This window comes from Schistosoma mansoni, chromosome 4, assembly GCF_000237925.1.
Source record: "Schistosoma mansoni strain Puerto Rico chromosome 4, complete genome".
NCBI lineage: Eukaryota > Metazoa > Platyhelminthes > Trematoda > Strigeidida > Schistosomatidae > Schistosoma > Schistosoma mansoni.
The window spans coordinates 8,493,390-8,565,478 of NC_031498.1; the positions used below are offsets into that span (position 1 = coordinate 8,493,390).

The 72,089-nt window shown below is 34.1% G+C and overlaps 1 protein-coding gene across 1 annotated transcript; it reads left to right on the forward strand.

Annotated features, from left to right (window-relative positions):
* Positions 1-3,075: 3,075 nt before the first annotated feature.
* Positions 3,076-58,770, forward strand: Smp_127050 (putative dna repair protein RAD50; the record flags this gene model as incomplete). The annotated part of the gene is made up of 32 exons (XM_018796721.1): positions 3,076-3,198; positions 9,621-9,707; positions 11,684-11,791; positions 14,914-15,018; positions 16,350-16,423; positions 17,190-17,295; positions 20,241-20,244; positions 25,339-25,416; positions 26,820-26,896; positions 27,844-27,945; positions 29,724-29,790; positions 31,650-31,759; positions 33,861-33,965; positions 35,873-35,974; positions 37,769-37,881; positions 39,638-39,736; positions 39,865-40,119; positions 40,565-40,690; positions 42,227-42,362; positions 43,321-43,434; positions 45,180-45,275; positions 47,175-47,328; positions 47,882-47,939; positions 49,111-49,222; positions 49,311-49,514; positions 49,644-49,850; positions 51,075-51,263; positions 52,085-52,207; positions 53,290-53,342; positions 55,474-55,559; positions 57,128-57,470; positions 58,638-58,770. The coding sequence occupies 32 exons, from the start codon at positions 3,076-3,078 to the stop codon at positions 58,768-58,770; spliced, it is 3,849 nt and encodes a 1,282-aa protein (XP_018651834.1).
* Between the last annotated feature and the right edge of the window lie 13,319 nt (positions 58,771-72,089).

The following is a 72,089-nucleotide window of genomic DNA, read 5'->3' on the forward strand; positions in this document are numbered from 1 at the left end:
TACCGGAAATTTGAAAGCTGGCCCACATCACACCAATTTTCAAAGGAGGTCGACGCAGTGAACCCTCAAGCTACAGACCAGTGGCCCTTCTCTCCATACCTTCCAAAATTATGGAATCTCTAATATACGACGGTTTACTAGAATACTTATCATCCTCAAAGTTCTTCTCACCTTAACAGCACGGTTTCAGAAAAGGTCATTCTTGTATGACCAACCTGCTGACTGCGGTGGATAGATGGGCAACCATCCTTGATTGCAAGGGGAAGGTTGACGTCATCTACCTGGACTTCTCAAAAGCTTTTGATAGGGTCAACCATATATGTCTTATCAAGAAGCTTGGACGTGTGTATAAAACCCCCTTTGATTGATTGGCTCTCTTCATATTTAGAAAACCGACACTTTAAGGTCAGGGTTAACTTCACTCTCTCTCAGGCTATGGAATGTCCTAGTGGGGTCCCCCAGGGCTCAATACTAGGACCTCTTCTCTTCTTGATTTATATTAACGATCTTCCTCGACAAGTTTCATCTGACTTATTGCTTTTTGCTGATGATGTGAAACTTTGGAGAGAGATACGTAATCATAATGATATACTAGTTCTTCAGGAGGATCTGACCCGACTTCAAAGTTGGGCAGACGACAACGGTCTTACCTTCAACACTTCAAAGTGCAAGGTAGTCCATCTGAGACATGTTGCAGACTATAGTTATAACTTAGGTAACTCCCCTCTAGAAGTTTCCCAAGTTGAAAAAGATTTAGGAGTGTTGGTACCCTATGACCTGAAATCGTATGCGAACTGTGACAAAAAAGCCTCTCAAGCAAACCTTGCACTGGTAACATTGAAGCGCATTTTTGGCCAGTTTGACGGTAGAACCTTCCATATAATCTTCAACAGTTTTATTCGTCCCCATTTAGAGTACGGAAACATAGTATTTCCTCCCTCCCTCCAAAAGGATAAGGACACTCTGGAACGTATACAACGTCGAGCCACGAAATCAGTTCGGGGACTCAAATTCAAACCTTATGAAGAGCGCCTCAAATCACTTAACCTTTACCCGTTAGAGTACAGGCGTCTTAGAGGTGACCTTCTTATGACTTACAGTATCCTTAATACTTCTGGTCATCCCCTTAAACATCTTCTTAAGCTTAGTCATAACACTAACCTGAGAGGTAACACCCAGAAATTGGAGACCCTACATAGCAGAACAGGCTGCAGACACAACTTCTACTCCGTTAGAGTTGTCAAGTGCTGGAATTCGCTGCCGACTGAGCTAGTTCAAGCGACCTTCCAGGGGTCCTTTAAGAGGAAACTTGACTTATTCGTAAGGACTAAGGATAACATATTATTATGATTTACCAAATTCTTTTTTTTCCTCTATTATCGTTCATATACCTAGGTTTTTGCCTGGAGGTATTGGTGATCCACTGCTACTAGACACGGAAGCCCGTTAAGCGAAAGCTTCTTCTATTCCGTCCTCAACCATTTGAACCATTTACAGCTACACGGTAAATCATAATATGATGTTATCCTTATCATTTACCAATTCATCAACACATTTGAGGGTTCTCAAAACATTCAAATGTGTTCGAATATGACCAGGAGGAAATGAATTGTTCTGTACTAATTCTATAGACAATTGTTAGTTTGATGATCGTTAAGCTGCTGTTTCAAGGTTAAGTCTGGGCTTGTGCGGAGCATATGAAATTAAACGGTACGATTTTGGGATATCACATGGGATAAGACTTTAACGTAGACAACCTTCAAACGGCGTTAAAGTGACCTTGAAGGTTCGTCCATTTGCTAGGGTTAAGAAAGGATCCCGAATCGTTGTTACAGATTAGTATTTAGAGTCAGGAGTTAGGGTTAGGATCCTAACCATATCTTCTAACTCCGATTCCAATGGTAATTAGTGTTTCCATATCGAAGTGATATCAGATAAAGTGACAAAACGGTATATAATCACATAGATAAACGAACTTTAAGCAAAAATCTAGGTCACACTGCCCTCCATTTCATTGGTTTCTCCATACATTATACCCTTACTTCAGATTGTTTTAGTTTTGCTTATTTGTTATTGGTAGTGTTTATTAAGTGCTTTGACCGTTAACTATAATCTGTTTCTTGCTGGTTTCTGAATTGTGGGCCCAATTATCCCATCACACTTCACACCCTTTTCATGCTATCTCATCACAGAACGTACCTTATTGATGGATGCAGTTCTACCGAAGGCTGAACATTGAACTCATATGTGTGCCGCAAAGCTGTTCGTTAGGTCATCTGTAGTTGGTTTGTTCTTTGGATTCTTTCCCCTAAGACTCGTAAGCCGACTTTTTTAATTATTAAGCTGACTATTAATTCAGTAGTAATGTATGCTTTTCGAATGATGGTGGAATTTACTGTCAACTAGTGTTAACATTTACAGGGGAAATGTATAAAAGTAGGGTTTAACCATTCTAGAGTAAAATAATTAGATAAAAATGCGTTTATCTACGTTTTTGAGATTTTAGTTGTTCTTTTGAACCATGTGGATGAGTCATACGGAGTAAAGACTTGTTAAGTTTCATATATATTTTCGTTTTGAAAGTAAGGCGTATAAACCTTAATGGCTTAAAAATTATGTTCATTTATCACAAATTATCGAGATACAGTTTTCGAGTGACATTGACGTAAATTGAGTTGTTGGGAAACGGTCATACGCAAATTAAAGTAAAGGATATGCAGTTGATGTAGTTGCTCCTATATACATCGTTGTTCGCAATTCAACGCTTCACTTGGGTGTTCCTTGGGGATGAGATCTGGGATATAAGTAGAAATGAACTCACTGAACTGTCTACTAACATGCTAGTTATCCTGCATACATGTTTGCATGTTGGAAAAGTATTTGAAGATATTAGTACTCTGAAATCACAGATCTTGTATCGATTTCGAGAGGACTGTATACTAAAGGTTCCGGAAATAATGTGTACTCAGTTAACCCACGAAAATAACCAATTTATTCTGTGAACTATAATTGTACGCTTAATTCTGCTTATCTGTTGCTTTAACTACTGAATCTTCATTCAAAATGCAGATTATAATGGCGTTGATAGAACGAATGAGTATTCTTGGAATTCGAAGTTTTGGACAGGAAACATCTCAAAAAATTGAATTTTTTACACCTGTCACTTTAATTCTTGGTCAGAACGGAACGGGAAAAACGGTTAGTTACTAGTCTAATGTTTTAGTTTGCCACTTTTATTTAGACTTAATACATTGAAAAATAATATATCTGCTGATCGCCATTTAGACTGTTCGAAAGTATAAGTAGCTCTCCCCCTCTGTAATAGTTTGTTTCCTGTTTTTAAGGTTCCCATTTTTAGTACACATATATTCACCTTTATTTAACCTTGTCATCTATGGCGAAGACGAGATATCCGTCTATCAACTAAAGGACGAATATACTGCGCAGCAGTTCGCTCTGTCCTACTTATCGACTGGGATTCGCGAGATGAGAGCAATCGATGGTTAGAGACCTTGAATGACATGGCTCAAAATCGTTTGCAATGGCCAAGGCGCATCCACTCTTTGTGTTCTATCAAATTCTAATCTTCTGAATTCTTCATGTCTCTTTTTTCTCTCTCCAAATTTCCTTCACTGGATTATACTCCTTTAATAACATCTTCAAACCCTAGTCTTTCACACTAATGCTTATACTCTTATTACTTCTATCACTGGGATTTGAATCGACAGTTGTATCTCTGTGCTAATGTGGTATGGCAACTCGAACGAAGTTCTACGTTGTGACTGACTTTACGGCCGCAAAACGTGGCCATTAGGAGTAGAAGATACTCGTAAGTTACTAGTATTTGACCACAGATGCCTTAGAAATATTGCTCGCATCTGCTGGGATCACCGGGTAAGTAATAGTGAGGTTAGACACAGGGTATTAGGGAATGATGGTAAATCAGTTGATTAGATCATGAATCTTTATCGACTGAGGTGGTTGGGGTACGTGCATGTATGCCTGAACACCGATTACCACGACGCGCTACGCTGCCTAGTATTGGCGATGGTTGGAAGAGAGTTAGGGGCGGCCAAACCAAAACGTGGCATCAGAGCTTGAAGTCATTAACTTCTAGTCTTAGCCATGTTGGTGGATGCAGACTACTTGATTGGAGTCCTCGTGACTATCGTAACCAATCGTTGGAGACTGTGGGTGACATGGCTCAGAATCGATCACAATGGCGCAGGTGTATACACCTTTAAACCGTGAGATTACTTTGTACCCTTCTTTCTACGAACTAATTCTTCATCTCTGTATCACATCCTTATATGCAATTTTTTCTTATTTATTACTACCATTAAATTAACTACACCTATAAATTTGTTCATCTTGTGCAAATGAGGTGTGGCAACTTGGACCGATGCATATATGTGTCTGATCCTACGTTGTAACTGACTGACTCATGGAATCAATGCGGTAACTCAAGCTAAGGCGTCCGACTTTCGGGTACTAAGTTTTAGGTTCGAATCACACCCACCCTACTTCCGCTTGAGGAACCAGGTATTATTATTAGTCCCCATACCTGGTGTGGCTCATACTCAGGTGCCCGGGGAATGAGTTAACTATTTTATGTGAAAAAACTCACTTGCTGACCTATAATACTCGACGTGGTTCTGTTTAGTGAAGACGCTGACAAAATCCAGTCTTCTAATCTCCTTAAGCAACAGTGCTAACATGTTTGGAATTTGATTCTATCCCTCTCAATGCAAAATATTTCAGGAATGTAGGTATCATTACCAAGTTTTGATTTGATAATTTTTGAATAAATTGAGCATTGGGTAGATTGTTATTAATAAATAAAATATTTGTAATATCCCAATGAGTAGAAAAATTAGATTCTCTGACGTGTCGTGACTCAGTGTAAGCCATTTCTTCAGAGATTTTATTCTCTGGGATATTACAAATATGTTATTTATTTATTTCAGGAATGGTTTGCGTCAACACTTGAACTAATGATAGGAAGTGGGGTATTTCGGCGGATCGACCACTCCACTTACCGTAGAAGACTTATCATGATTGGTGGGTTTGTGTCATGTCACGGATTCAGAAGTCTTATTTGACTTTTACCAACTTGCTCCACTTGTGAGGTATGCGAGATGTCCGTCTGCCGACTAGAGGACTAGTTAACTAAGCAGTAATTTGGCCTGTTCTATTTTATGGGTATGGAACACAGCCATTAAAAACAAAGGATATTCGTAGGTTACTGGTATTCAAACGTAGGTGTTTCAAAGCAGTCCTCGTGTATGTTGGTACCACTGAGTGAGCAATTCTGATGAGAGGCATAGGGTGCTATGTAAAGATGACAAACGGGTTGATGAGGTAGTGAACGTTCATCAAATTAGTGGTTGGGACATGCATTACGTATATCCAACCACCGCCTACCTCGATTGTCGATATATCTGACCTAGGAGTGGGGTGGGAAAAATTAAGGGACAGCCAAATCAAAACATGGCATCAGTCTATGAAGTCATCAACTGTTGGGCTGAGCCATCTAGGTAGGTGCAGATCACGTAATTGTGGTCCGGGCGATTGACATAACCAGTGGTTGGAGATGTTTTATGACAGCTCAGAATCGACTGGAGTTTCGTAGACGCATCCAATCTTTGTTTCCTCTTGTATCCTCATTCCCAAAATCCCACTTTTTTATACCTATTCTTTTCTACTATTTTTGGTAGTTACCATTACTAAAACCGTGTGGTTTAGCTTGGTAATTTCATTTCGCCATGCCAATATGGTGCGGTACCTTGAACCACTGCATATATGAGTCAGGTTCTAACTTGGATACGAATGATTGACCACACGTGTTTATTTTAAGATATATATTCGTTCCCTACAAATGCTGCACACCAGTAGTTAATTACTTACTGCTGTTACCTCTCGTGAAAAGTAAGCTACTGATCAGGAATCTCCAACTAACTCCGTCCTAGGCTTTTCTTTCTCATTGTTTCCTACTGTCATTCACTCTTAATGGTTGCCTCCAATTCGTGACACAATGTTATATTTCATCTGGCTCTTTCCATTTTGTTTCCAGGATTCCAAGTTACGGCTTGCTTTTTTACGCAGTTTGAATATTTCTGCACTGTGTCCTATCCACCTTTAACGTCTTTTCCTAATCTCTTCATCTGGAAGCTGGTTTGTCCTTTGCCACAGTAGGTCTTTGTTGATGGTATCCAGCCAACGGCCATTGAGTATCTTGCGTAGACAACTGTTTATAAACACTTGTATCTTTTTGATGATGCTTGTAATAGTTATCTGTTTCAGCTCCATTCTATAAAACTCGACGTTTGTATTGACAATTCTGACTCTGGTGCTGGCTGACAGTTTTTCTGGGTTCTATATGTTCTCCAACTGTAGAAATGCTGTCCCTACTTTTCCGACCCGTGCTTTCGCATCTGTATCAGGTCCTCCTTGTTTATCAATGATACTGCCCGCGTACGTAAAACTTTCCACCTCTTCCAGAATTTTTCCATCGAATGTGATCGGGTTGGTGTTCTCTGTGTTGTACTTGAAGATCTTGCTTTTTCCCTTGTGTATGTTGAGGCCTACTGATACAGAGGCTGCTGCTACAATGACTGTCTTCACTTGCATTTGCTGGTGTGTATAGGATTGAAGAGCTAGATCATTTCCCAAATCCAAATCGTCTAGCCGCATCCAAACTGTCCACTCTATTCCGTGCTTCCCCCCGAGATGTTAAGGTCTTTATAATCCAGTGAACCATCAGAAGGAAAAGAGCAAGAGTAAGCAGCTTTTTCTGACACTGGTCTTCATTTGGAACTCATCTGTCAACTGCCCTCCATGCACGACTTTGCACTGTAGTCCTTTGTAAGAATTCTGTATAATGATAACAATTACCCCATGAGGTTCTCTTATCCATGCTGTCAAATGCTTTCTCATCGTCATGGAAGTTGGTGTATGATAATGAGTTCCGTTCAACTGAATGTTAAGCAGTGATCCGTAGTGTCGCGATTCGGTCTGTTCACGACTGCTCTTCAAGGAATCCAGTTTGTTGATCTCAAAATTTGACGTCTACTGAGTCCTTCATTCGGTTCACCAACACTGGTACTGATAGTAGTGTGATGCCTTTGTAGTTCGCATGCATGCCGAAACCTTTCTTTGGTGTCTTGATAAGGTATCTTTCTTTCCAGCCTGTCAGCACTTGTTCTTCCTCCCAAATCTTTTTGAAGAAAATGTGGAGCATCTTTGCAGTTACCTCTGTGTCTAACTTCAGTGTTTTAGCTGGTATACTGTCAGATCCTGCTGCTTTCCCACTCTTGATTTGTCTGACTGCCATATTGATCCCTTTGGTGGAGTGACAGCTATAGGAAGGTATGTATGTGCCACTTCGATGTCCGGTCGGCTCAGTGGGGCTGGTCTATTCAAGAGTTCTTCATAATGTTCTATCCACTTGTTCCTATGTTCTTGAACCTCAGTGATTGGCTTGCCTTCTTTGTTCTTGACTAGTCGCTCTTGCTTTCCATATTTTCCTGCTAGCTCCTTGGTTTTGTCATATAGTTGTCTCAAACCCCCTTGTCTTACTGCTTTTTGCTGTCTTTGCTAGGTCTTCTACATATTTCTGTCTGTCAGCTCTATTGCTCCTCTTCACTTGTTTGTTTGCTTCTGTGTATTTGGCTATGAATTGTCTTTTTCTGCTCTTGTTTGCATGTTGTTAATTTCTGTCTTCTTGTCCTTCCTTTCTTGAATCTTGTCCGGGGTATCATTTGAAATCCACTCTTTGTGCTAGTGCTTTTTTCGACCCAGCGCCTCCTGTCATCTTGAAGTTATTGCTTCTTTAATTCTTTTCCAGTTGTTCGCCATAGTTTCCTCTTCTTTGAGTTGATCTTGTAAGGCTTGGAATTGATTACTGAGAGCTATCTCGAACTCGTTGGATTTTCTAGTATCTCGAAGAAACGCTGTATTATACTTTATAGTGTTGTTTCTTCAGTTTTCTAGTCCTTCTTTAGCTTCGGTTTCGTCTTGGCCACAACCAGATTATTGTTCGAAGCTATATTAGCTCTTCTATTTGTTCCCACATCTCCTATGGACTTTCTGAACTTTTTATTCGATCAAATGTGGTCGATCTCGTTTCCCCCAGTGTTGTCCTTTGAAACCCATGTAATTTTGTGCATGAGTTTGTGGGAGAATATTGTGTCACCTATAACTATTTTGTTGAAAGCACATAAATTTGCAAACTGGTCACCACTTTCTTTTGTTTCTCCCACATCATGTCGTTTTATAATATATTTGTACCTGATGTCCATACCGACCTTTGCGTTTATGTCTCTCGCCAAAATGGTCAGGTCTTTTCTTAGACACTTCTCTATGATCTACTGTAGCCTCTCATAAAACTGATCTTTTTCGTTTTCATTGCTATCATTAGTAGGCACATAACACTGGGCAACATTCATTGTAATCCCCTCCTTTTTTTGAAGGATGCTTTGATGATTCTAGATCCATGAGGTTCCCATTCTGTAAGTGCATTTCATACTACTTTTAGTTCTAAAAGTTGACGTAGGGACAAGATTCTTCGAGACTATTTATCATTTTCTCCTTGATCTACCGACCGTTATTCAGTTCACAGTTAAATAGGTTCAAGTGGATTTGTCACTGCCACAGGACTTCAGAATTATTCTCAGTTTGGAAAAGTGGTTCACTTTGGTTTGATACACGTATAATATTACTAATCCTTACAAAAGCGCATATTGAAGCCGACTGTATTAAACTACTTAGTTGTTAAGTTGTAGCAAAAGTCATTAAGTATTCATAATTCACCTTATCATCGCGTCTTACAGCAATATGATAAAAAGATTTAGAGCCGAAACCTTATCAAAGGATTAAGTATACAAATAAAATACTTCATTAACGCAAATCTTATGGGTTATATAAATTAAAGCTGATATAATAAGTGCGAAACATTGTTCGAATTCGCAATTATCGTTCGTACCGTTGAAAAATTATTTTCCTACTGGCTACACAATAACTTGTTGAACTAATTGGATTAATCAAAATTAACCTGAGGAATAGGGTGGGGGTAAACCAATTCTAATTCTAGTTGCTGAGGTTCTCAGCGCAGAATCAACTATTTTGTTAATATGCCTAACTATTCGTCGTTCTTCTTCCTGGGAATACTCCTGCTACAGACGTTCTTTGTAAGAGATTATAAATACCATTCAAAGAATGATGATTTCTGACCTAAAGTTTCCCTATCGTTTCAGACAATATGCTTGACTTATTTCGACACCGTATAATTCATTTATTTTAATCTAATTTAAAGCGTTTTTCTGCGAACTGTCAGCAGTATTTTTATCATATGAAAATCAAAGGTCAAGGAAAGATGATCGGAATAATAAAATGATATCTGGTGTATTATATTTAATAGTTGATTTGATAACTAACTGCCTTGCACCTTAGTGATTTTAATTTTTTCTATGTCATCATTCGCTCTCAAAATAAATCCAAAAACATCTGTAGGGAATAAATAATCCCTTAATTGTTTTACAGATGCTTTTAATGTATCTATGGCCCAAATTATAATTTATTAGAAAGTCTCCATTAATCATACCAGAAATATTATGTTTCAGACTGTCATCGAGTGTTTGAAATATTCAGCAACCGGAGAACTACCTCCTGGATCGAAAACTGGATGTTCATTTATCCATGATCCTAGGGTAAGTGTCTACCACTACCAGTTCCTTATTAAAGTAACTCAATCCTTGTTCGTTATTTATCATGCCAATGGTTTTTTGATAATTTACATTCATTATAAAATGTCCTTACTTTACTTTTCATTACTACATATTCTAGTACTTGCTAAATTTTGTGCTCGAACTTATTAATTTTCTTCCAAAGTATTTAATAAAAAATTCAGCTCTGATTCGTTGTTGACCGAAATTCCATGGTTGATTTTTGTATTTATGTCTGTTTGTTAAGGTGGCTAAATTTGTTTGTTGAGAGCCTAAAGATAAAATATCGTTTAATTGGCTTATTCAATACCACGAGTTCGTTATAACAGATTTGTCTTACCAGTCCAAAAAGTAAGACACATCAAGTATTCATATATTGTAGCTTGTTCTTAATAGATTTTCATCTTTTCTGTAACCTTGGCAACGAAATCCAGGCTCATGGTAGTTATGGCTTGTAAATATTCGAAACCCTCATTATTTGAACGAAGTTGTAGTGAAACAGTCCGGATACACTATGTAGACTGTAATTGAAACTGATCTCATGAAATTATATGTCATTCTCGTTCCCCAATTTGTGTTGAGATGATCATAACGCTAATTATATCCCAAATTTTGTATCATTTATCGTTTCTAATTCGTCTAAACAAAACGTTGAATCCTTAATCTGTTTTACTGATTTATCATATTGGATTATGCGTTGATCTAGTTAAAATATCTTCAGTGTTGGAATGTTTTTGTTAATTTCGGTATATTAGCGAATACTCTAATCTCAGGATTAATATATTCCTTGGTGGTCACCACATAGAAACATACGATCGTTGAAGTAACTATAGTAAGAAGACACTTATTCATTGGAAATGGGATAGAAAGGTTCTCATATTTTTTGAACCCACTGATTTAGTTGTATCGTAATATTTATTTATTTATTTGGATACACAAATATTGGTAAAAGAAGGCACCAGATACATATGTGCCACACAAAAATTGTCATTTCACTTAATTGTGTGGGGGCTATGATAATGCCCGGGTGCCCAGACCGAAGCAGATGGTTTCCTTAGGGTGCCACACCCCAAGCCTTTGACCTAAAGGTCTGATCCACAAGGCAGTGGAGCATCGTGAGGAGATGCAGTCTCATGGCAGCCGGTGACCAATGATTGATTCACACGCCATTTGTTCCTTCAGGACCCTGGAGCTCATGTGCACCATTGGTTCTAAATCAGCGTTTTCCACACACCCCTAGTTGGACTTCCCGTGTCCACCAACCCGATTGAAGCGCCGGACATTTTCTTTTCGTCTTCTCAATTTCGTAAGCAACACCCTTGGTGCGAGAAAACAGTGAGTAGGACTTCCCTGACAGACTGTATACGCTTGGCCGTGTGAAAGCATTTCGAGAGGGAGAGCTGACTCTCCCCACTCTCGGCCGTAGCAGGGCCTTTGCGGGCACAAAATGATTAATAAAAGGTACCTGATGAGAATAATCAAATAGACCATTGTTATTACTGGGATTAACTACTATATATATGCCAGAGCTATATATTTAATATGCACCTTCTCTGTCCCTGACAATGCGCGTATACATTATTTTTCCGGTTAGTCAAATAATAAGTAGTATTCATTCTTCAAAGATCAGGAAGCTCATTTTTAAATAATCATTATTTCTGGGTTTATATATGGAATGTGTGGTAGTCATCTCGCCTGATATTATTTTTAACATCTAAGGGCTACTTTAAAATTTATGGTTGCCTATTATTTCTCAACTTTCTACGGAATAAATAGCTATGAAATGATTATTAATTTCATGAAAGGTATGTCTTATTTATCATAACGTTTTTATTAATTAATCATGAAATATCATACTTATAGAGAAATGTGTTACTCGCCTAATTTAATTCACTATAATTAACGAACAAAGTATATATGATGACTGTAATCTATTAATCTTTTACGATTTTCTCACTTAGATAACACAAGAAAGTGAAGTGAAAGCCAAGGTTACTCTTCAAATTCGTGATGTTAAAGGTTGTCCTATGGTTGTTTCCCGAGCACTTATGGCAACACAGCGTGATAAAGTAAGATTTTCTCTCTATACTTCTGTAAATAGTTCAGATCTATTATTAATACACACAAACTTCTATTTGATATTTCTTAAATCTCTATTCTTTTTCAAAATCATCCTGTTATTAGATTGTAAAGTCGATGGGTCAGTGATTTTCGCGTCGTGATAAATATCTCGCTTTTCCTTATTAATTGTCATATAGCACAACATTTACATAAAACTTGAACTTTTTCACCGAATGTTTCAAACCCCAAACATCCTAGTTATGCCAAGAATGGTGAGAATTCTCTTTCTTCTGTTTGACCTGCTCTCATTCTTCCACTTGTGTTTTCAGCTTCTTACAGTGATGTTATGCTTACCATTCGTACGAATTAGCACTGCTTTTACGATTGAGACGAGAAATAGACTTCCGGCATTTGAAATAGCTCGGTGGATACGACATTGTCTCACTATCTTGTGACCTTTAGATCAAATGTTCGGGAAGTTGTCTCCTAATCAAACCACCTACTTCTATTTGAGTGTCCTACTGTAGTGAACGAGAACACACAGGTGACGAGACAGCCAAATGTATACCAAATTACAGAATGTCTTGGTAAAATATAAGAACCATACACCGGCACCGGTTCCTTAGCATCAAATTGCATTGTGTTCGGAATGCCAGATCTCCGGAAATCACTTGGTAAACGTTTCATTTCTGTAGTTTTATTTTGGGAGTTTGAATTTCTCACCTCCGCGCAAGAAGCGCCCACTTTTACCTTCAGCTTATATTTCCCATTTGGAAGGAGCTTAAATGTTATTCTTCCGTTTCCTCTTTTAGTAGGCTGTTTTGTGACATTTTCCAAGGAGATTTTTGCACTGTATATATATGCATGAGTTGTGTGCTTGTTCGTTCGTGCTTCTGACTGCTTTTGGAATATACATTTCCCTCGGTTGAGTCTGGTCTTCTCTCTCTAGTTAGCAGGGCTGTGGCTCAGTGGAATAGTTCAGCTTGTCCTGTTGTAGTGTTACTTTCATTCCGTTCTCTGGTTTAGGCAACATCATAATCTCTTCAAGCGTATCATCAAGTACCGGAGTGGAAGGAGGTAGTACCAACTATTTGGATCCCTATTGACAATCTTTTATGTGCTGTTAGGTTAAAATGTTCAATCAGAGCGAGTAGGAACGCTGAAAATAACGGCTTTTCACAAACCCAGACTACGCGCGGATGAATTATAGCACCAGTACAAAAAATTAATTCTAACACTTTAGGTGATCTCCGTAAGGCGCATCTGACAGACATTTTGGAGCTAAATAGGGGCTGAAATGCACATGTTGGAGACAGAGTTGGGTTGTCTGGATGACCGATTCGGACTCGGTGGTCCCGGCGTATATGGCTAGGATACCTTCTAGAGCTTTGTATAGATCACAACCAGTTTCTGCATAACACCAACTTCCGGCCCAGTTATCGCCAATGTGCTGTGTGTTGTCCTCCTTCTATAACCAAATGTTGTAATCAAGTCGACCACATTATTATTAACTATTAATGGGGTGTATAAGACCACCACTCTTCCTAAAGTGCCTTTGTGGATTCTGGTCATCGCGTTGTTTTCTCAGAGCTTTTCTTGGGTTTTGATGATCAACAAATGTCTCGTCCTAAACGGATTAAAATAAGCTAATTGGCTGCAGCTTTTATTGAAACCAAAAATGAAACCGAGCTAGTTTGACCCAAAATATGGGAAATTTTTCTAATCTAAAATAGATATGATGCTCCTAGGCAAACCGGTCGTTTTTTACATAACAACGTTAGGAAACTGTATTCAAATAAATGAAACAGTATAGTAGGATAAAGGTCAACGTTATTATTGGAGTCGGAAAACAGAAATTCAATAAGAAATCAATACATCAAAAAGAAAATTATTTCACCTTAATTACAAGAAGTACTGTTGTCGCCTTCGCATTGTGTGGTTTTTATTTCCATTCTGCTAGTTAATCATCTATTCGTTATTTTTCTTTGCCATGCAATATTTCTTTAAGATTTTTTGAAGGGGAAGAGAAGATAAATCTGATAAATACTTTAGCGTCATTTAAAATCTTTTACTATTATTAGCTAGTGGCTTTCGCTACTAAGCAAACTGTTCCAAAATAATTTACACATGACATTTCATGGGGTTCGGGCTATATCAAAAATTAGATAAGATTGAAAATGTGAACCGCTATACTTTGACTTATCGATCCAATATAATTGTATTCTGTAGTGGGTGAATCTGAAACTAGTATGAAACTCTTGCTCATTATTTCTTGGTTATGGATTGTTCGTCAAATGACGCCACTTTGTATTGAACATTACCTTCATAGTATCTGAAATCCTTTCGAAGGTCATTTTAACTAATTAGCCCAATTTTTTGTTTAGTTCTCCCAAGTCTCTGTTCTTTCTTTTGTTGTTTAGTTTTTATTGCACTGTCTTAAATTACGTCATCTTAGACGATTGTACTGTTATGCTGGATTTCACGTTGTTCCAATGGATCGGTCAAGAGCATTTAACATGCAATTGCCAAACAGAAGTTGTTTCGGCTTTGGTGATTCCGATCATTACTTAATAGATCCAATATATTTGCTTTATAAGTTGTGATTGACTTCTTTTGTGGCTTATGGTATTTGGTGTATATGCCTTACGTTAACGCTGCCTAAATTTGCACTCTGAATACTTTCTAGGAACTCTACTGGTTTTAAACATTTGTTACTTGCTTAGTGTAACTTAAGCTGCTTTTGATACTTTTCTCGATTCCCACTTGTTTACTCCGCGCTTCACAGTAGGTTTGCACAACATTTCAATATGTTAACTCCTGATCCTACCATGCCTGAAGTAAAACGCGTAGTTCTTTCTGTGAACTTTTTAGTTGGAAAAACATATGCAAAGTAGTTTGTATTCAGTTGGATACAAGTTTCAATGCTTGTTTAAGAACTAGCGTCAAACTGACGAAGACTGATTAGTCGTAAATATACTTCATAATTAAAAATTAAAATTATGAGAAAACTCTTTACAGCCAAATGGTTGATTGTTTCAGTAGTGTTGTTTGTTACACGCTGAATGTAATTGTAATATCAACCGTTTTTTTCTAAGTATAATAAAGTACTTTCTTCATATTCGCTCAATAGACAAAGCAAGGGACTTTAAAAACTCTGGATGGATCAATAAAACGTCAGTACCCAGATGGACGTGTCACAAGTGTCAGCCTACGATGTACTGACCTAGATCAGGAAGTAAGCCTTATTTTCGTTTCTTAGTGAGCACCGTAAAGTTCCTTTTTTTCTTAAATTATTTTGTGACAGCTTTTGATATTGGATTGGTTATTTCACTTTTAAGTAGTCATGTTTAGATAAAGCTAATTGTGACCTAACATATTCAACTGTGGTGTTGACCGCTTCACTTATCTCAAGAGTCTCATCAGCCCTTGTGGTCTGGTATGTGACGAAATCTTAGCACTGATACAGAAAGCTCGTCTAGCTTTCGCCAACTTGCGTCATTTATGGCGTAGGCGAGATATCCGTCTGGCAACCAAACGACGGGTTTACTGTGCAGCATTTCGTTCCGTCCTACTTTATGGCAGTGAAACATGGCCGATAAGAGTAGAGGATATTCGTAGGCTGCTAGTATTCGATCATAGGTGTCTTCGAAGCATTGCCCGTATATCCTGGGACCACCAGGTAAGTAATGAAGTTGTTAGGAAACGGGTACTAGGTGAGGATGGCAATCGATTGTTAGAGACCTTGAATGACATGGCTCAAAATCGTTTGCAATGGCCAAGGCGCATCCACTCTTTGTGTTCTATCAAATTCTAATCTTCTGAATTCTTCATGTCTCTTTTTTCTCTCTCCAAATTTCTTTCACTGGATTATACTTCTTTAATAACATCTTCAAACCCTAGTCTTTCACACTAATGCTTATACTCTTATTACTTCTATCACTGGGATTTGAATCGACAGTTGTATCTCTGTGCTAATGTGGTATAGCAACTCGAACTGATGTACGTACGTACGTACGAAGTTCTACGTTGTGACTGACTATTCAACTGTGTAACGCTGTGGTTACTATTTGTAGGTTTATAAATTCGTGGTGAAAAACAAGTATGGCTGTATTTTCTGTCTCGAAAAAAGATAACATTGTTAATACAACCAAAATTGTGAAATATTGAAATATGGCAGAGTTTTTATTCATGGAAAGAAGAATTTCCCATTTCAGAAGTATGAAAGTAAAATTACTCAAGAATAGTCATTAAATAACACTAGCTAGGAGAACTTATGCTAGGAAGTAACAAGACAGTCAGCTGTAGCCTACGGTTATGAAATATATCTCCCAATACTGCACTATGTACATCCTCAAAGTGATGTTACCACTGAGTCCACAACATAAAATATGGGTTTGATTTCTAGATAGGAAAGTGCTAGGTCAACTAATGAAGTTCAGAATTGGCACGCTAAATGCAGTCTACGCTGTTTTATTCAATAATATTTGTGCTTGTCAACATATTTCTGTGGTTGTGACTAGGTTCTAAACTAATGGTTCGGTTTTTTATTTTTCGAAATTTGGTTAGATGGTTACAAGTTTGGGTGTATCAAAAGCTGTCTTGGAAAATGTTATCTTTTGCCACCAAGAAGATTCTAACTGGTCAGTTCCTATCTTTTAATGTGGCTTTGTTTGTTTTGCACTTATAATATCAGCTATTCTAATCCATATATCGGTAATATTTTAAGTATTCCTTTTTGGACGTGGTTACTTGTTGCTACAGCACTACCTTCGTTCATTGGGTTACGGCTTCGAGTCTCTTATTCCCAACTAAAAAAAGATATAACTATTCAGTTTTCACACTCTAACCCGTGTGACTGAACATGAATTTCGTTAGTCATGCATGGTTTCTTGTTCCAGACAACTAATCAACTATTTTGCGTGAATGCTAATAATAATATGTGACTTGGTAGGCTTCGTTATGTAAAGTGGAATTCAAACAGGCGTCTATGCTATTGAAGTTCAATTGTTCTAGCTATCGTAGGTGTGAAAATAACCATATTCACTGAACTGGAAAGAAACTCTGTAATGTCTATCGAAAACGTCTCTGAACACGTTACTTTACCGATGACTTGTCTCCTAAAATAACCTGGTCATTTAAAGGTTTGTGTTTTTACGCCGAATAATAACAGTAAGTAATGCTGCGGTGAAAGCTTTCATTCAATGACATCATGAAGTATATTAAGGATATAACTCCTTAAGTCTCTTATTCCGCGATCCTATTTATTGTGTCAATTAAATGTGGAATAGCTAACCCTAAAACCTATTAAATATATTTTACATTTTGCAATAGTCCTTAACTGGCAACTTAAGTTGTACTGCAATTCACTATGTGTTGTTATACAATTTCCTGTATCCTTCATTATAGGCCTTTACAAGAAGCGAAATCGGTAAAACAACGTTTCGACGATTTATTTGCTTCATCACGTTATGTGAAAGCACTGGATGCTATTCGGAAATGTAAACAAGACAATGTTAGTTATAAAACTTAGTAGCATTCAAAATTTTTCTTTAAATAATACGTGGTCAAGAGCTATATTTTTGATTTGAATTATGATGTCATTTTGGTTTAGGTATTTTACAAAAGGTTGTTCTTAACTTTCGACGCACTTCATCACAAGTATTCATAGTTTTAAAATTTAAGTGTTCATGAGATTCTTTAACAGTCTCTGATCTGATCAATAATATCAAGTTTTGCTCGATCGATATTCCTACGTATATCGTAATCTTCTGTTTCTTCTCAGACATTTTTAGAGGAGCCTAATGGCTCGATTTTTATATAAGTTCTCATCTGAAAATTGTAATCTTAACCTTACATTGCAAATACGACGGACATCTTACCATAATATAGCTTTTCAGAGTCGTTCTGTTTCTCAATGTCGAATCTTTCATTCAACGAAGTCATGTTCATTTTTATGTAAAAAGTAAAACAAAGTTACAGCAGGATAGCCATTGGCTTCTATTCTGAACCATGTCTAATGACGTCTTAAGCCACTGTATTGTACCATCCCTAGCAGTTCAAACAGGGAATCGTGAAGGAACAACATAATCCATTCCTTTGTAGCGTTTTTTCCTACCATAACACCATGTCATACACTAACCACCTCTCCACTTTTTCAACCAGCCTCAGCGTCAACAAATAGTGCACGATGTGAAATTGTGTGTGATGACATTCGTAAGACATGTCCAAGCCACCGAAGTCGATGTTTCAATATACTGACATAAGTTGGATTATCGTCGCTGTACCCGAACACATGATGTCGAACCTCGGCATTACTAACATGGTGTTGCCACTGGATGTCAACGGTCCTTCAGAGACAACGGTGATCAAACACAGCGTTGTCTAACATCCTCAACTCGAAGAGGCCAAATCTCAAAAGCATGGAGAAAACTACTCTCACCGACGCGTTATAGATCCGACCTTTTACAGCCAGACTGACATCACGAAGGCACCAAAAATTACCCAGGTTGGCATAAGCTACTCTGACTTTCACTATACGTGAATTGATCTCACCACTTACGCCACCACCAGCACTTATGCAACTACCCAGATACACGAACTTCTCGACTACTTCTATCTGCTTACTGCCCAGGGTGAGTGCAGGGTCAGAGTCCTACCAGTCTTTTAAAAGTACTTTGCACTTGGAAGGCTCAAAGTACATACCATACCTACGAACACTAATTCTCAACTGATTAAGTGCGGATTGCATGGCATGGGGATTATTGCACAATAAGACAATATCATCCGCATACTCAAGGTTGAAAGTGTTTCTCCAGGCAACAGATCCACACCACCATTACCTACATCCATCGGAACTGTTTCCCGAACGTTATAGATAGCAAGGTTGAAGAGGAATGGTGAGATTGGACAACCCCGTCCAACTAATTGAAAGCAGTCCTGATGTCAAGAAACTATGATTGTTGGTCTGTAATAAGTATTACGGTGTTCTAACATTTGGCGGAGGGTGAAGATATGATCAAAACATCCTCGATGAGGACGAAAACCAGCCTGCTCCTCACGATTCAATCTTTCTTGTGTTTTGAACAATTTACGAAATGTGACGGGAACCAATAATTTGGACGCAATCGGAAGTACAACCATACCCCGGCAATTGTTGGACATGTGACGTGAACCCTTTTTAAAGATAGGAACAACTAACGACTCACCTTATGATGTTGGAACACTCTCTAGGTGCCAGACCTTTGTTAACAACTCAGTCAGTTCCACAGCCGAAAAGACGCCAGTGACTCAGACAAGTTGAAAGAGCTTCCGAAAATTGCTAGACCCATATGCTACTTCCAACTCGTTAGTATGCTCTGACTGCCAGGCTTCTCGGTCCTTGCACAATTTCATTACGAAACAACATCTGTATACATAAATTGTGGTTAAATGTGCGAATTCCTATGGCTTCAGCTATATGTAGGAGACGGGATCGAACTCCGTTGGGAAATGATGGAAGTACACCGTAGATCACTCGGAATGATTCCAATTTATCTACATTATGACAACTATCAATTAGATGTGCCAAGATAGAACTGCGTATTGTTTTTATCTCACCCCCCCCTATCTCATGGTATTCAGCGTATTCTAAATTTACAATATTGTCAGTGTTACCTATTCAAATAAGTTCTCAAAGGTCAGTGTTCAGGCCTAGATGGTTCGATCTATTTGCTTGATTGCATATAGTGTTTAACATATTGGCCGAAACTGTTAATAATCATTTCATTTGATTTTGTCGTGATTATCATATGTACTAAATGGGATTAAAGAGAATATTTTTTTTAGTTGTATAATTACAATGGCTACAAACCACCGTTCACATGATTACGGCCGGAATAGGTTTTTTATTAGTGTATTTTATTTACTAATAAATGATTTTTCAACCTTCAGGTTACATCTACTTCAGTTTCAATGGTAGTGGTAATTTAGTTAACCGTCACAATCTCCGTCCAGTTCATATTTTAATATATGTTGATAAAGGGTTATGACAACTTGAACCGATGTACTTACGTACCAGGTTTTATGTTGGTACTAACTGACTGACTTAATGTATACATAATTGTTAGGTTATTTAATTAAACTTATTTAACTGCTTTTTTACGTCTCGTTTTTCAAATTTCCCAATCTCCAGTAATAAAATTTCTCTTATCATATTGTTTTTATAATATCAGGAAATCATCTCTCAATCACCGCTTAAAAAAACATATTCAGCTTATTGTCTTTTGTTTTACTGAACTTCAATTTAGACAAGTTGAATAAATAAATAAACATGTTATTCTTCTTAACTGAATAACACCTAACTAATGTTAGTTATTACCTAGTTTTACATTGTATTTTATGTTTCTTTCTTATAATGAACTAATTAATACAATTATTATTCCATTACATTTAATTTCTTACTAATTTCTCTTTTTATAGGATGGTAATGTTAAATTATATAAAACTGAATTGAAACATTTAACCAAAAATCGTGATGAAGCTTTAAAAGTAAATCATTTTTATCAGAAGGTGTTTTTGTGGAGATTTCAGTATTTTCATAGTTGAAAGCGTGAGACCACCAAGGAAAACCTGGTGGTCTAGCTTCAATTGACTCACGCTTTCAACTATGAAAATACTAAATCATTTTTATGTTTAAATTTTATGTTTAAATTTGTACAAATTGTTTGGTGATAAGAGGTTGAAAGACGAATTATTCTCATAATATTTTATAGTGAAAATCTAACGTCCATGTAAACATATATTGTATTTGTTTTCAATTAGTTTTATAGTAGTTCAGATTTCCAGATGACGATGAAAATGTTAGTTTAATCTGTCTTTCAAATTATAGGTATCAATACCAAGGTTTGATTTGATAGTTTCAAATAAATTGAGCATTGGGTTAGAAGTTAGTAATAAATATATCCCAATGAGTAGGAGAATGGTACTTCTGATGTTTCGTGACTTAATGTAAGCCACTTCTTCAGAGTAAATAAGTAACGGAATTAAATTATCTATTTACTGTAAAGAAGTGGCTTACATTAAGTCACAAAACATCAGAAGTACAATCTTTCTACTCATTAGGATACAACAAAACTATATTTATTATCTTATAGCATAATTCAGTTCTTTTGCTAAAGGTTTGAAACGTGCCTATTGAATTAAGTCATACACAACACTATGATATATTGATCGTTAAATATTTACAGCTAGTCAGTTGAGAATATTTGAAAAAAATCGAAATAACCTATCATCGTGAAATATTTGTTCTTATATTTCTAGAATATTTTGGCGCTACAGTCTGATCGTTTCAGGAAACTGAATTGACTTTAATCTTCAAAGAGTCATATATTATTTATCATTCCAAAGATTCTTCCTGTTATATGAATTTTTTGGTGGTCGTTTTCTCATATCTAACACTGTGTATCCTATAGTTTATGTTATACACCGATCTTAGTTAAAAAAAACCAATGGAAACCAAGAAACAATGAGCAGTTGCCTCGTTCTAACATGAGACTACTCAATAATGCACATTCGCACCCTCACTGGAGGTGAAAGCTAGACATATAAACTGTTGGATGCCATCTCAGTGATCGAAATGTTAAGTACTCACCATGGAACCTGAAGACCCTTAATTCAATCCTGAGGGGTTATGAATTGAGACTTGTGACAACTATACTAATACACAATAGTTGTCCAGTGCTTCCTGGTCTTAAATTGTTGTTTGTCTAAAACCAGTCTGTTATACAAATTAAGAAACACAATAATCTCCACAATAACCTTTAATAAGAATTCAATATGTAGTTGAATTGTGGAGTATTTATAAATATTTTAACTGATAATAATCTCGTAGTCGTAACATTTTGCATTTCTTATGACTTGATTTCTGAAATATTTCATCTCATTAATTATTAATAAATCTACAAATAATGAATTTTATTATGAGTGGAATTCTGTCATTAAAAAAGTACACACATTCATGTATATTGTTCTATTTTAGCTTCGTTCTGAACGAGAAGAAACACTTCATTCAATTGAAAAACAAGAAAAAAATCTAGAAGAAATGTCTGCAAAGCTTCAACCTGTCGTTGTAAGCAGAGTCAACTATTCGTTAATTGATTATTTTTATTCAAGTATAGAAAAGTAGATTGCTAACTTGTTCCTTCATACTTACTCACTTACTTGCTTACACCTGTTACTCCCAATGGAGCCTAGGCCTACGACCAGCATTCTCCAACCCACTCTATCATCGGCCTTCCTTTTTAGTTCTATCCAACTTTTGTTCATTCTTCTCATATCTGTTTCCATTTCTCGGCGTAATGTGTTCTTTGGTCTTCCTCTCCTCCTTTGGCCTTGAGGATTCCAAGTAAGGACTTGCCTTGTGACACAGTTGGGTGATTTCCTCAATGTGTGTCCTATCCACTTCCAGCGCTTCTTCCTGATTTCTTCCTCCGCCGAAATCTGGTTTTTCCTCTCCCACATTAGGTTGTTGCTGATAGTGTCTGGCCAACGGATCCGGAGCATTTTGCGTAGACAACTGTTAATAAACACCTGTATCTTCCGCATGATGGTTTCCACTCCATACAGTCGAACTGTTTTGACATTTGTATTGACAATTCTGATCTTGGTGTTGGTTAACAATTGTTTTGAGTTCCAGATGTTCTTCAGTTTTTCCTTCATATTCGAACATATTTTCACTTAACTAACTACAAATGAAGTAAGGTATATTTATCACACAATCAGTTGTATAAATATGGAAAGAAAATGGCCAATTAAAATCAATAAGACCTAGCTTTTAAACTGCTTATTGACTGTTAAGAATTATGATTAAAGCTGTTTAAAACTAAACTTATGTTTAATTTATGTATTTATCGCACAAAAATACATTATACAACACAACTCCGAGAAATATAGCACACGAAGTTCGACATGAGTAATTATTCATAGCATGTCAAAATATTCTAAACAAATCGGAACAGTTATTATATCATGAATTTTCCGACTATATGGGACGCTGTCGCTTTACGTATTACCAACAAGTGTACTTTTCAGCATCAAAACTACCGCAGGATATGTTTCAGCATTATTTTCACCTATTGTAACAAACTAATTTTTCTGTGGTTTTCTAAGAATCTTTATTTGGTCCTCTGAACAAAACTATTTAAAGGTAACCGTGTGATTTGAAAAAAACACCGATTTCGAAATTCACTTTTCAAACCTAAAATCTTGTAATAAATCTAAAATCCTTTCAATGTTTTAGAGTGCACTTGAATATATATTACTAGCTTTACGAAACAATCTACTAAAGACCAGTCCCTATACCTTGTCTTGAGTCTTTCGTGTATGCTGATGACCTCTGAAACATAATAATGATCAGTGCCTACCATATCTTGTTGTTATTTGTACATTAGTATTTCACCTGAATAAAAATAATCATTTTTATTTTAGTTTTTGGTGGAGTTTTGTTTGAGCTAAGTGGTTTGGTCGTCGAGATTTCATCGTTCTTCTGAACGACAGCACAAAATTCAGGTTGAAGTGAAGTGTTCAAATTTCTCCACATATGACTCACAGCTTGTCCTGTAGATCTCGATGTTGACTGGTTATTTATGACCTTTAACCTGTCATTGTTTACTCCTTTATTTTGATTGTATCGGTTCTGGTGATTAATAAATCCAAGAATGATAGTTTGTTCTTTGACTAATGTTCCATTGTGAACTTCATGTCATCGAAGACGTTGTTGACCAGATTGTAGGTGTATTCTAGCGCGTCCTTCTTGACGATGACGAATGTGTCGTGTTCACAGCTATACAAAGGTTACATATTTATGAGATTCAGTATGAAGATTTATCACAGCTTGCTAGAAGTCAAGTTTACCACAGTTGACTTCAGTTGGGACTGGAAGTTATTCTTTATTCACAGATGAGTTTTGTTTGTCCATTAATGAGGTGTCGTTCATAGTTATGCGATGTCTTGTCATTTCATCGGTTTTTCCTGTGACTACACTTCTCATTTAGCCAATATTATTTGCGTTAGAATATTTAAGGGATTAAAAGATATTTTGATAATGTCACTTTGTCGACAAATGCTATGTTTGTGGGCATAGTTCAACATTGCTACGCAAACTATATTTTTGATCTGAAACTGCGATAATATCTTGAGTGGTTTCAAATCTTGATATAAGCTTGTTTCGATTTGGTTTACGAGCGTTTAGCGATTGGAGGGTAAACCGTTTCCTGTCAATATATAGCTACTGGATTCACCATGACCTTTGGCACATATATTTGTATGTTCATAACAGAACAGGACTGTCGCTGTTATAACTACATAGTCTAGATTTTAGTACTGTAAGATAGTTTGAAAAATCTTTCGTTTATAAGAACACTATAATGTTCTTCCAGGAATCTTCTTTTCTTATCCTTTTTAAATGAGATTGTTTTGTTAAGTTTTGACATCTAGGAAAGCTTATAATCAATTGTTCGGTCTACATTTTACATACCATTAAATTTCACTTAGTTGTAGTCAATACATGATTAAGGCTAACCATCCGCAAAGTTCATGTTGAAGTTGAACGGGTAAATTTTAAGCCGTGACCAGTGGAGTTCAATTGTGTCGGGTGTGAGGTTGTTACCCACCGAAGGCAATGGAAGATGGTCGTGCAGTATTGTGGATTAGTTGAAGTTAGATATTAATACCGTTGGATGCCGGCTCAATGCTCTAGAGTTTAGGTGTTCGCGCGCGAGACAGAAGGTCCTTGGTTTGAATCCTGCATGCGGGATCGTGGACACCCAGTGTTGGGAAGTCCCATACTAGGACGAAATGTCCATCCGGCGCTTCCAGGTTTTCATTGGTGGCCTAACATTGATTGGTTCATGATCTCGACTAGGACTTTCAAGTTATTTATCTGTCACCTAATATACAGGATTTACTGATGAGGGTTATCCCGTATAATTTAATCATTAGTTTTGAACTTTGTATCTTAAAGACTGAGAATTATAACACTGACAGTGAATTAATAAACAATTTATTTTCACTCTAAAGGAAAAACTCAACCCGGTATAAAGAACGCTACGCAGAACTAACAAAACTTACAAGCTGAAATCAGTAAGTTTAACTTCTTTTACCATTTACATTTTATAGTTTTTAGGTATGAATACCAAGGCTAGAGTTGATAGTTCCAAATAAATTGAGCGATTGGTTAGGAAGTTTGTAATAATAGTTATTATTATTATTTTGCGATATCAATCAGTAGAAATTTGTATTCCTGACTTTTCGTTTCGTTAATGTCTATAAATGTCATTTTCGATGAATATGTGTAATCCAAATTTCATGTATCTTGTTTCCTGAAATCGACCAGAAAATAATCTCTATGTTTTTATTATTTACATGATTAAATGTATTTCATTTATCAATCATTGGAATTCGAAAGAATGAGATCTGGTTTCAGATCTTCCTGTATCTTAACTTTAATTGTCTGATCATTTTAATCGTTTTAAACTAGAACTGGTTAACGAATTGAATCTTTTTAAAAAAATTTTTGCAGAGTCTTGTGAAGCTGAACGTGCTCATTTAACAGACACAATAAAGAATTTAATGTTAAACATACAGAATGAATATCAAGGTAATAATTCAAGTATTCTACTCATTTTTTCTTGCTTATTTCTTGTTGTTTGATAGCCTCTTGTAAACACTGTTATTAAAGATTACGGGGATGTTAATTCCCAGCTTTATTATATCATTCAAAAGGGTCAGACAATACAATATTGTCTGTTTGTAATCTTTACTACGTCTGGGTAGGCTATAACCAGTCTGATTGTATGCTTGAAATCCCGGTCTCAACTACAGAACATCCTTGTAGTATATTTAGCCTCCTTCAACTTGTGCGATTTAAGAGTTAGTGATGTGTGAGCGAGAATGAGAATGATTGGTTGTTTTGCTGAGTCAGACATGTAGATAGTGTGACAGGTGTTATATGTGTTATATATTCCCCTATTCTTATTATTTATGATTATTATTGATAAACTGTTCTTTGTTGTTGGATTGTGTCGGATTTTGGTGTGGAAATATATTGATGTTCTAGTCAGGCTAATCTCGTGTTGTTAATCTGAGTTGTGTTGAAATCCTGTAGAATAGACACTGGGAGAGAATTTAGTGTAAATATTCGTCTAAGGTAAATTAACGTCCTACATACGTGTAAAAAGTGAAAGGACTGTTATAACAAGAAACCCTAGCGTTATAACAAGTATCCTACCTTTATAACAGTTAGTGTACAAAAATGTGATTGTTTGTTAAACACCATTCAAACTACTGACAGAGGACCCAGTTTTTTCATTTTTTTTTTTCGAGATTGCTCTACTGTCAAATCGCTAAGTTAATATGTAGTGGCCTATCCTTTCCTTCTTAGTCAATAATGGCGTGATTACTTTTTATGCAAATAATGGTTCCCAGATAGTCTTGATTATTATTTGAGTTGATTTTAACGTTTTATGAAAACTAACCAACTATTATTAGAATATATCTGTTGAGATTGTCGAGTTTTACAATTTACACCGTGAACTAACTTTAATGCACACTGGGGACTAGTTTTGGAAGGTAATCCTTTGAGTTTTCGTTAGAAGCTGTGATCACTGGCATTCAGCCATGTTAAGTGTGAGACTGAGACAACTATACATCAACAATGATGAAGATGGCTGCACAATATCACGGATTGATTGAAGTTAGACGTGTAAACCATTGGATGCCAGATTAGTGGTGTAATGATCTAACGCTCCTGATCAGACCTGAAGGTAGTGAGTTCGATCTCTGGTAGGATATTAGATACGCACTACTGAGAATTTTCACTCTAACATGAAACAGTTGTCCAGTGCTACTAGGTTTTCTATGGCTTTCTAACTAAGTTTAGTCTTCTGTAATCTGTAACCAATAATTATCATTAAATTTACTGGACACTATACAAATAAATTCTGATCTGTAAACATGCTTCAATATTTGTCTGATAATGTACCCTAATTCTTTTTATTAAAGGAAGTGATGAAGAATTAAAGCGTTTAATTGAAGATGCTGAGACAGAATACGAAAAAAAGATTTTTCTGTTGAATAAAGTTAGTGTATTTTATTTTCATAATGTCAATGAAATGTATAATGTCTGATCAGTAAGGGGATTTGTTGAGATTGTAGTATTTTAACAGTTGAATTCACGAGCCAGTCTAAGCTAGACCGCCATTGAAAACCTGGAAAAATTGGAAGGCCGTTTCGTCCTAGTACGGAAGTCTTTAGCAGTACAAATCCAGGTTTTCAGTGGTGATCTAGCTTTGATCGACTCATTAATTCAACTGTTAAAAGACTCTTATCTAGCTTATTATAATACAATAGTGAACTCATCATAAATAGACAAGTAGATGCACAGTTACTAAATTTTCATTACGAAGACTCAACAATACTAAACACATCCTCAATATTTATCACGTATCTGTTTAGCCTTAAGACTTTCTGCAGTGAAATTGTCCATATTCTTTATTTGTTCTTTTGTTGTGATCCATCAATAATATTGCTAATAATCTTACTGAATTTTTTCTAACCTTATTATTTACAAAGAAATTGGTTTATAAAGATTGAAAAGTCCAAACTAAGTCTAATATGACATTATATAGGAATAATATATATTTGTAAAATCTCAGCGAATGAATTTGTAATAAATTAATTCCTTGAAAAAGCTTGGACCAGATTGTCAGGCGAAACGTTGGATTTACTACAAATTCATTCGCTGAGATTTTACAAATGTATATTATTCCTATATAATGTCTTACATCAACTCGGCGCTCAAATACTGTGAAACTATTCGCTCTAATTTAGACGAGAGTTCTTATATAAGTCTAATATGTTTTGCTTAACATTCAAAATGGCTTGTTGAATATGGTGTTTGCGAATAGTTTCAATCGGGAATATGTCATTTCATGATTATCATACTTAACCTCCCATGTGTATACTCATTTATCTATTTTTCATTTTACTCTACTTCTCATATTTCATTTGTTATTTAACTTTTCAGTCTGAAAATATATTACAAAATAAACGTAAAGAGTTAAGTACTTTAGAAACGAATCAAACAAAAACTATTGTTGAGAAAACACAAATTGAAATGGAGGTTAAGGTAAAATCGTTTGTGTATTTTCTCTTCTGAATATACTTTATACTGGATCATGTTGTGTGTATTCCTTATTCTATTCACATTTTTGTTGATGCTAGATGTTGACTAATTCTTTTGGTTTCTCATGGTTCTGTACTCTTTTTTTTTAAAAAAAAAGGTATTGTGACACTAAGGAGTAAATCTAATATTTCGCTCGTCAGTCTTTTTCAAGGAAATGTAATCGAATATCAAAATTATCGAATATAAATAACCTAGAACTTTCAGTCTCGTGCGGACGCCTAACTTCTAGATCACTAAGTGGGAATCCAGTCGTGTTAATTTCTAACTTCAACCAATATGCAATGTTGCGCGACCGTCTCCCATTGTTTTCAGTGGGTAACCGCCTCACATCCGACATGGTTGAATTCCACTGGTCATGGCTTCTCACTTGAACTCAGAGAATTACCTCTCAAAGCTAGTTAATATTGTGCACGTGATAATTTTCAGTTTGAGGTTGTAAAAATCGCTTAATTTCGTTGAAATCATGAACTGATCAATGTTAGACCACCTTTTAGAATCTGGAAGCACTGGTTGTTGTTGGACATTAACACCTTTGGGTGTCGACTCAATGGTTTAGAGGTTAGGCGTTCCCAAGAAACCGAAGGTCACGGGTTTGAATCTCGCGTGCGGGATCGTGGATGCACACTGCTGAGCAGTCTCATACTAGGACGAGATGGCCGTTCAGTGCTTCCAGGTTTTCATTGTTGGCGTAACATTGATTGGTTGATGATTTTAATGACGTTCAACAATCTCAACAACCGAAAACTGAAGAATATACATAAGTACATGGTTCTCCGGTTAGCTGTATACCAGACAGGTCATTCAATCATGCAAACAATATTGGAGGTAAGAATTTGTTGTGCGTGCGGAACATCTGGTGTGTAAGGAAAAGTGTGTTAAGATATCAGTTATATGTATATACAAGTGTATCTGTGGTGAGAGAAAAGATTTCACTGACTATATACCACCTCTGTTCGGCGAATCTTTGATGGAACCAGATAACTTTATAGATGATGTGAGTCAAGCATGTCTCAGCATGCGTAAAATGAAGATAAATAAAAATAAAAGTTTGTTCCTCCCTAAATGTTTGATCAAGTAAATTGTTCATCATATACTTAGATAAACCAACTGATCAGAACAGTTGAAGGCAATAGTTGTTGTTCAGATAATAAGTGAGATTAGGTGGAGTAAAATGTAATAAGGAGTTAGGGTTTATTTATTAATTGGTAGTTGCCCCATGGCAACTAATTGTACTTCATATATCCTACTCATACTTTTTGGATGAATCGTAGGACTAAACTATGCAGTTACAGTATAAATACAATCAAATTATATGTTGTTCATTTTTTGGGAGAAAAACATCTTACTGTTTATAAAACGTGTATTTGAAAGCTATTACCGGATCGTCACTGCCTTCTAGTCTAAGTCATGTTTGAATACGTCTCAACTAGCTGAGTTGCAATAACTGTACAATCCTATCTAAAGAGTTACAAATCCAATGTAACTACCTTATTCTAGTATCATCTGCTTAATGAGTCTTAAACTAAGCTTTGATCATATTTTTATCATGTATCTATAAATTAAGATCATAAATTAGTGTTATCAGTTATTAGAGTGAATCAATTCTATTTTACTATAGATTATGTTTCAAAAGATAAGAATAATTTAAAATTTAGCCTAATTGTTATTTTAACTCATTATATCTCCATCCATCATAAAGTATACAATCTTAAATTTTTTAGCGTTTGAATGAAGCAATAATCAATCGTGATATGATATTAGCCTCAATTGTTACAAATTATATTCCCGGTATGTTTTAATAATTCACTCAAGTTATATAAAAATTTAATCGTATTTAAGAAATTACAATGCAATTTTGTAGAAATTTATTCAGCGTCTTCTTTTTTTTTAAGAAAACAATTATTTTAATTAAATTATAAAACAGTTAATTTAGTGGGATTCTATTCAACAAGTTCATTTGCACTAAAATAAAACACCTATTCATTTACTTTTATGTTTTCGGTCTGGGCACCCGGGCAGTATCATAGCCCTCACACAATTAAATGAAATAGATCAGAATGGGTTTTGTGGAGATTTCAGTATTTTCATACTTGAAATCATGAGTCAATTGAAGCTAGACCACCATGGAAAACCTGGAAGCACTGGATGGCCGTTTCGTCCTATTGTGGGATTCCTCAGCAGTGCACGCTCACGATCCCGCCTCGTGAGATTCGAACCCAGGATCTACCAGTCTCGCGCCAGAGCACTTAACCGATAGACCACTGAGCTGGCCGGCATCCAACGGTGTTAATGTCTAACTTCAACCAATCCACGAAATCGAGCAACCATTCACCAATTGTCTTCAGTGAGTTGATATCTCTACAACAGACGTGGTTGAACTTCACTGGTCACTGCTTCCCACTAGAACTCCAGGAAATATCTCTTGAAGTCATGATTTCAAATATGAAAATACTGAAATCTCCACAAAACCCTTTCTGATCTATAATCATATGCTCACTAGTTTTTAAAACTGATATCAATTCATAAAAAAGAAAATTATCTACAAATTGTTTACTTGTAAATAATACAGATTATATTGAATAGTGATAAGACATTAATTACAGAAATTGAATTAAATATCAATGAGAGGGGAGGGGAGGGGAGGTATAATATGACAACTATTAGGGTAACAGGAAGAGTAAATCTATCATTAACTGAAAATTTGAAATAAAAGTCATATCATCTAAATTATAATTAACAATTAAGAATTCTATGTTTGTTTAAAACGATAGTATACCTTCGAACAATAATTCTTTATCGAATTATTTGTCACATAGTTTGTCATCAGTTCTCTAAGTTGATTTATATATAAAGTTTATTTATTTGCTTAAATATATAAACATTTGTACAATGAAGCACCAAATACATATGCGCCACATAAATCATTCGATCTCTGTTAGGGCTAAGATACTGCCCGGGCACCCAAATCGGAGCAGGTGGTTTTCTCAAAGAGCCAGTCCCCGAGCCTTCGACTTAGAAGACTAATCTACAAGATAATGGGTCGACGTTCGGGGGTGCAGTCCCTTGGTAGCCAGTGTCTAACAATAGGTTCATACTCTCTTTGTTCCTTCAAGATCCTGGAACCCATGTGCCCCAATGGTTTGAAAACAGGGTCTTCTAACTCCACTAGGTAGATCTTCGATACCCACCAACCCAGTTAAGTTACAGAACATTAGCTTTTCATCCCCTCGCTTTCGTAATGAACACCACTGCCTTGAGAATAAAGTGAGTAGGACTTCCTTGTAAGTGTCTGTATATTACAGACCTTGTGAGAGCATTTGGAAAGGGAGAGTTAACTTCCCCACCCTCGATTGTACCAGGGCATTAGAGGCGTATAGTTAAAGAATGCGTCATTTACATAAATGAAAGTTTTACTTTATTGTTTTTGATATACTATACACATAAGTTGTCTCTCTGAAATCTATTAATAACAGTGTAGAAATGTCTATTGTATTACTCATTGCGTTGACGTTTTAACACTAAATATATTTAATATATGTATGTCTTTCAACACATTGCTCATAATGTTTTAGTATGGATTAATTTAAACTCTTCTTTTTACATACTAAAGATGATTGTTTCATTATATATGTTGTCATTTATACCAGGTAATAAGTATGCAGACGTGAAGCAATTCACTGATGCGGATGTGGAGTACATTATGCAGTTTGTTGATGGATTACTACATGAATCTGAAAACCAATTGACAGAAGTGAAGGTAAGATTGTACACTTCAATATTGATTGTTGTATATCTTCAGTATTTTTTTTCTATGCTTTCTTCATTGCGTAGTTATGATGTACCTTTTATGATTTTCTTATGAGGCTATTTTGTCCAACTAGATATAAGATGTCTTTTTGTTATCGGGTTGAAATGAACTTTTAGATTACAAAAGTGCCTAACACCTTAGTGGTACAAAATACTCATTATACGTACGGACACTTATTGCCAACTATTATGTTAAGTGACCTATATGTTGTTATGTCATAAATTTTATTCTAGCATATAGAATCAGTGGTGCTATTGTCTAGTTGCAATTCGTAACAAACTGATGTCTTACTGAGTTTTAAGGTTAACCCATAAATTATACGTGAATCTTCTGGTAATTATTTAGTTTTTTTGCTAACCAGTTAATTACAGTTGAGCTAACGGATTATTCATTTCCCATAGACAGCAGCGAAATTTTTATTTTTAATGTGGGGATTTGTAAAGACTGCAGAATTTTCACAGTTTTCAATTACGAACTGATCATGTACTCACTAGTGACTAACTTCAAGATGGATTTCCTGCAGTTCTAGTAAGAAGCAGTGACCAGTGGGGTTCAATCTTTGTTGGGATATTTATCCAATGTACAAGTGGATGAGGGTTGAACTTAGACATCAGCACCGTTGAATGCTGGGCTATCGGTGTAGAGATTAGATAGTCACACACGAGACTGAAAATTCTGGATTCTGTTTCCGGAAGCGTGTTCGTGGATGCTCATTACTGAAGAGTCTAATATTATGATGAAACATTTGTTTAGTGCTTCCGTGTTTTACAATGTAGATCTAGCTAAAATCGGTTTGTGATTTAAAATTGATAATTTTTATTTGTTGCTTGATACGTCATAGTTTTTCGTTGAACAATATTTTCTAGAATCAATTCATCTTTTGATATTATTTTTTTTACAATCAATGAAAAATGTTTGCCTGTTATTGTTATTTAACGATAAGGGTAATGAAATTTATTTTAACCACATCAAATTATAGTTCATAATTATTCAAATAAAAATACTTGGCGAAGCTATAATTTATCGATGAACCAATCAGATTTAAGACATCAGGTCTTGGATTTAGGTGCGATATCCATCCACTCATTTGGCTAAATATCATTTAAGTATTATAGCTGATGTCAGTCCGTAATGGAAACATTAAAGGTTGTTCTTAATCCTAATCTCTCATACAAATCTGTAGCCCTCATTTGACTGTAGTATGTAAGTGGACATTCCATAGTCATATTAACACTGGTTGTAGGTCGTTCGTGAATTAGAGTGTCACCAAATACTCAATTAGAGATCATAAAATGTGTATTTTATAACATTAAGAATGTATCGATTTTCTTATTTTTTCTTCGAAAAAATTCCTCATTTTATAGCAATGCATATACTTAACCTTTGTTTCAATTCTACAAAAGCCTCCCTGAAAGTTCATAGAGGTGAAAATTTTCAGTTTTAATTTATTTTATTGTTCACTACTCCATTTTCACATTTCGTAGGTTATTTTCCTTTGATTCTATTGTTCCATAGAAAAATATAAAAAAATAATTTACTTTTAAAATTTTTTTCCCAATTACTTTGATATTAGTTTTTCTTAATGAACCTGATGAAAAAAATTTGAGGAACAGTTTAGATGTTATCGTTTTGTCATTTTAAACGATTGTCTTTTTGTCATTCTATCTTAAATGTATCGTGAAATCATTTTGATTATTTTAATCTGTATGGTTGTGTTCGTAATGGGTTGAGCCCATCATTAAAATCCAGGGACGAATTGACAGGTACTTTTCCATTGTATAGATCTCTTCAGTAGTTAGCATTCATAATCCACCAGGGATCAAAATCCAGGATCTTTTGGCTACACAGTGAGCGCCAAACCACCAGACCACTTATGCATACTAAGGGCGTATTAAGACGAAATACCTGAGATCAATTCGTGGTGAATATATTACCTGCAGAATAGTGAGTTATCTTCTTCATACACATTTCTTCTGGATAAAAGTATATCTTTCCCTTTGCATGAATTCTAAAGTTATAACTTTTTCCAATGTTTTGTCTTTTCATTTAGCTGCTATCAGCTAATGAAGAGAGGAAAGCTCAAACTGATGTTGATCTGGTTCGAGATGAATTGGCTGCTCTAAAACAAAAAATTCAAACTATAAAACGTAATTATGTACGCTAACGTCATTATATACTATTTCATCTATTTGGTGACTCAATTTATTACCTTGTATTCTTTAGTTATCTTTATATTACAGACTATTCTATGGATAGAATGTTAATATTATTTCAGAAAACTTACCATGATGATTCGCATACCTTTTGAAAAATATAGCTATAATTGTTAGCAAGTATAAAATTATCTAAACTTTACTGCGAACATTTGCTTCTTAGAATAGACATTGTCTAGTTGTTGGAATATAGCTGGTATCACATAGACGTAATGCTTTTATTTGCTATAAAATGTATTTCCATGGACTAAGGGTGGTTTTTATTGACATTTTGTATGTTGGTGAATTAGAACAAAATGAATACAGTAGTGTGTTCCCCTTTCTAGTAAACAATTTCTGTCGATCGAAGTTATGGTTTCTAAATTATAATAACGTTTTTTATTGGTCTCAAAAGAGAAAGGTTCAGTTTCTAATTATTGTTGCTGATAAAAGTTATCTCTCTAATTTATGTTTGTCATTTTCTGGGTTTCATTCATAATTATTTATGACCTCTAAAGTACTTACGAATATGTTTCAACTTACCGATTTTTATATTGTTGAAATGACCAGCTATGGGAATGTTCTCTGGGACTTTATTTATTCGAATGTTTAAGGATAGTACTTTGTTTTTGTCTTACTGTAGCTATTATGTAGCTTGGTATGACTTTTATAAACTATGTATATATACATATATCTACATACTGGTGTGAAATATATGTAACTTTCGTCATACATATCATTAGTTCGCGAAAAATCACTTACCATAGACTCGCAGTTTACCGTTGTATATTAGTGACATTATAATCATACATGGAAAACCTATTTCAAATAAACTGGATGGACTTGAGACAATTTTCACCTTCATGTATATTGTAGAGAAATTGGTATTATCTTTTCCAATGTTTTGTGAGACTTTTTTGTGTAATTTATCACATTAAAAAGAAAATGACTTTTTTAAATAAGTGTAATTTTACACACAAATTGTATCAGAGATGTGTGATAGTAACTTGAGATGACTAAGCAGCTGTCATCTCAATTTAGTTTGTACATACACACTAAATATCTCTGTTTTTGATGTTAAACATAATATTTAAATCTCTATGTCCAAAATTTACTTCTGATAAGTCACTTAATTGAAATTCTATGATCATAATGTTACATCCTTGATCTGTCTACCCAATAATATACAGTAGAGAAGTTTTCTCAATCTACGTTAAGACCTTGACACCATGAGTTGACTGGTTTTCCCTTAAGATTAGAAATGCGTGCGTGTGAATCGATACTAACGGGCTGAGAGACGGAAACTATTCTATCACCTGATCAGTTGGCATGAGAGAGAAAACTAGTCAACTAGAACACTACTCGAATTATTACTAATTATTGATTCAGATTAGTATAAAAAGATACATTGATAAATAGATGACTAACAGGAAAAGTACAACTGTGTCCGAACTAGACATTAGGGTAGAAAAATGGCCCATATATATCTGGTGCCCCCTTGTACCAATATTTACGTGTTCAAATAAATAAATAAATAGAAAAATGGAGCACAAAAGTTTATTTTTAAATTACAGTCTCTCTGGAACAGAAAAGTGTATGACAGTAAATCATACATCAAAAGAAAGCTTATAATTTATAAAATAAACGAAATGTTAGCATTCTACAAATGTTGAATTAAGTGAAATAACGTCTCAAAAAAATAGCTTCCGTTGCTTGTCATAGTGTCGTTATTTCTCTGCTCACACCACATAGGTTCTTTATGAATTAGTCGTATAACATCTTGTTTATGATTTTTTTTCTCAAATCATGAAATTCATTTTGATGAAAATCAAAGTTTTGATGGTACTTTTTGGTTTTCTTCTTAAATTAGAATCAACAATCATGTGAAAAGGTTAATATTGAAAAACGCTTGGAAAATGAACATTCATTAAATGAACGTATTGAAAAAGTTAAAGATGAATTTCATAAATCTGTAAGTGTTAATAATCATTAATAAAGTTTATTTATTTATTTTATTTTATTTATAACCAAATTCGGTTATTTATTCTCTGAAGAAGTGGCTTCCATTGAGTCACGAAACGTCAGAGAATCTAATTTTCCACTCATTTGGATATTACAAATATATTAATTTATTTATAATAATCTACCCAATGCTCAATTTATTCAAAATTATCAAATCAAAACTTGGTAATGATACCTATTTATTCGTTTTTGGTAAACAAATGCTTAAATAAATTTGTCAGTTGAATAATATCCATACATTTTAAAACAAATAAATAATTCACTTTTATATTGGTTGTTTGAATCTTCCAGTTGATGTTTAGAACTGGAATTGATCAGTCTCTTATTGACATATATACATCTTGTATAGATTGCCTTGATATTGTCTTAAGTCACAAGTATTATAAGCAGAGAATGAAATAAACTTCATCCTACTTCAAAAGCTAGTGGCTATTTAGACTCTGTAGCTAAGTGGATAACGTAATGGCATTTGTAGCTAACGTTATTGGGTTTGGGTTGTTGTGTGAACATCAACCCGGGGATGCAGGTACATCCAACTGACGAGTCGTAAATAGGACGAAACACATCCTCTATTCCACTCTTAGCCACCCTTCATCTCTGTTTATAAATAAAATGTTCTTTCTACTACTTTAATCAAGACAGGTTAAGTAATCTACATTGATAGAAATCAACTGTATAATTTTTCAATAAACATTTTGTAGAACATTTTCAAACATATCTTTTGTATACAGTTAGTTCCCTTTATGAATTTAAATAAAGACAGAACAAATATTGATGCAGAATAGTATGAATTCATTATATTTCGTGGTTTCTCATCAGCTGCTTACAACCAAATATGCATTAGAGTTTTAGCATTGCGGTAATAAATAGGATGGAACGACTGACATAAGTGAATGTAAAGGATTGGAATAACAAAAGGTCATCAATGATAACTATATACATATGTGCAAGGAAAGGTCAGAGGTTATGCTAAAACTCTAATGCATATTTGGTTGTAAGCAGCTGATGAGAAACCACGAAATATAATGAATTCATACTATTCTGCATCAATATCTTTTGTAATCAGTTGATGAATAAATTTTAATTCCAGTAGAAGTAAATTCTATAAAAACCTTTTTATACTTATGCAAAACTGTTACTTAATATATCAATAGAATGCCTTATTATTGTTTATTATAAAATAATAGTACAGTTTAAAAGCAAATGGTTGAGTCAAATGTGTTTCAACTCTGTTGATGACTGAAAAAACGTTTATTTAGGGTTAGATTTAATCTAAAGCGCGTATTCTTTATAAGGTAACTTTCCTGTTCACTGTATTATGTAGTTACGATGTTTGGATTCCTTTTAAAAATTTATCTTAGTATGAAGTTATCTACATTGTTTTCAGTGTCCGAGGGGGGCTACTCAGTACTTCCAGCGATTTTTTTGTTCGTTTAGTCAGTGGGTGCTACATGTTGAAGTGTACTTTTCACTCAATGTTACATTTAAACCGTAACATTTACTGTGTTTTTCATCCGGCATATCGTATGCATTTAATTGATGTATTCGTAAAAGTTAATTGTGCATAACTATGGCCACTTGAAATGAAATCCGTTTTGGTGCACCCTCTGAAAGTGCTGTAAATGAAATTTGTATTGAACATTGAAGACGTTGCTCCTAACACAAATCCTCACTAATTAAATTAAATTTTGTAAGGCCTTCTTAGAAATAATTACCGGTGTTAACTCTGAATTCTTTATTTTAGGAAATTACCGTTAAAGATTTAAATATGGATCATGAACTGAACAACTTACATCAATCTATAACAGAATCGTTGGGAAAGAAAAAGGAACTGGAACATTCTATTAGTTTAATAGAGTAATTATGGCCACTGTTATTTATATGATACTATACTATTTACCAATTTATTCAATAAAAGTAAATCGATTTAGCTAATCATTATTCCCGATTTTCAGTTAATTTTAGCTTATCTTAAAGATTAATACAATTTAATCAGTCCTAAATGGAATAGATAATTATGGCACTAGAAGGTTGAGGTTTAAGAGCTCAGTGACAACGTCTCGGACTGTGAAGCATCTGGGTAACACTGGATCGAATACGCCAGAGAGCATAGGTTCTCTCAAGATTACTTCCACAGCTTGCAGACGAGTACCAAGTAGGACAAAACCTAGGTCCATGGTTTCCATTTATTACAAACTATCGACTACCTCCAACCATCTAACAATTTTAAGGATTTTTCTAAGACGTTTATCTAGAAACCATTAGTTAGACTAATTGTAATGTATTAGTATGGATAGTTGTAAAGACTGGTAAATGTTATTGTGATCACTATTCAACTTAGTCTAAACAAACACTGAAAACCACAGAGTACTGGACAGCTATTCAATCATTGTATTGAGGCTCATTAGCAATGTACATTCGCTCAGGATTTTCAGGCGAAATTCACTATAAATGCAAACACTTATTGCCAATGGTCAAGAAAATAAGGTTGAATGAACTGTCATTTATGAAATGGACTCATCAGCAAGACATACACAAAATGAAGTTCACATGCTTTTCGTCTGCTTTGACAATGTTTACTTAGAAAATATACGATATATTTTGCCCGGAAAGCATTATAACAGCTGGTATGTAATAAGAAACTAGTTGTTAACTTTTGATTTATTGAGTATAATTTCAAACCAGTGAACATCAACAATGATAGGTTTCTAAATGAGCATTACATTCAAATAAGTAATAATACAATAAACAAACTTCACATTTGCAACAAATGGATATGTTCGATTTTTTTCTAATATAACTAACCTGCTTATGCCAAAGTATGACTGTATGAAAATCTAGACAGTGAATCCCATACATAGTTGGAAGTCAATCTAGTTTCAGAAGGTTTGGTATTTCTAGATTAAAAATATTGTTTGTTCACACAAAGTGAAATTGCTTTTGTAGACACATTCTTTTACTACAATATCACGTACGTCACTTCCCAAACATTGGGATCATCAACCAAATTAAATTAGACAAGTGAAAACCAGGAAGTAGTGAACAGCTGTTTCGTCTAAGCATGGGGCTTCAACCGTGTCGGGTGTGAGGTAGTTACTCAGGAGAAGTAATGGAAAATGATTGGGTACTATCGTGGATTGATTGAGGTTAAATGTGTAAACCATTAGATGTCGACTTAGTGGTCATAATTTTAAGCTACGACGGGGTTGTGAACCCTGTCATTTTGTAAGCAAAGAAAAATCCTTTATATATCACCAGTTGATGCGATTGAATTGTCCTTTCCTTGAATACTATGCTAAACTTGATGTAGATATAAGTAACTAATTTTGAATTTTTTTATACATATCTTTCATATCATATTGTTGTTTTCATTTCATTTCCCTTTATTATTGTTTCTAAATCAACTGTTGACGGATATTCGAACCATTTTAGCAATGTGTCTAAAAGTAATTTCATAGTTTGTAACTCTATAAATCCCTGGTATGTAGCCCTTCTGAATAACTCTCTAGTGGATTCACTGTTTATTCTATCATAGTTTGCATATTGAATTTGATAATTCATAATTAAATACAAATAACTTGTTTGTCTGTTCCCAATTTTATTATTTCTTTAGTGAAAAAATCGCGACATTTCAAAAAAGTGCCAATAAGTATCGTGAATTAGAACTCGTGCAGAAAGAACGAGCGAACAAACTTGAAGGGATTCGCAAAATGTAAGTTGTAAAGCTGAAAACGTTTATGAATATTTTGAATGACTGCTTTTTTGGTGTCGATAGTCCTCTGGTTGATAATACTTCTTACTGTTCCCTTTGTTTTAAAATATTGCTTTTGTTTCTTTAAGACGAAGTCGTCATGCTGAAGCATTGGAACAAATTTTCTCTGGCTCTGTGATTCCCTTTGTAGCTACAGAAAAGTCACTTGAAGAACAAGCGAATCCTAATAATATTCGATCGTTTATTAATGACCAAACGCGTTTGCGGATTGTATTCTCTAAACGACTTAATGAATTGGAGCAGTCAACTAGAGAGACAAGAAAACAGTTGGCTAAAATTGAGCAAGAACGCTCATCGCTTGAAGCTACCTCTAAATTTAACAGGTAAAATGTTTTGATCTATTATGTAAATGTTTTAGAGAATTCTTCCGAATTACGATTGTAATCTTTTTGTCACTGAAGACAAACACAATATCGATGATAGAGAATTACAATTATTATGAAAAATTGAGTAAAACATCAGAGTTACGTGGGAACGCTTTGAAATAACAACATATTACAATTGAGATATTTTTTCGAGTTGGATGCTACAAATTCTTTACAATAACTTGAACTTCAGATTACCAATAAGTATTATGTTTAGAACAGATAGGAGAACAAGCAAAAAGAAAACAGGAATAGATTAGCAAAACAAAACGAACAATTATGTTTAATAAAACTTTCATAAGTTCTGAATGTTTTGTAGTTACAACTTTTTTTGGATAAATATATAGACTCTTTATTAGAAGTCCAATTGGTTTAGACTATTTTCTTAAAATATACCTTACAGAAATCACCTACAAGAAAAACGAGATCAACTAAAAATATTAGAAGGAAAGCTTTTATCTGTACCTGGGGCAGATGATCTGGAACAAACTCTTATTAATCTTCAAGAGAGACGTGGCTCTTTAGAGGAGTGAGTTCATTTTTCAAAGAAATATTTTTAGGTGTTGACACAGTAATCAGTTTGGAAGTGTTGTTTTTGTCGTTCACAATTCATATCAATTATTTCTGAAATTACAAAGACAATAAACAGATCCTATAATTTATCATACTTTATACTTATTTGATTTTCTTAAGTCTTTCTTATCCGAAAAAGTTACCTTTGTTGTTTAGTATTATTCAAACATTGATACACTAGACTAGTCCCCAAAATCGGAACACTACTTCAGCAGGAAGGCATTAAATGATTCATTATTCTTTAGTGAAGTCTTCAATAAATCTGAGTGAAATATATAAGAGGAATTGAATTCTGATAAAAATCTATATAATGTCATATTGAATGTTATTTGTCCCCACTATGTAATTGTTACTTGTGAAAGACTTGGCTAATGTCAAGCACTAGTTCCAAATAAATTCAAATGTAACAACAGTTCTGATAGTTCTATGTAGGATATTGTTCACCCTCACCATACAGTCACTTTTAGTGAATTCTATAGTCACTGTGAGAAATATGTTTCAAATGAGTCGCATACTGTATTATTGCTGTCCAAGTTTTAGCTCCGTACAATAGAACTGTCTTGAATTTCGTGCTGAAAATTCTGATATTGGTGTTGGTTACCGAATGGTCACATACATACAGTGAGGATAAAATAGAAATACATCGTCCTCAATATAATAGTTTTCGAAACACATTAGGCTGGTAATACTAAGTATTATTGTTTGAAGACGTCTACAGGAGAACTTATGGCATAACGATAATTTGCCTCAAAGCTGCATTAGTCTGCATTCAGTAAACAACTAGTAGGCATCAATATATATCCTCATGATAAAATGTGTTTAGGAACTGTTTGTTGCCTAGACATAATGATCTAGTTAAAAGTCTAACAGTAATCGTAGGTAAGCTTAGTTAACAATATCTTTTCAATACTTTGATTTTTGGTTATTCTGATAAACGCGGTTAAAGCAGATTTGAAAATCTCGAAGATTTAGAGAAAATAAAAACAGAATCGCCAAAGTCGTTGTGACAAAGTATGAATAAAAAGCATGTAAGCTGTAAATAAGCTTCACATTTACGAAATAACGCTACCGAAAACAGCTCGATAACACCCTATATTCACTCGAGTACTTCGTTACCGACTTTTAATCCGTATCACTCTATAGTTCAAAAATACGTGTTTGTTTAAAAATTGTACAGTTGAACTTTCCAGACTGTTGTTCGATTTTATTTTCTCCCTTATTATACAAATAGTGAGACATTCAGATAGTTTTTGTGTGGAACATGACAATCTGACTAGTTATCTGCTAACACGTTAATCTCAATGTCATGCGAATATTGTCATTTAAACCTACTAGGCTTCGTTTTGAATAATTTTCATAGTTTATTCAACTTTTCTCTGTTAAATACACTTTAATTTTAATAATAATCTTTTTGAATACTAACGTTATTTTATAATTGTAAGTAATATTACTTTTCTGTAATTGTGATAATTTGTCATTATATTAACCTCAGAGAATATGCAAATGAACAAGGAAGTGTATTTTTGTGGCGTAAATTTCGTGATCGATTATCTCGTATAGACTCTGATTGTCCAGTATGTCATCGATGCTTTGACAGTGATGCAGAACGTGATGAATTATTAAATGAAGTGAGCAGTATAAAAGTGTATAATAAAAATTATTTCGCCTCTCATTTTAATTGTTCATGTAATTACGATAATGAAGGTAGTATTCAGTCAGATCACTCACTCTTATGGTCTCACATAAAATTTTCGAATATATATATATATATATATATATATATATATATATATTAGTTCGAGCACCCTACTCCTGTTATTTTGATTTGAGTGGTAGGTTTTTATCACTAGCACTCACACATAAAGTGTAATTGATAGCTGAGTATTCGAATCTCGAGTTGCTAAGGAATGTATGTAGTGAATCTGATCATATTTACTCTTGACTGCCAGTTGCATCTCCGAAGAAAAACTTTCAGGTCTAGGAACGACATCTTAACTACTGAGTCAGCATATAATGCCTTACACTTATAACTTCAATCAATTCTCAATATATAACATAATTACCTTACAATTGCATGAGTGTGCAAATGCCTCCTACCCCTACATAATTGAGTTTCATCGGTCATGAAATATTAGCTAGTAACAATCCATATGCAGTTTGAATTATTCAAATACTGTTACAATAGACAAACAATTCTTGAAAATCGTATTCTTTTTACATCTGTGTACCGTTTCTTTCTCAATAAACTTTTCACTAGAAATTTTGTTCTATGAGGTCTTGTTTGAATTAATGAAGAGACTTAACTTTTGTGACCCACAAATATTTCCTATTTATGGAATGACTAGGTACAATCGTATCGATATCATATTAAATAAAGTGTTATATTGTAGGAGGAATCACATTTGTAGTGATGATGTTTAAGATTTTGATTGTTATTTTCCGACTTTTACATTGATAATTAACCATAGTTTTAATTGTAAGCAATATTTATTGATGATTTATCTCGTTAATATCAATGTTAATTTGTATATTTTGTTCATAACATGTTTATACAGACTTTACGATTATATTTTCTGTTTTACACAGATTGATAACCGAATAAAAACGTTACCTTCTGAATTTGAACGTAAAAAACAAGAATTGAAAGATATCGTTTCACGTCTTGAATCATTGGTTGAATTACGTCCTATAAGTTTAGAGGTTGGTGAATTCATTATGTGGATATTTAATCGTGAAATAAGTTGTTATTGTACAAAATTGTTCACATTGTAAAACGAATATGTGGGGATTTTTTTCCTTCCATACGTTCATACGTCAACATCGTGTTTTTTTTATGCATTATCGATTTATGATGAAGGTAAAAGGGGAATTAGGAAGGGAGAAAACAACATGATATAAACCAGAGTTACCAGCATACTATTCCGCTAACATAGCTACACAATGCTATACGTATGACAACCTTTTATCATTGTATTCTTTACAATTTGAAAATGTTAAATATTGAAGTTAATCTTTTTTTCATTTCGGAATTAATCAAAATAAACTTGAACGTTTTATGTGATTCATCTGATGACCGATACGTTGTATCACTGATCAGTCATTCAAATTTGTTACTTCTTTCTCAATTTAAATCCATGTTGTTACGAAGAAATTCCATACCTTATTCAAATTTCATTAACTATCTAGGAAAAAATTATATTTTATAGTATTTTTCTGCCTAGTAAATGAGATTTAAGTAGTAATTGGAGATTGATGATTTTATATTAAAACATTATTTATCAAATTTATGGATCCGTTTTTGTATTGGTTGTTTGAGTCTTACCATTGATGTATAGTACCGCCGTTGATCAGTCTCTTATTGGCATATGTGCATCCTAAGCATTATAAGCAGAAATGGACGATCGTCTCTCTGTGTTCGATCACCGTTGTCTCCGAAGGATTACTGACATTCAGTGGCAACACCATGTTAGTAATGCAGAGGTTCGGCATCGTGTGTTCGGGCGCAGAGACGATAATTCGACTGGTATCACCATCTTGAAACATCGACTTCGATGGCTTGGACATGTTTTACGAATGTCGTCCCAGAGGCTTCCACGTCGTGCATTATTTGCCGACTCTGGGACTGGTTGGAAAAAGCGGAGAGGAGGTCAGTGTATGACATGGTGTCGTGGCATGAAAGAGAGCTGCAAAGGGCTAGCTTCTGTTGGTCCTTCACGACTCCCTGGCTGGGGTCCGAGAGATGGTGCAACACAGTGGCTAGAGACGTTATCAGATATGGCTCAGAATAGAAGCCAGTGGCGAGCCTGCTGTAACCTTCTTCTACTTTCTTCATAAGAGTGGCTATAACTTCCCTAACTGAGAGAGCTCTTCTGGTTGTACATTCAGTTCCCCCCATCATTACTCTTCTTCTTTTCTTTTTTTTCCTTCTTTTATATATACGCATCTTCTTCCTTCTCCTCCCATTCTCATTATTTTATGTGGCGCATATGTATCCGGTGCCCTTTGTACCAATATATATGTGATTAAATAAATAATAAATAAATAGAAATGGACGATGACTAGCAGAGCAATCCAAATAGGACGAAACGCACATCATAGGCTCCACTGCTAGCCACAATCTATCTCTGCTTACAAATCTATAAATGTTATGAATCAGAATTAGTTACTATGACGCAGATGCACTGACTCTTGTCATGGAACGCTTGTACCTTTTCATTCTTCTCAAATCGTATGGTCTATGCTATACTTAATCTTTCCTACTACTAGTAGTGATATTTTGATTACTTCTATTACTCTGACATTTGGTCTGATAATTTTGTCCTATTTTGTTGATATTGTGTTGTGGCAACCTGAAAGGGTACACGTATGTGTCAGAAAGCAATAGTACTTTAAACCAACACCTGAGTGACTTGCTAAGTAATTTTTCATTTTCTCTTTTTCACTAGATCAAAAATTTACATGAGGAAATAATTCCTGCTCTTGAGTTGAAAATTAAAGCTGAATTAGATAAACTTACTGATGTACGCAGTCAACGAGATAAGGTAAAATATAGTGTTTACTGAGATAATTTATCTACTTGTAGGTTTGTTACACCTATATCCCTGTTTATTGATATATTAAATGTTTACAAAAAAATTAATAGCTTGTTATGTTGTTTACTTATTAAAATGTTAATTAGTATTTTCTTCTCGATTAATTTCGTTTGAAATGCTATTCATGAAACTTAACGTCTGTATTTCACATCTTAACGTCTTTACCACCACTGTGTTCGACGTCGAAGTATGGTACGTCTACATTTGCCAAAATAAGTAAACGTCATTTTCACCTACTCTTCGCTTGTCATTATTAGTGTACATTGAATTGTATTTGCGAACGATTGAGGATTCCTTTGGTAAAAAGTAACGAATGGGAACTCAGATGAACCAGATATTTGTCATACAACAACATTTCAACTTAAATAATATATACGCTACTGATGAAGACGGGACTATCAGGATAACTTTTCATTCCGTGCTCAAGTTAAATTTAAAAAGAATCAACTCTATTTTTATAGTAACGTTTAGTGACCTTGGGACAAGAAAAAAAAACAAAAAACGACAACAGCCAGTCTGGTAACAACAGGTGTTATTGCGGTAATATGACTTAAAAAACTTATGAAGTTATCCTTCGCAGAAAGAACTAATATGCAGTGACAAAAAAGTAAACAACCGTATCTCTTTTAAATTGTCAACTGTTGTATTTAATCAATTCTAATTTTTAGTATAAACTATTCTTCAAGTGACTTGGTACGGTCGAGGATCAAGCTAGTCAGCTCTCCCTCTCGTAATACCCACTCACTGCCTTCTCGCTGAAGGGGGTGTTATTTACGAAATAGAGAGGATGAAAAGCGAATGTCCGGCGCTTTATCCAGGTTGGTGGATATGGACAATCCACTTAGGGAGTTGCAAAACACTGGTTCCAAATCAATGGTGCACATGGGCTCTAGTATGCTGATGAAACAATTGGCGTATGAACTAATTATTGGTCACCGGCTACCATGGGACTGCATCTCCTGACGTCGCCCCGCTGTCTTAAGGTTCAGACCTTTAGGTCAAAGGCTTGGGGTGTGGCCCTCTAAGGAAACCACCTCTTTGATCTGAGCACCCGGGCAGTTTTATAGCCCACACACAAATCAAATGACTTGTGTGGCGCATATGTATTCAGTATCCCTTTGTACCAGTATCTGTGTTCAAAAAATAATAATAAGTGACTTGGAAACAGTCCCTAAAATCCTGTTATTTAACAGCCTGAAATAGTTGTTTTGCATTCTTATTAGACTTCATTAGTTTTTCACTTAACTAGGTTTTATATGTTGTATAAAAATGTATTTTTAGTAAGTAATAGTCAGCATATTTGGGATTGTTAGGATTATGAATAGAGAATGCTGATTAATAGTTGATGCGTATTAGTACAATCATCAACGTAAGACCTTAATTTAATTGGTGTCAAAAGGTAACATAAGTAGCGAGGAAGATAGGGTTTTTTTCTCAGTAAAATAATATCCTTATATACCCAATAACAGATGACAAAGTGAACAAGATTAGAGATAATTTGAAAAACATATGTGATTAGAGGAAATTGTTTTCGCAGGTTCACTCTTTAATCAAACTAAGACCTAACTATAAGGCTTATTTCTCATATCCATACAACTAGGAAATATGTCTTATGATATCACTGATCGACAAAGACTAGAATGAAACTGTACCTACTATTTAACTTATCTCCAAGGTGGTCTGAGTTTGATAAATGTGTTCACTTATTCGCTATATATATATATATATATATATATATATAGAGAGAGAGAGAGAGAGAGTTGAATTACCATTTACTCTTTGATTATTCGACCATTATCTGTGTTTCTATTTCAACGATAACTTAATTTGGTACTTATTACATTATAGACAAGTGCTCTTCTTGAAACATATCAAGCAGATGAATCTTTAGCAAAAACAGTACAAGGTGATTTAGCAATACTAGAACGCTTAGAAAATGAATCCTATGAATTAACAGTTAAAATTAATCAATTCAAATATGAATTTACAGATATAACAACAAGTGAGTGAAATTATTCTTTCTATAATTTTTCCTATTGAATATATGTTTGTGTTAATTTATGAAAGTGAATCCTGTTTTAATACTAAACTCTGAATTTATTAATATCCGAAGGGGTTTTTGTGGATATTATAGTAATTTCAATAGTCGAGATCATGAGTCAATTGAAACTAGACCTCCATGGAAAACCTGGAAGCACTGGACGGCCGTTTCGTCCTATTGTGGGACGCCTCAGCTGTGTGCATCAACGATCCCGCCTCTCGAGATTCTAACCCAGGAATCTCGCGAGGCGAGATCGTGGGTTCGTTGATCATGACAAATTTATTTTCAAAAACAGTTTGTTCTACGTTTAGTTTTGTGGTAAAAAAATTAGGTTTTACAAGTCTGATTTCCTATCATAACTTCACATATATTATAAATCTGGTAAACAATAGTAAATAAAATATTCTCTTCTATAGGCAAATTAACATGATTAACTATTAGTTATTCTAAATATATTGTATCATTAGTTGTGTCATTTTGCATTAAATAACATTCAACTTTTCTTTTCCCCAAGCTGATTCTCAATTAATTGATGTTTTGCAAGAGGAAAGAAAGTCGTTACGTGAGACACTGTAAGTGGTTGTATTCACTTATCGTTCATATCTTCGTTTTTTTAAATATTTCTTTCGTTTAAGTGTAGAATTAAAATGTATCGTATGACCATTTATGATGATATTGTTGATAGTTTATTGTGGCGTACAAGCATACCATTTTAAAGAACCATGATATTGTATAAATATTTGTTTAGAATGATTATAAAATGAGTTTTAGCCAATGACCGTAAGGGTAACTTTAATATCTAGAGATCTAGTTAACAAACGTAAGTACTAATCTCCTGTACACAAAAAAAACATTATAGCTAATGTCAACCAACTGTGTGAATGTATATAACCAACTATTTATTGCAGAAGACCTATAATTATTGATTATCGGAAAGTAAATAACATTTCACTGAATATTAACTACATTCTCTTTTATATCAAACGTCACTTTGATTCTGTACAGAGAAATCTCATTCAAAAAAGAAGATCCATAAAATACTTCGTAAACAACAATGATTGCTGTGGAAATTATTTGAATGGCAATGATTATCTTTTTATTCAAATTTCGTGTAAAGAGTGCAACATGAGTCCTACTTTTATTCAGGTAGCACTAATACGTATGTAACACAACGTCATCAATACATTGTAATTTTTTAAACTGAGATCTACTTGAATTGGGACATGTTAAACGACTTATTACTTTTTTTAGCTACGAAACATCCATAACATTGCCAGTTTTTTTTCTTAAAGATAAGTTAGATCTCAGTGTGCTCAGAGTTGAAGACCTACTTAAATATTGGAATTATTTACTAATAACTTCTTAACTGAAAAAAATCTCATTGAATAGTATGTGTAATACTTTTTAGTTAGGTACTTTGTATAGCTATGAGTGAACCTAGTTTGTAAAATCATTAACTTATAAGTTCTTTGCCCATAGTAAAGATGAGATTTTTTGAATTTTGACAGGAACTTTTTGCTTTCTGTAATCAATCTGGCATAATAGTATAAATAAGGGGTATGATCAAATATCTGAGTCCAAAGCAATCATTTCACAAAAAACTTTATTTCTTGATAATTTAAGTTATATACTAGTCGTAAATTAGAGTGAAAATATTGTTCATTTACGAGGTTTTCCTTTAACTCTTATCAATCTGTGATAATAATGAATAATTATTTTAAATATATTATTTTGCTTCTCTAGACTAACACTTTCTCAAACTATTGACCAGAAACAAAAACGTGTTGATCAGTTGAATCAAGCTCAACGTGAAGCTGTCAGTGAAATGCATAGACTCAAAGATCAATTACATAAGGTATGCTTCTGTTTGTTTGTCTTGGTCAGTGAAACTTTTTTTTAAAAAATATCATGAATAATCTATTTCTTTGTTTGTTTATTTATAGTTGCAGCAAGAGAATTTAGATAATGTTCAACTGAAGAATGATCTTTCTCGTCTAACTCGTGACTGTGAAACTTTGAAAAAAGAACTATCTGAATTAGAATCTGAGCAACTTCCAGTTGTTCATCGTCGATGGACTAAAGCGTGCTCTGAACGCAGTCGTATTGCTAAGATCTGTGAACAAAATATTGAACAAGCTACTACAAAGGTAGGTCACTGAACTATCCTAAATCAGTGTTTTATGAATTTATCTACAGTATTAAATTCTCACAATTCTTTTGAAAAATGTTTTTCTATTATCGTAGTGTAAACTGAAATATTTTACTGCTTTAAATAGGTTAATGAAATTGGTGAAAAACTGAAGAAGTTGAATGACGCATGTACTTCGGTCGAATTTGCATTGAATTCTCAACCCTTAGAACGGTTGAAGACGATTCTTGAAACTGCAGAAGGACTTCAAAAGAACTTATCGCTTGTCAAATCTGAAGCGGACACCTGTAGTGAAAATATAGAACTGTTAAAAAAACAAGTCAACGAACATAAAGTATGCTTAACAGTTCAGTAATATAGTTCTTGTAGAAATTTTAAGCGTTGTGATCTTGTTTTTACTTTCGAATTTTTATCCATTTTAAATTTCATGATTTACAACACGGACTAATGTTCGTTAAAAAACCGTTGAAAACAAAGAATCGCCGAGCGGCTGTTTCGTGTTAGTACGGGACTCCTCATTAGTATATATTCATGACGCCACCGGTCACTGAACTCAAGATCTTCTGCTCTCGCTGCTAGCGCTTTACCTTTAAACCACTGAGTTGACTGAAATTCGATAGTTTGCACGTTTAACATCAAATAATTTTCCATGGTGGTCTGGCTTCAATTGACTCATGATCTCAACTATTAAAATTTTTAAATTGTTTTGATTTTCAAAGAAAATTTAGACGGCGAATAAATCACAAATTGAATCCACTGGAAACAGTTATGTAATCTTCTTTGTTAGGCCCTTAAATGGGAGCATTATGTGTACGTTTTAAGAAATAATATGTATGTATGCTTATCAATAGATGGATCAGTATTATTCTACGTGGTGTAGTTGTCTGAGCCTACTGTTGGTAAACGCGCTACACATATACGTGCCCAACTAGCTACTTCAGCAAAAAAACCAAGAATCTATAGGAAGCTTTTATTGACTAACCGAATGGAAATGTATGCACAACTCATTCATCAATCTAGATATTTGACTATCATAAAATGAAGTTACATTTTTAACCAACAGTATACCCATTTCCCTAGAAATCGAAACCAAATATTGTCCACTGTTGTGCCCTTATTAGCATCTCTCACCATTTAATCATTGTGTGGTTTACCGGGCGTATTATCTTACTGCACAAATCATATATGATTTTTTTTCTAGTAAATCATTTTTTGTTCACGACAAAATAACTGTTGTGACAATTACACATTTTACTGATAACTTGAAATAAGTAAATGATCTAAAAACTACTTGTTACTACAATAGGCTGATGTTGATGTAGCATCTTTCTTGTTTTCGATGTTTTAGTTTTCATATTGTTCACATAATTTGGTTCAGTAATCCCTATGATAATCAATTAATATTTGCAGGGAGATATATGATTATTTCGAACTGTTTGAATTATTGTAAACCACTGGTGTTATCTGGACTGTTTTCATCGAAAGCCTATATTGTTTCGTTTAAGAATTACCTATTTCATTGCTTCTCAACTTACAAATATTTTGTACTTTTTTTTAGATGCGTCAGCGAGAATTGGCGGATTGCGTCCAAGTTCGTCAACTTCGTTGTCAACTTAACTTTCTCACAGAACGAACAGAATCTCTTGCCAAAAATCAAATGATTTGTGATAATATTCCTTTATCAGATCAGGATTTAATTAACGAAACTAAACGTTTAGCATTAGAAGAGGAAAAACTTCATTCACTTGTAGGTACTTTGTCTCAATGTTGATCATTTTCATTTACGTTCGTGTACTTGATTTATATGATAGATTTCGTTGAACTGCTTACAAAAATATCTTGTTAGCCCACATTGATACTATTGTTAATAAGTTTAAACTGAGTGATCTGACCCATCTCAGTTACTATATATAAGTAGCTTATTCAAGTAAACTGATTGATGAGAAGAAACGTGTATACTCTGGATGACTAAGTTATATCCTTTTTGACCCGCAATCAATGGATTTTACAATGAATATTTTGAAGCAATTCTTTGGTATTGATGGTTTTCCTGTATAACTGATAATGTCTTCTCTTTGCTACAAGTAGTTTGACCATTAATTTTTCAGGAAGTATACCGAGAATAATAGATAGTACCGATGATTTCGCTAAATCCCAATACTGTTCGTACGGCGTTTCGGCTATAGTGTAGGTAAAGTCAATTATTACTGATCGTTTCCTTTCAGTGACCATCATACTCCCTATATAATCTCAAAAGTATAGTCACCGTTGTACGTCAAAAAGATTTATTTCACTCATTCTTAACAAGAAAGATCATTCTAAATTGTTGTTACTTTTATACACTTTGGAATAAATATTAAGATATAAAGATGAATGAATAAGTTTTTCGTATACCAATGTTTTGTATTTTACTTAAATACAATATAGAAGTTATATTTATATTTAAAATAATACATTAAACTAATGTTTACAGTAGTACCGTATTACTTCCTTACAAAAAGAAATGAGATTTGATTATATATAATCATGTCGTAAGAAAAACTTAATTTGTTTTATTGTACAATTTAGAAACAAGATATATCTAATCAATTGAGTGAATTGAATGCAAAACTCTGTTATCTTAATCGTGATTTAAATGAAAAATATACTAACGCTGACAATGAATATCGTGATATGATGTATCAGCTTAAAGTAAGTATTATTTCTACAATTTATATGAATCTTTCATAAATATAAGGCTGTTTTTTTTTTCAAGACAGAAGAAATTTCAGAATTGTATTATGCAAACTTTTTATTCTTAATTTAAAAGAACAACCTTTATGATCGGTAATTGTCATATCTATAAAGTTGTGTAAGGGAATAGGTTTATACTATATGGATAATATAATTATTCATGAATTCTGTGGACCTAGATATGGTTTTTCTCTTTTCACTGATATTTTATGACTATACTTAGTTGTCTCCAGAAAGGAAATTAATTAATTAATAAATATGATAACATAATTTATTTATTTATTTAAACACATAAATATTGGTACAAGGGGGCACCAGATATATTTGCGCCTCACAAATCTCATTTGATTTGTGTGAGGGCTATGATACTGCCCAGGTGGCCAAGCTGAAGCAGGTGGTTTTCTTATGGGGCCACACCCCGAGTCTTTGACCTGATGGTCTGACCAAGAAGGCAGTGGAGCATCGTGAGGAGATGCAGTCTCATGGTAGCCGGTGACCAACGATTGATTCACACGCCATTTGTTCCATCAGGATACTAGAGCCCATGTGCACCATTAGTTCTAAACCAGGGTTTTCCAACTCCCTTTGATGAACTTTTCGTGTCCACCAACCTGATTAGAGCGCCAGACATTCGCTTTTTGTCCTCTCAATTTCGTAAACAACAGTAATGCAACGAGAAGGCAGTGAGTAGGACTTCCCTGGCAGAGGCTATATACTCGTGGCCATGTAAGAGCATTTCGAGAGGGAGAGCGGACTCTGCCCACTCTCGGCCGTACCAGTGCATTTGGAGGCGATAATAATTAAACACAAGTTTATCAATTATTCTCACTGATACATTTTTCACATTACAAACATTTCCAATTCGTCTAAAGATTTTTCTGTTTGATTGGCTATCAAACTGCACAATTTCTTTAAAGTATATTTATTTATTAAAAATTTATACTGACAAACATCAGTTCAAAGGTTAGTATTTCACTAATCACTTAGTATTGGTGTAAATGATTGTTTGAAAAGTTTTCTTTTTATTTTATAATATTTAGACTTCAGAATTAGCTTGTTCGGATTTGGAACGTTATTATAAAGCTTTAGACAGGTATATGATTTTTTCTAAATTATCCTTATTGTTATTTTAAACTGTTGAAATAATTAACCAAGATAGATTCAAATTCTGTTTATGGTTCTTATACTTTAAATATTCATCTAGTATAATACCCGTAATAGTTATTTCTATCCCTAAATTGATTTTTATTTTTATTACTGAAATTTAATTATGATGTTTTCGATCACATGAAATAAAGAGTTTTACACATTCGTCTTACAAGTTTAATTCATGTTTAGGTGACTCTCTGTCACAAGGAATTAATCAATCATGTACTTCTTTTTTGATGAAGTGCAAGATTCTGAAGGAGATCATCGGTATTCTTTAAATATACAATTCTTTATTCGAAACACTTGTGATCTCATACTGTTGAGTGATGTGGTTAGAAAATATCGCACTTCGGATTGAACTGGTGTTTGAATTCCTCTGGGCCATTTTTACGGACATCCTGGATCTCGGTTGATGCTACCTTCCTTCAGTTGCAAGGGAGGGTTAGATATAGTCAACCGTTCTTTTCTCACAGATTTTCGGTAATGGCTGTGATACATTCAAAGTATGAAACTAATATTTCCGAACACGAAATAAATATTCACAAATTCCAAATAGTTTTCTTTCTACTGTCAGCATACCAGTTCAACTAGAACATCAATACTATCGCAGTCACTTCAGAGGGAGATATGTTTGTAATGAACAAACACTTGTTGAAGATAACCGATTTATTGTTTAATACAAAATTACAGAATATCTTGGTAAAATATAAAATCCATACGTTTAATATATTGTTTGCACCTTTCTCTTTAAATGCTTCATGATCCCATCAATTCTGTTGTTATCATGGTTACTTTCTGTTTACCATTCTGTTCTCTTCAATTCAATCTTCTTAATATTCTGCTGCTAACCATTGCACATCTGATTGGCGTTACATACTACTGACATCCGTCAACATAAGTCACAAACACCATATGTTTCTATAGTGTTAGTCACAACTGCAAAAGGTCAATCCTAAACCAATCTGTATCAATTGAGCTCTCTATATACCTATTCACTCTATTTCATATCACTCCAACCTTCCTTACGAGCTTCATGGTCTCATATGTTTAATCAATATTGACAGATTGAGTTTTTTAATAACTATGCTTGTTCTTCTAAAATTACACTTCCAACTCTACATTAAGCCTTTCAATGTTCCATATATATTTTATATTGAACTGTTCAAAGTGTAAGCTAGTGATATCAGTTTACCTTCTTTGATTATTTAAACTTCAAGGAAACTGGTTTTGAGAAATTTGCTACTCAATGAAACTACTAATGGTGGGGTCTAGCGAAATAAGCATAATATATAGTTGGAGGCTTTAGTTGGTATTGCTAATAATTGATTGTATTGAAAAAAAAGCAATCATTTTCTGTCTATAAATTTGTGCTCTTCCTACTTTCATTATTTTGTGTGGCGCATATGTACCTGGTGCCCTTTTGTACCAATATATATGTGTTTAAATAAAATAATATGATTTACGGCATCAACTATTGTAACCGCTTATATGAGTTGATATTTCTAAGTGTAAATTTAGCACATTATTCATTAATACTGCTGTGTTGCCTCTGTCAGCTCTTGTGATTACAATAGTTCTGTCTTTTTGAAGGGATTGTAGAGCTTTTAATTCTTCTTTTGAAACGTTTGACGTAAGGTGTTTGTGTTTAGTCAAATTACTGAATGTTTTCTTTTGATGTAATAAATATGACTTTTTCCAATAGTTGTTCGAACAACGATTATATGATTGGTGTAATTTCAAGGGTACTAAGTGGTTGTCTATGTAAATTAAGATTTAATCCTTTCTCCAGTAGAGTGATTTCTGGTTTGCTTTCATTTCTGTCTAAGATTATAAATGATTCTTAGACTATTAAAACTAGGTTTTATTATTAAGGTTTTCTTTTAATCTTTTTATACTTTTTGATTCTTTGCATTATTTAATTCCAGGTTAATTTAACTTGTTTATTTATACTATGAATAAGGGATTTACACTGAGTCACGAAACGTCAGAAAATTTATTTTTCTACTCACTGAGATATTATAAATATAGTATTTCTCTTAAATGTAATTTGTGTTTATTTTTCTCTTTTCTTTTAGAGCGATAATGTCTTATCATGCTGTTAAAATGGCTGATTTAAATAAAATTATCCGAGAATTATGGCGCAGTACATACCGTGGCAATGGTTAGTTACTTGTAATAATTAATTGAAATTAATGTTGATAAGCTATAATTATATTTAAATGAAATGCTTCATATTGGAAGTCTTTTTTAAATACTTATAGCGGATACTTATCGGATCTACCAAATGTATATTTACAACTGATTGGACACTGTGTGCCAGGTCTTTCTTAGTTGCAGATCGAGTTATATAGATTGAGTTGCAATTAGGCAGCTAGTCTAGGTGACTAGACATTGCGGACACTATGTTGAGATGTAAGATGGTGGTGTGGGTTAGTAAATAAGAAACCATAGGTTTCTTGCTATTTGGCACTCGTCAGTAAGGTGTGCTTGTAGTCATGATGGAACTGATGCTCCCTGACAGATTCGGTCCCGTGTTACCCAACTTCACAGTCAGAGACGTTACCACTGAACGGTTCGAGCCGTCACTGACCTGCTGAAATTTTGAGATGTATTTACAATTGATTGTTCAATGAAATTGAATATTGAATGGCAGCATTTATTCTTCGGTAAATCAGTTAGTATCATTTAATGAACATATACGAAACAGTTTTTCTGTAATATCTTCTATGCAGTTTTGGTTGTAAGCCTGTTTTTTTTTATTTTCATATTCTTTATGAATAGAAAATAGGTTTTCAATAGGTTACTTCGTTTTGTGGAAAAATGTCGAAATCATGAACCTGTCGTATTTTAGTCAAGGTTATTTCTGACCTCTCAAATATTCTACTGTACCGATAGAAGTCTTGTGAAAGTTAGATTTTGCATGACATATATATCATGTGTAAAGAATCAAGTAGTAGTAGTTTTAGAAAACAATACTTCGTACTATTTATGTGGACAATAGTTCAATTTTGTCTAGGATTTTCACGAAAATGTGTTTTATCGTAAAAAGCAAACGTAACCTAATACCTGGAAATTCGAAGGTTGAAAAAAACTGTCAAGTCATTATTTTCAAAATGTTTCTAACATTAATCAGGGAAATATGGAATCATGTTTTTTTATAACACAATATCGAGTACCGACTCCTGGTGAACTAACTACTAACCACAATGTTATATCGTGTGCCGGCAATTGTTATTATCTTGTACCCGCCTATTAGAAAGCTTGTGATTTTATTGATCGGATTAATGACACACAAAACCCGTGCGAGTAGTCTGGAACACTTGTCGGTCCTGCTTTCTACCTGGCTCACCCACTTATGTCCAGAACATTAATAACAGCCTCAGCAATATCATTCTCAAACATACTGGGTTTATATACCAAACAGACAGACCACATCGTACCATAAAATAGAAAATAACATTCGTACAAGATTTGCCCAAAAGTGGCTGTGAATGTGGGGAACAGTAATTAATAGACTGAGGATAACTCAGGAATGGTAAATCGTACAGTAATAGCTTATGGGTCAAAACAAAGCTCATAATAAAAGGAACATGAATATGAACAGTTAAGCTACTCAACAATTATACAATAGGAAATATACGTATCATATTAGTCCACAAATGGTTCTCACAAGTTCCCATTTATAATTATCTTCGGGATGTAACACATAATATATATTTCACTTTTCAGACATAGATTACATTGAGATATGTAGCGAAGAAGATACAGCTGCAGCTTCGAATGTTTGCAGAACGCGAAGAACTTATAATTACCGTGTGGTCATGGTGAAGACAACACCAGGAAGTATGTCAGTTTCTCGGCCGAAGTCAAAAAGCTACACTTCATGCAGTAACGAAGCCCGTTTAGATATGCGTGGACGATGTTCCGCTGGGCAAAAAGTTCTAGCCAGTTTAATAATTCGTTTAGCCCTGGCTGAAGTATTTTGCCTACACTGTGGAGTACTTGCTCTTGATGAACCAACTACAAACCTCGACCGAGAAAATATTGAAAGTTTGGCTTATGCTCTGGTAGAGTAAGTGATTTCCAGCAGCGCATACCATTAAGAATTACATAGTATTTTGGTTTGAAGTATGAGAGTATATTCAGTCATTAAAGTCTTAAAATATAAAATTCAGTTTAAAGTATTGGTATTACTATGAAAGTTTTATATTCTGTCCTGTTATTCAGAAGTGATATCGGGAAATTTTATTATTCTTATCTATCTATTTTTATGTTGTTGATTATTCAGATTACTTTCCTCTGTACTTGAATAAGGTAAAAACTCAAAGCACGTCCGAAAGATGGCTCCTATATTAATACTATAACGAAGTTTTTAGTCAGGAAGCAATAAATCTGAATTATGAAAATTCTTTACTATTATATATGAACGAAACCTATCGTGTAATCACTGTTGAAGAACGTACCTCTAATTTAATTGACAGCAGTTTGACTGTTGAGTCTTAAGTAAATACTAACCTTACAATATAGTTGTATAACTATCATCCCATTGTCGTTTGAAAGGATTTGCATAAAAAAGGTCGAAAATAAACTCCAGATCATTAATTCATTATGATAATGTAGTAGTGGCAATAGTAGTGTAGCATATGCTATTAATGTTGACAGTTATAAGTAGTATGTAGCGCCAATCAGAAGTGCAATAGTTAGCAGAAGAAGATTAAGAAAATCGAATTGAAGAGAACAGAATGAAAAAAGAGAGTAACCATGATGGATTGATGAAATCATGAAGCATTTAAAGAGAAAGGTGCAAATAATGTATTAAATGTATGGTTTTTATATTTTACCAAGATATTCTGTAATTTTGTATTAAACAATAAATCGGTTATCTTCAACAAGTGTTTGTTCATTACAAACATATCTCCCTCTGAAGTGACTGCGATAGTATTGATGTTCTAGTTGAACTGGTATGCTGACAGTAGAAAGAAAACTATTTGGAATTTGTGAATATTTATTTCGTGTTCGGAAATATTAGTTTCATACTTTGAATGTATCACAGCCATTACCGAAAATCTGTGAGAAAAGAACGGTTGACTATATCTAACCCTCCCTTGCAACTGAAGGAAGGTAGCATCATCCGATTTCCTGGATGCCCGTAAAAGTAGACATGCTAATAACTTATGTTTTTGTGTGACTGTACAGTAAAAGATTTCTCCAAGCCTTATCAATATTTTCTTTTATTTAGAATAATAAAAAGCAGGAGCCGCCAGAAAAACTTTCAGCTAATTGTTATTACACATGATGAAGATTTCGTCGAATTACTAGGTAGATCGGACTATGTGGAAAACTTTTTTCTATTATCACGTGATGCACAGTAAGTCGGAATAAATATATCACAAGCAAACTGATTTTCTTTTTTGTAGAGGTTTATCAGAAATCAGAAAAGTTCCTATCGGAGAACATTTTCATTAAAATATTCATATTGTTTATTTAAATTTATTAAATGATTTCATCAGAAATTCTTACTTGTTAATACACTATTGTCCAGCCCATTTTTCTCTCATTGGATATGAAACAACAGTTATTGGTTATTCTGGTAAATGCGAATACTTTTTGATGATTATTTTTTCCAGGTAGTATTAGTCGGTAAAGAAGTTAAATTCTTTCCCATAAACTAAAAATGAGTACACAAAAGGTGTGTGGGTTCATAATACAATAGACCGTGTTGTTGATGAGCTTAATTTAAGCTTATAAGATCACATAACTATCTAAATTATGTGAATTTAATACAATCTTAAAGTAAGATGTCAGTAAGCTAACGTCCATAATAATCATATTTTTGTTTATATCCCAATGAGTAAGAAAATTGTACTTCTGGCGTTTCGTGACTTAGTGTATGCCACCTCTTCAGAGTAAATAAACAACCGAATTAAATTATCTATTTACTCTAAAGAAGTGGCTTACATCAAGTCACGAAACGTCAGAAGTACAACTTTTCTACTCATCAGGATGCAAAAAAATATATTTATTACTAACTTTGTAACCAAATACTCAATTTATTTGAAACTATCAAGTCAACCCTCGGCATCGATACCCATAAATTCATAATGAGGTTAATTGTTATGTGTTTCGAATTGTCAATTGTTATTATCTACTGTGCAAAATATTAGTGATATTGAAGTCGAAGATTGTCCTGGTTTATTGAAATAAAAATGAATGATATCATCAAATGAAAATCGTAGGTTTTGATAATAACAAAACTGGTAGTTGCAAACTGAGGTTAATAGTTTTAAGAACACCTGTAACCAGTCAAATTGTGGAAGTCTTGAAGGAAGAACAATCCGATCGCCTGTCGTAAACGTGCCATCTTACAGTTCTGTATGCCATCTACCGTTTCCTGAGTGAAAAATCTTTTAGTTTTCCTTTAGTTATAAACACCAGTAAAATGTGTATAAAGTATTCGTTATGAATGATCAAACATGTTGCATCGTTGCGATTGAACGTTTTCTTTTTGCCGAAACAACACTTCAAATTTATTCATTTACTATCGTGTACAACATTTCATGTGTTGTAAATAAATAACAATTTATATCAAAAAAAGTAAAATGTATCTCCAAACTAAACATATTATCATGTTTTGCACTTTAATTAATCCATGGAACCCGTGCACCAATAAAAATTTGGATAGGGACGTTTGTATCAAGATTTATTTCTAAGTACAAATCCGCAAATACATGTATAATTCAAGCTACTTAAATATAAGATATGCCTAACATGATACCATGGTAGTAGGGTGTTATATCTTGTGTACCTGAGTGCGCTGTTAATATATGACGTGATGATTCCTGCCAATTAGAGAGCAGTGATTTATCCATCGGTTCAATGACACATAAAACCTGTACGAGCAGTCTCGAGCATTTGTCGGTCCTGCTTTCTACCTAGCCCACCCACTTATGTCCAGAACACTGATAACAGTCTCTGCAACATGAATCATTATTCTCAAGCATACTGAGTTTATACACCATTCAAACAGACCGCAAAGTACCATAAATTATAAAATAACATTTGTACAAAGTCTTGGCCAAATATGGCTGTGAGTGTGGGGAACAGTATTTAATAGACTGGGCATAACTCAAGAATGGCAAATCGTATAGTTATAGTCTATGGATCAAAATAAAGCTTATAATAAGGGGGGACACGAATATGATTAGTTTAGTTACATAACAATTATACAATAGGAAATATACATATCATATTGATCCATAAATCGTCCTCAAAGTTAACATACATAATTCTCTTCTGGATATAACAAAAGGAAGTGAATAGCCACAAATAAGCACGGAAGTTTTGTTTAAATAACCTTGGGTTCTAACCCTGAAATTGTTATTCATAATAAACGAGGTTGTTAAAGCGCTATGAACAAGCGATTTATTAGACCGTATGATCTGAAACAACCTAAGCAATGTGATCTCAATATGGGTCTTAATGAATTAATTAGAGCATTGTTACATACAACGTTATATAACACACTTAAGATCTACAGATATCTAAACAAAGTAAATATTTTGAAGTTGATACAATTGGATGTCTAAAAATGCATGATGTTTGTGCATGTATAAGTCCTGTTGGTCAAAAGAAATTGATTTACGTAAATCTCGTCGATGCAAATTAGAAGAGATGTGCATAAAAACTCAAATAAGATCAATCAAGAGGAGAAATGTTAATGATAGAAATCTAGGCTAAAATACACTGACGTGAGTGTTGTGTCCACATTGTAGTCAATCAAGTATTTAGTAGATATCCAGTAGTGAGACACACCATTTCCTTATTCGTTTCATGGATGATTTGGAAAATTTATGGAGAAATAAATTCGTCTCATACCAAGTGCTGAATTTCAATAGTATTCTACAGCAAAACCTGTGAACAGTTAATCCACCCATGTATTTTGAAGTTAAGGAAGTAGAATAACTATGTATCATCATTTATTGGGATGAAAGTTATCATTCACCAAACCAGTCAATAGCCTATTGAGTTAAATTGGACATTTCAATCAAATCGTTGTTTACAAGTAATGCTCATCGCATCGGATGTGGTTTGTAATATGTTACTCGAAATTAAAGAAATGCCGTCTGATCTAAAAGTTGCCATACGACGTTGTCAACTGTCATCTCTAAATTACAGATGTATGGAACTGGCGCCAATAATCCACCATCCCATTTTCCCGCCACCTGTATTTTGCAAATTGAATCAAATAGTTTACTGTCAATAGGTCCTGTCACTGAAATCCAGTGACGACTTCTTTGGAAGTATACAAAGTAAACTGATACTCAAACGAGGTAATTAAAATTCACGTTGTTCCAAAATTCTTGCTCATCACTACACCACCGTTGGATCCCATTCCCAACAATGCATTAAGTGGTTTTGCATATAATACGATCCGATCGACATATAGTCTCATCTGAAAATTTAATAGAAATTAGGCAAAATATGATTTACATCATTTGTAATAAAATGTTTGGTGAACCTATGTTAAGTGATGACATGTTTGGTCTAAACAAGTACATTTGAAGCTTTCATATACACCAACATCCTGTGATATCAGGCCTAATTATCTAGTGTGACCAAATTACTGATTGAGTGCACCCAATTTGTGTAAGACAGTTTAACATACATTGATTTTTATTACTGTTAAGTAATTTTAAATATTATGAGCTGATGGAACCAAATGTACCTCATTGAGAACATCAATATGACTAGAGGAGTTGTGGATTTTGAACTTTAATAGAGTTAGCTATTATATTCATTATATTTCTGTTTTGTGGTTAGTAAGACAGTTTAAATCGTAAAGATATAAAATGTGATATTGATCAACTGTGTTGTAACACTTTTGTTAGTTACGTATTTTAAGGAGATGAGACTGTAGATCATTTCTCATCTAAAAAAAACATCTCTGCTTGTAAACTCGAATTTATATAAATACTGTTTTTCATAAATAATCTAGATTTGACAATGAAGTCCAACGAGAAATTTCACTTGGTGTTTCGATCGATATTCTATGTTTGCGCACTAGGCAATGCTTCAGATACGATGATCATATGATGCAGAGTATGCCTTATTATTAATCCATCAATTTTCATGCTTATTTTGAGCTTATCCAACTAAGAAAGATCTATTCAAACAAACAAGTGCTAAGGTCTTAAATCTTGTAAACCACAGTATTTCTTTCATCACAGAATTCTGATAACAGGTGATTAAAGTATTTGTCCAGAAGATCAGTGATTAGAATTCGTCTCACAAGTTGATGGTGGTCAACAGAATAAACGGACGTTGAGTAATATATTTGGGCAATATGTTTATAAATGTGCTTGCTGCACGACTCACTGTAATTTTCAATAGGTCCACTTATGAAGCAATCCACAGAATATTCGTAAAAACTGCCAAAATCGACTGTTGAGGGACACTTTATAAAACTCATTTTATCAATCTGAATCGGACTTTTTGATGGCACTATCATGGAGAGGTTTGCATTAATTCTAGGAGCCAACAGCGACTCCATTTTCTTTGCTAGACTGGTCTAAGTTGGATTTTGAGGAAAAAGACCAACTTTGAATCGCATCTTGATATTGAAAACATTTGTGTTATTGAAAAGAGTAGACAAAACGCGTGTCTGAGATGTCACTTAGACCTCGGAAGACTAGGGTAAATAATCAAAAACAAATTAGATTTTGATGTACACAGTTCGCGAATGAAATTTTCTAACATATCTATAGACTGTCATTCGTAAGGTGATTTGTATTAACGTTAATAGATTATCAACCTGTTTCATTTATACAAAACCTAATCCACAGTGGTACATTTGTCTTAAGAACAGATTTATGATTTTTCAGATGACTCGATTAATTGCATAAAAATTAATTTTGAACTCATGTAAAACTGAAATTTGATATTGTATTCCAAAACTGAATAATCTCATGGAAACATCAATCTAGTTATTTATCACTCTGTAAAATAACATAACCACCTCGAAAACTTTCATTTAATAAGAAAAAGAGAATTCAGCGAAGAAAATTTTCTTTCCGACGAAATCATTCACTTAAGGTGTACATTCGTATATATAGTTATATGGAAAAGATATGTCTATAGGAGGATAGAAAAGATTGCATCATAAATGAATTCGACAATAAATAACAAATGACATTACAACACAATTATATGAACGAATAATAGAACAACATATATAAGCGAACAATATTGTTTTCGATTAGATCCTCATCAAGCTTTACTCTAATATACAGTAATATTTATATGCATATACGAAATTATTAAACCAATCAAGGCAGTTTATGAGTCAATGATAACAGTGGAATAGATTACATAACTAAAAATAATAATAAGTGAAACGTACAAATTGATAGTGTAATGACAGGTGTACTAGTTGTGATAAGAATAATAAAGGCTTGATTCAATGTTACATAATAGGAAAATAGGGCAATGATTAGAAAAATATAGACACTGAAATAACATTCATAGAAATTATAAGATTACGTAATAAGAAGTGTTCAGATAATTGGAATCGAATATTAGAAAAATTACAAGTAAATAATTGATAGGGAGGTGAAGAAAAATAAACGAAGAAAGAGTATGGCAAATAAAATTATTTATTATTTAGGCCAAGGGAGAGACAAGGGTGTTACAAATTTCTTATGAACACAAAGACTTGGGTTGTTGGATCGAATTCCTATAGCTTCTGCTATGTGTAAGAGACTAGATGGAACCCCATAAGGAAAAGTAGTAGGAATACGATAAATAACTTTAAATAACTGATTTCTGTCAACTTTATGACGTAATATGTAGAATAATATGAATTAGGTCACATATAGTAAATTGGGTGGATGCTGAGTAAATCCCTCTTATAGGTTGCCAAGTGTGATAATCATATCAATAATGACTGATAAAATGTGTAGATAAAATAAGTTTAGGATATAAAATGAACATTAATCAAATTAATGTCGCCATATTACAAAATTGATTATTAACAAGTTGACCCTGAAGTTGGCCAGGGTAGAAGGAGCGGCTGAACATAATTCTTTTGGATGCAAAGCTCTGGCTTTTTGGATCCGAATAGCAATTGCCTCAGCCGTCTGCAGGATTCTCAGTCTGACGGAATTAGGTAGACTGCTGTTAACACGATATATTATTGTGAAAGATTGCTCGATGTTGGCTCTATGTCCCATCTGAACTAAATGAGCTAAACTAGAGCTGTTGACCGTTTAGACTACACCTTTGCTTAATCACACTGGGAGGTGCTCACGAGCCTGAGTATACAAATTCCTAGAACATCAGCCTATATAACTTGCTCCACAGGAGCAGTTGAATTGATAGATACAGAAAGAAGTGGCTAGTCTAGGCAATTTATCGTCCAACATCGGTGTTATCTTTGGACTTGTGGAAAACATTAGTTGTAGGTTACCTGCATTAAAAGTCCTTTGTATTGATCTTCGTGGCTTCAGTCTTAACATTTCACTAGGTGGGTCGCCTCTGAACTGTAGACGTGGGGATCCGATTGCATTTTTAATGTATCTGTCTGGTTGATTGCCTGTCGTTTAAGGGTTCGAGAATTAGGATAAATTTTGTTCCGGCGTAAAGATTTCCAATATGTTTTAGGATATCTATCAGTTCGTATACAATCATTAATAAACTCCAATGATGTTTTCGCTTCTGTGAGACGAGCATTAAACTTCAGGAACTCATTGAGTACCTTAAATGCAATCGGATCCCCACGTGATTTCAAAATTTGAAAAATTTCCATATTGTGATTTAGAACAACATATATAAGCGAACAATATTGTTTTCGATTAGATCCTCATCAGGCTTTACTCTAACATATGAACTTAAGTGGTAAACGGATGATATCTCTAGATGTTGCTTCCCTGTTCACCAACGTTCCACTGAGACTATTGATTTTGTGTGTCAACAATTACATGAAAAACAAATCAATGTCGGAATTCCGGAGGTCAGTCTTAAAGAATTACTTTTGAAATGTACAATGAATGTTCATTTTGTCTCTAATAATACATATTATAGACAAATTGATGGTATATCAATGGGTTCACCTCTAGGTCCTATCCTAGCGGACTTTTTTCTTGCGAAACTAGAGAATGGACCCCTCAAAGATGTTATCAATAAGCTTGACTTCTATTGTTGGTACGTTGATGACACTTTTATTATCGTGGATCAGGAAATTGGCAAAGTCGAACTACTCGAACTGTTTAACAACAAACACCAAGCTATTAAATTCACATGTGAAGAGGAAATAGATAATAAATTAAATTTCCTTGACGTTTTGTTAATAAAAAAAGCGAACGGTTCCATCAGTAGAAGTGTGTTTAGGAAAAGCTCTTCATCTAGCCAGTACACACACTTCTTAGGCTTCATACCTATCTATTATAAAAGGAACTTAGTCAAATGTCTGGCAAATAGAGCTAGGAAGATTTGCTCAGTCGATTCTATCAACAATTAGTTAGAGGTTATCCATAATATGTTGATTGAGAGGGGTTATCCACAAGGATTCCTGAAGAAACATTTGCATTTAACAAATAAGAAAATAAAGTTATCAACAGCTGCGAAAAAACCACTCTTCCTGAAACTACAATTCAACGGCGATTTAGCTGATGATGTATTACGGGATAGACTGACTAAAGCAGTTAAGAGAACGTCTAATGCAGCCGACCTCTTTCTTTCTTACTCGACACGATCTATGGTGATTCCCCAACTAGAGGATAAGTTGCCTGGTTATTCCACTTCTATGTGTATCTATAAATTCAGCTGCTCCTGTGGAGCAAGCTATATTGGGCACACTACCAGACAAATGAACCAAAGAGTTAGTGAACACCTCCCTTCGTGGTTAGGAAAAGGTATGGTCAAGTCGATACGTAGCTCGATTCTTTCACACTTGATTGATAGCGGTCATGATGTTGACAGAAATCAGTCATTTAAAGTTATTTATCGTATTCCTACTACTTTTCCTTATGGGGTTCCATCTAGTCTCTTACACATAGCAGAAGCTATAGGAATTCGATCCAACAACCCAAGTCTTTGTGTTCATAAGAAATTTGTAACACCCTTGTCTCTCCCTTGGCCTAAATAATAAATAATTTTATTTGCCATACTCTTTCTTCGTTTATTTTTCTTCACCCCCTATCAATTATTTACTTATAATTTTTCTAATATTCGCTTCACGGTCCAATTATCTGAACACTTCTCATTACGTAATCTTATAATTTTTATGAATGTTATTTCAGTGTCTATATTTTTCTAATCATTGCCCTATTTTCCTATTATGTAACATTGAATCAAGCCTTTATTATTCTTATCACAACTAGTACACCTGTCATTACACTATCAATTTGTACGTTTCACTTATTATTATTTTTAGTTATGTAATCTATTCCACTGTTATCATTGACTCATAAACTGCCTTGATTGGTTTAATAATTTCGTATATGCATATAAATATTACTGTATATTAGAGTAAAGCTTGATGAGGATCTAATCGAAAACAATATTGTTCGTATATATATGTTGCTCTAGATCACGTAATTTCTGATTTGTAATCCCATTGTTCTATCTCACCATATGTCAACTATATATATTCTGATCAATTATCTCACAATTTCATTTCACTTATAAACTGATTCAAGTTAACACTACATATTAGTCAGCTCCAACATTAACGATTCGATTTGATTTTATATGACAAACAACACTCCTTGATTAACATGTTACAGTTTCTTAAATGATGTACTCTGCCTTAAACTTGGCCAATCTTCTTTTATGGATTATTAATTTATAATTGTAGAACCTGATGAGAAATTATTGAAAAGAATATTCTTCGTTCATATAATTGTGTTTTAATCTATTTTATTCTGTTAATATTTCATTTGTAATTTGCAAATATTTCATTCAGTTGATGTTCTTAAGTTAAAGTTGACATTGTACAAAGAAAATAAATTATCAAATAAAGGTGATTCAAAATAGGCGCGGCTTTGTGGATGCGCACCAATCTATCTGTCTTATTACTGTCACCATTGAACAAATTGGTGTAAAGGAAGAACACTGAGTAACGATTTACTAAATAGTATAGAGGTGGGACAACTGCACACTATGGGTAAACATGAATGCTTCTAATCAAGCATTGACAGTGAAAATGACATCTACTTACACAATCGTGATTTCCAAGTATATCACTTTATTAATCGGTTATTCACCAGTTAGCTGTAATTGACAATGATTTCTCACTTCATAACCCGTTTTACCTACTCTAGTTTTATATCAGTTAGCTGGAATCTGTTTTCCTCATTATTCGATGTCAAACGTGATGTGATATGTTCATAAAGGTAAGCTGATAAACAGAATGAGAGCATTTTTACGCAAACATTGTTAGTTGGTGAGTTTTTCATTTTGTCAATGATGAATGGTATTAATTGATGTTAGATTTTTAAAATGTTCAGTCAGTTTGCTATCAGTCATTAATTTCATCTGAATATCATCATCAGATGATGACTGATTTCTGTCAACATCATGACCGCTATCAATCAAGTGTGAAAGAATCGAGCTACGTATCGACTTGACCATACCTTTTCCTAACCACGAAGGGAGGTGTTCACTAACTCTTTGGTTCATTTGTCTGGTAGTGTGCCCAATATAGCTTGCTCCACAGGAGCAGCTGAATTTATAGATACACATAGAAGTGGAATAACCAGGCAACTTATCCTCTAGTTGGGGAATCACTGTCGCTGTTGGCTCCTAGAATTAATGCAAACCTCTCCATGATAGTGCCATCAAAAAGTCCGATTCAGATTGATAAAATGAGTTTTATAAAGTGTCCCTCAACAGTCGATTTTGGCAGTTTTTACGAATATTCTGTGGATTGCTTCATAAGTGGACCTATTGAAAATTACAGTGAGTCGTGCAGCAAGCACATTTATAAACATATTGCCCAAATATATTACTCAACGTCCGTTTATTCTGTTGACCACCATCAACTTGTGAGACGAATTCTAATCACTGATCTTCTGGACAAATACTTTAATCACCTGTTATCAGAATTCTGTGATGAAAGAAATACTGTGGTTTACAAGATTTAAGACCTTAGCATTTGTTTCAAAACATATCTTTGTATTCTCACTGTCATTCGTGAGTACACTCAGTTTAGTAGCTTCTTTTAGTATTAGTTTTCTTATATGATTGAATATGGAGTTGGTAAATACTTCGTTTAAAATCTAGTCAAAATATGTTAGGATTCTCCATCCATAGCTTTATTCAAACCATTTGAATAGATCTTTCTTAGTTGGATAAGCTCAAAATAAGCATGAAAATTGATGGATTAATAATAAGGCATACTCTGCATCATATGATCATCGTATCTGAAGCATTGCCTAGTGCGCAAACATAGAATATCGATCGAAACACCAAGTGAAATTTCTCGTTGGACTTCATTGTCAAATCTAGATTATTTATGAAAAACAGTATTTATATAAATTCGAGTTTACAAGCAGAGATGTTTTTTTTAGATGAGAAATGATCTACAGTCTCATCTCCTTAAAATACGTAACTAACAAAAGTGTTACAACACAGTTGATCAATATCACATTTTATATCTTTACGATTTAAACTGTCTTACTAACCACAAAACAGAAATATAATGAATATAATAGCTAACTCTATTAAAGTTCAAAATCCACAACTCCTCTAGTCATATTGATGTTCTCAATGAGGTACATTTGGTTCCATCAGCTCATAATATTTAAAATTACTTAACAGTAATAAAAATCAATGTATGTTAAACTGTCTTACACAAATTGGGTGCACTCAATCAGTAATTTGGTCACACTAGATAATTAGGCCTGATATCACAGGATGTTGGTGTATATGAAAGCTTCAAATGTACTTGTTTAGACCAAACATGTCATCACTTAACATAGGTTCACCAAACATTTTATTACAAATGATGTAAATCATATTTTGCCTAATTTCTATTCAATTTTCAGATATGAGACTATTGATCAGAATATATATAGTTGACATGGGGTGAGAGATAGAACAATGGGATTACAAAACAGAAATTACGTAATATGTAGAATAATATGAATTAGGTCAGATATAGTAAGTAGGGGTGAATGCTGAATAAATTTCTCTAAAAGTTTAGCAAATGTGATAATAATAATAATAATAATAGAAAAAGATTGCTTTATACTGGCACTATGACCAGTTTGTACTAAATGGGCCAAAATCGAGCTGTTTACTTTCCTCATCAGACCTTTGCTTAGCCACGCTGGGAGATGTTCACGAGCACGAAAATGTAAATTCCTAGAACTTCGACCAATATAACTTGCTCCACAGGAGCAGTCGAACTGATAAATACAAAATGAAGTGGTCATTCTAGGAACTTCATCTTTAAGCCTCGTGTCACCATTGGACGCGTAGAAAACACCAAACGTAGTTCACCTGCGTTGAAAGATTTTTGGATAGATCTGCGTAATCTCTGAGCAAGTATTTCGCTAGCGGCATCCCCCCTGAATTGTAGGAGCATGAACAAGGACTTTTTCTTGACCGTTTGGAATTCTCCTATTTTCACTTTAAAGATCATATATTTAATTATAAATTTTCTGGGATACCCGTTCTCCCTTAGAGCATTATGCAATGTGTTTAGCTCATTGTCAACTACATCCGCCGAACATATAGTGCGTATTCGATAGCTAAGGGTTTTGATTAGGTTTAGTACAAACGTCATAGTGCCAGTATAAACTAATAATAATAATAATAATAATAATAATAATAATAATAATAATAATAGTAATAACAATATTAATAAGAAGAAAAATAAGAATAGTGACTGGTAAGATGTGTAGATAAAATAAGTTTAGGATATAAAATGAACATTAATCAAATTAATGTCGCCATATTACAAAATTGATTATTAACAAGTTGACCCTGAAGTTGGCCAGGGTAGAAGGAGCGGCTGAACATAATTCTTTTGGATGCAAAGCTCTGGCTTTTTGGATCCGAATAGCAATTGCCTCAGCCGTCTGCAGGATTCTCAGTCTGACGGAATTAGGTAGACTGCTGTTAACACGATATATTATTGTGAAAGATTGCTCGATGTTGGCTCTATGTCCCATCTGAACTAAATGAGCTAAACTAGAGCTGTTGACCGTTTAGACTACACCTTTGCTTAATCACACTGGGAGGTGCTCACGAGCCTGAGTATACAAATTCTTAGAACATCTGCCTATATAACTTGCTCCACAGGAGCAGTTGAATTGATAGATACAGAAAGAAGTGGCTAGTTTAGGCAATTTACCTTTCAACATCAGTGTGATCATTGGACGTGTGAAAAAACATTAGTTGTAGGTTACCTGCATTAAAAGTCCTTTGTATTGATCTTCGTGGCTTCAGTCTTAACATTTCACTAGGTGGGTCGCCTCTGAATTGTAGACGTATATACAGAGGCTTTTTATTCCCAGTTAAACACTCTTTCTGATCCCTTTTACTAGCTATGCTTTTTTATTTATAAATTTCTCTGGGTATTCGTTTTCCCTGTGTCGTGTATAATGCTTTTGTTTCATCTTCGACCGTATCTCGAGAGCATATGGTCTTGATTCCATAGTGGAAAGTCTTAATCAGGTCCCTTTTGTACTGTTGAGGAACGAAACTAAGAAAGTTTGCATACTGACCCGTCCACAATGTTTCCCTGTTTATGTTTCTCCTTCATAAACCGTCTTTTCTCCTTGTAAGTAGAACATCTAGAAAAGCTATTCTACCTCCACTTTCCTCCTACATGTTTTCAACCAAATGTTCTGAACTCATCACGTGATAGTGAAAGCTCATGATAAAATATATTTAGAATATTGTTTAAATATTCTCATCTCATTAAAAGACTAATAGATGAATGAAGAATATTCATTTCGATAAATTCCAATTGTTTATGCGAAAACAATGCAGTTTATGGCAATGTACATCGTTTTAAGTCATAGCATATGAATTTAGGATTGTTATACAAATAACGCAGTGTTAACTTAAATCAAGTTTAGCTTAAGTGAAATTATGAGCTTCATGATCAGAATAAATGGGTCAGATTGCGGTGCAATTACAAATGCGATCGAATGCTTAGTGGATGACTAAATTGTGTAAAACATTTACATGAAATTAGTAAGAAATAGTAAATTTAGATGAATACAAAGGAAATGAATTAGGTATTCGCCAGATTAATAATAATGGTAAACCAATAATAATAATAATAATAATACAAAGATTTGTGAATAAAGATAAGAGATAATTATATTTGACTAAGAAAGGTTGTAAGTACATTGGACAAATTAGGTCACTCAGTAGCTAAGATTACTAATGATTAATTGACCCTTAGGTTGGCCAAGACAGGAGAAACAGTTGAAGATATTTCTTTTGTACACATAGCTCTGGTTTCTTAATTTGGATGGCTACTGCTTTCGCTGTTTGAATCATATGTAAAATTTCATTAACTTTAGTTTTAAATAAACAAGCAGGGAGATTTTCCTTAATTAAAATTACTTACTTCGTGTTTCCCTGCAAATCATCAATTTAAGCCCATGTATTAATATAATCAACTTATGAACATGCATTAACTTGACTTGGTTATCTTCCCCACTTAAGGGTTGGT